At 43.2% G+C, this 71,656-nt stretch overlaps 2 protein-coding genes and 1 pseudogene across 3 annotated transcripts; 2 read left to right on the forward strand and 1 right to left on the reverse strand.

Annotated features, from left to right (window-relative positions):
* Positions 1-19,382: 19,382 nt before the first annotated feature.
* Positions 19,383-21,171, reverse strand: LOC128068381 (condensin-2 complex subunit H2-like; annotated as a pseudogene).
* A 3,633-nt stretch (positions 21,172-24,804) lies between these two features.
* CDKN2AIP (CDKN2A interacting protein) lies at positions 24,805-28,292 on the forward strand. 2 transcript variants are annotated; one of them, XM_052661398.1, is made up of 3 exons: positions 24,805-25,234; positions 25,673-25,803; positions 26,232-28,292. In XM_052661398.1, exons 1-3 carry the CDS (start codon positions 24,963-24,965, stop codon positions 27,566-27,568), a joined length of 1,740 nt encoding a protein of 579 aa, XP_052517358.1. In that variant the 5' UTR covers positions 24,805-24,962; the 3' UTR covers positions 27,569-28,292. The 2 variants fall into 2 exon arrangements, with proteins under 2 accessions (XP_052517358.1, XP_052517359.1); XM_052661399.1 differs by having other exon boundaries at positions 25,673-25,772; positions 26,232-26,288.
* Positions 28,293-57,939: 29,647 nt separating this feature from the next.
* Positions 57,940-63,267, forward strand: ING2 (inhibitor of growth family member 2). Its single transcript, XM_052661470.1, has 2 exons — positions 57,940-58,114; positions 62,535-63,267. The coding sequence occupies exons 1-2, from the start codon at positions 57,940-57,942 to the stop codon at positions 63,203-63,205; spliced, it is 846 nt and encodes a 281-aa protein (XP_052517430.1). The 3' UTR covers positions 63,206-63,267.
* Positions 63,268-71,656: the final 8,389 nt, after the last annotated feature.

Genomic DNA, 71,656 nt, shown 5'->3' on the forward strand with positions numbered 1-71,656 from the left:
CAAAATGCATCTTATGGGTGAGGGACCTGGTGCCATTCTGAGTTTTAAGACATTCCTTTCTTTCCTTAACAAACTGCTAATGACTATATAACATCCAGCTGAAGACTAGCAGGGGGGTACTCTTTCTGCCCCCTTCTGATGCCTATGTCAAAAACTTTCTCTATCTCCTTTATACTTTAATAAAACTTTATTATACAAAAGCTCTAAGTGATCAAGCCTCATGTCTGGCCCCAGATTGAATTCTTCTCCTCTGGAGGCCAAAAATCCCGGCATCTTTTCATTCAACAACAACCTTTCAGTACCCCGAATTGGGAGTGTGGGGTCTTAGCCATCCGACCACCAAGGGAAGTCCCTGAAAACCTAGTTTAAAACTCAGAATCCAGAGGCCACACCCAGATCTTCTAAATCAGAATCTTCTTTGGGTGGGGCTCAGGAAATTTTGAGAAATTTTCTCGTGTGAGTTTTACGAACCCTCAAGTTTGAAAACCACTTCATTAATGCATCTGCAACATCCCATCTGAGCTCTAAACATGTGACCTCAGGTGTATTCCTGGTTCTACCACTGCCTGTTGACTGAGCCTCCAAGGTCTTATGCAGAAGACAGAGAAAAGTCATATCTGCTATTAGGTATCTGTCTAACATCTTTTGAAATCCTGAGATCAGAGAGGCCAGGTAAACATGGCTTTCATCTGCAAAAGGGGCTTCCTTGGTGGCTCAGCAATAAAGAACCCACCTGCAAGTGTAGGAGATATGGGTTCCATCCCTGGATTGGGAAGATCCTGTGGAGGAGGAAATGGCAATTCACTCCAGTATTTTTGCCTGGGAAATCCCTCGGATAGAGGAGCCTGGAGGGCTACAGTCACAAAGAGTTGGACACGACTTAGAGACGAAACAACAACAGCCGCAAAAGGCCCAGAGTCTGTATTATTAACCGTAGACATATTTATTGAACATTCACAAAGTGCTAGGTACTAGGCCATGAAATTCGTGTGGAGTATTTCATTTTATCTTCATCACAACCCTGGGAGGGGGTACACAGGAGGCAGGCAGGACTAGGGAAGGTTAAGTAACTCACCCAAGTTCTAACAGCTGGTTTCTGGTAGGTCCACTCATCGTTCCCATCACATCTCCAGCACCTTCCTCACTCTGCCCTCTGATCACCGTCTCCCCTTGCTCTGAGCCAAGACCATGCTTTCCTTCAAGGTCCAGACCTAGCCCCTCTCTCCAAGGTACCCTGGTGTCTCTGTCACCTTTGAAGCACTAAGGCACCTGCAGCATCCATCTGGTATTTTTAAGTATTTTGTATATATTTTTAAATGTATATTCTTGCTTCCATGCTGTATAGGAAGCTCCTTGAGAGCACAAACAGTGCCTCAACAGTCTTTGTGACTCCCACGGCCAACACAAGGTCTCACCCAGCGCAGACAGTGGTTGGAAGGCCATCTCGGTAGAGCCACCTGTACAGTCCACCAACGTGCCAAGGAGTGATGAACGATATTCATGATGGTGACTAAGAGTCTTTAAGAAAATGATAAGCTGAGAAAATGTTTGTAAATGATATAACTGATGGAAGAATCTAAGCTACTCCATTTTGTAAGGTTCCGGGAAAAGAGCCTTTGGAAATCCCCTGACCTCACCCCACCACCTGCAAACCAATCAGAACCCTTGGCCAGCCCGGGAAATTCGAATCAAGCCTGGGAAATGGGAACCAATCAGAACTCAACACCTAACCCTTCACCCATCAGACCCGGAGACTCCTGTTTTTCGAATTTTTCGCACGAGAATACCCTATATAAGCAATGTAACCCAGAGCTCCTGGCTCCTCCCTATAGCTGCTGCTTCTGTATCGATGGGAGCCCCAGCTTGAGCTTGGTAATAAAAACTCTCTTGCTTTTGCATAGGATATCGGCTCCCTGGTGGTCATTGGGAGATTTCGAGACTTGGGCATAACATTTGGGGGCTCGTCCAGGATCTCCCACTAGCTCCACGGGAAGACCGATCCGGAGAGTCATCTGCAGCCGGTAAGCTTTTTTCTGTCTTTCTTTCCCTTTCTGGCAGGGCCTGGTATCTGAGACCGGTATATGACTCAGGCGGACGCGCCAGAGAGTCACCAGTGGGGGTCGTTGGGAGACGTCCCCAACCCCAGCGTGGGGGGACGGAGTGCCCCTGTTCTCTGTAGACAATAGCGGGTCGCTCCCGCTGAATGGCCGGAGGCCGTCGTCGTTCAGTTTTACCTCCGGACTCTCGGAGGTGTATTTCTCCTGTCTCTCTGTCTGTCTGTGTGGCTGTTCGTATTGTCTGTGTTAATTTACCAACATCTGACTGATCCAGGGACGATGGGGCAATGCCATTCTAGCCCCACACCTCTATCCTTGGTTACTGATAATTTTAAAGACGTCAAGATGCGCGCTCATGACCTCAGTGTAGAAATTAAAAGGAATAAATTAATCACTTTTTGCAGCGCAGAATGGCCAACCTTCCATGTAGGCTGGCCCTCAGAAGGCACCTCTGACTTGGGAACTGTATCATCTTCTGACCACGGATCGGACACCCTGACCAAGTTCCCTTTGTCAGCACATGTGCCTCCTCGGACAATTCATTTCCGAGTGTTAGACCAGAGCCCAGTTTCAGGCCCTGGAAGGGGTCCCTCTTCCTGCAACAAACAGCGACTCTGGTGGGGACTCCTCTTCGCTGAGACTGACATCCTAACCACTCAGGGTACTCAGGGGCCAGCTTGCCTGCCAATGGACCAGACCCAGCGGCCGCAACTGGGACCCTTTTGTCCCTGGTCTCCTCCTGACGTGGACAACTGGCCAGAGTGCCCCGACTGGTAAGGAACAAGAGACTTTATTGATCTCTCTCCCCTTCCCTCTTTTTCCTCTCCTTAACCCTTCCTATCCTTCCCTGCTTTTCTAGTCCCCCAGTCCTGGACCCAGGAATCTGGTCGAAGGGCCCTCAGCCTGAGCTGAGGATTGGAGACTGATCACCTCCTCTTGGCAGAGAAGTCGAATTCTGGTTCTGATTTCTGGTAGGGGCGAGTTCCAGTCCTCCCTTCTCTGGAGGCGCAGGGAAAAGTCCCGTAACACCTGGGTATCTGTAGGTGGCAGGAGATGCCTGTAAGGCCACCCCTTTTGCCCCCCTCTCCTGCCTCCTCCCCATTCTTCTTTCAACCTGGCTTCCTTTCCTCCCTTGAAATCTTTGATGTTAGTTCTGAAGTTCTGTGTCTCTATAGGAGGTTTTCTGAGAGGCTGTATTTTTGTATTTAAGGGCTTCCCTGGTGGAGCCGAGGTTAAAGCGTCTGCCTGCAATATGGGAGGCCTGGGTTCGATCCCTGGGTCGAGAAGATCCCCTGAAGAAGGAAATTTTGCTTTGTCTGGCCACCATGTGGTTTAGACCTGCTGCCATTTTGTTAGAACTTGATTTTCTTTCGCTGTGCCTGGAGACCAGGGCTCTCAGGAACACTTATCTAGACCATCTCTAACTCCTGACATGGAGGAAAAAGGGAAAAAAGACTTGAAGCCAAATCTTGCACTGTGTCTGTCTAAATATGTGTTGGTATGTCTTTGTCTCTGGGTAATATTTTTGAGGTTAATTTATATATGAGCTCTATTTATTTGGCTTAAAAAAAGGTAAGCGCTTACAAATCAAGTAATTCTAAATTAAACAATAAATTCCAGGTTCATGCAAACTGGGAAATATTCAGTGTTAAATACCTGATATTAATGTTTGTTTGTTGACCTATCTAATATAAACATGTCTTAGAGTAATTAACGTTAAGTAGAATATTTTCATTGTACCTAGGTTTAATATAAGTTAAATATTATATCTGTTACAAATTTGTCAACAAGGAAATTACCTCAAGTGAAGAAACTTCTAAAAAATGTAAATCAGATATGAGCTTTTATATCTCTAGCTAACTTTGGGGTGCTTCAGAGGGCCCCTGAAGCATCCCAAGGAGAGATATTAAACTGTGTTTATTTGGTTGGTTAAATTACATAGAAAAGATTATCAGATGAGTAGTAAATCCGCTCATGTTATAATGTATGGTAAAATTACTAATACAGATATCCTAAAAATTATATAGAGTTTTTAACATTCTGATATGTCCTGGTATTTTAATGAAAAACCTGATGACTTCACAAAAGTTAGCAAAAGGACTGAATGAACCAGCGAATATGCTTATAACTTTTATGGTTTCTATCTGAAAAATTATGGGGTTAAATCTTATGTTTTCAGGGAGTAGGGAAAATCTTCCTCTCAAACTAATTATGACAATACTTTGGTAAAATTAAATGTTATAAACAAAACAATTATATTTTCTATCTGACTCCTCCAAAAATTGGAAGTTCTTAGGTTTCCAGTAAGTTTATCAAATGAGTTAGGAAGGTTATCTCACGGATACAAAAATCTCAAGAAATTTTTGAGACCTTAAAAAGAGAAGAATTCACCTAGATTTGTTAGGCAAAATCTGTGATAAGCCTTTGGTGTGAGTTTCCCAGCCCTGTTTTATTTTAAAAGTTCAGTCTGAGACTCTATAAGTGTTTCAGCAAAATAAAAAGCCTATAATCAATTATGGTTATAAAAATCATCAAACCAAAATCAGTGAGAACAGACCTATTTTACAAACAAACTAGCCTTAATTTGGTTATATTTAATAAAAATAAGGGTAACTTTAAGGAAAAATATTTCGAAATGTTAAATACCAGTTTGTTAATGGAGGTCTGCATCTAGTAAGGCTCATATCTTAGATAGTTCTTTGCTGTTATGTGATGTTAATGTAAAATTTAATTGAATTCTTGAAGAACACCCTAAGTTTGTTTCTGAAGCTTATCTCAGTAATCTATCTTTGGATGAAGATCAGATGCCTCATGACCTGCAACCAGGACTGGAAAAAGACATAATTTAAGGGACTGTCTCCAACATGGATGGAAGGACTCTTTTATCAGGAGAAACTACACTACACCAGGATGAGAAGACGACATCAGAGTAGACAGCTTCCCCGAGATGCTGGACCTGATTCGTATGATCATTTATGTTTTCTTGACTTCTTAGACCTTTGCATATAAGTCAAATGCTTTTCTATCATAGGCCTGATCCTATGCTAGTTTTAAAAATCAATCCAATTGTTGGGTTTCTAGCCAATTACCTGCATCTAGTTCTGGGTTACCTTGGTAAATTTCTCTATTACCAGACTCTAACTGGTTGGCCCTGAAAAAATTTACTTAAAAAATTAAATCATACTAAAGATAATCAGTCTAGTGACACTAAAAAACTGGGCTATGTGTCTTATAGATGGTGCCAATATATAATTACCCTGGAAGATAAAGATTCTACAGGGCAGACTAAGTCAGATGACCTGAAGATATACTGGGCTACATCTAATGGAAGTTCTTAACATAAGTCTTACTTGTGGCTTTACTAATACTGCTGGCTATGTTTTTTGTATTTCACCTGTTTTACAAAATTGTTGTTTCTTACACTGTCCAATATGTGTGTGAGGCCTCTAATAGAACAATATATAGTCCCATATGAGATCGATGATGGTAACAGTGTAACTCTAGATATGGCAAGAAGCAACAAGAGGGAATATTCTCCTGGACCAAAAAGCTAGTAAGACAGGTGGTCCAGAGAATTTTAGATACTGTTTCATGGCCTAGTCCAGTAACAGCACATTGAGTGGCCTGTTTACCTGAGAATGGACACTCTCAGCACCATGGGATAAAATAGTCTTGAAGTGCCCCCCTCATAATCATGGTCAAGTTTATGAGCCAAAAGGGGCTCTGCCAACTGAAGACTGACACTCGCCATCTGCATCCACAAAGATTAAACCATGGCCGCTGCAACTGCTGACTTTCAACGCCCCTGAAAGGAGTTCAGGGTGAAAATCAGGAATGAGGCACTCTGTGCTCTGAGAAAAACTGGCAGAACAGACCTTCAGATAGTTAGATCTTTTCAGGAAAAGATTTTATGAGTCCCAATTCTTGCATCTTGTCATACCTAGAGAAACACTGACGTCATTAACGGTGAAATCTGCTTTGGCCATTAAGGAAAAGTTTACAATTAAAAGTCAAAGTAGAGTAGCTATGGTTCAGATATCCTGGGAAATAACTAGGTGATGCTATGGGTGTACTTTCAGATTAGACCTTGTATTGCTAAACACTTGAGTTTTCTGAGTCGTGTCAGGCTTGGATGCCACCATTTTCAAAACAATGTCTGCTGGAAGCTACTAACCTTACTTTTTATAAAACTAGGCAACTGGCTACATGGCTACAAGTCTCCCTGAAGTGCCAGGTCCAGACTGGGTTTCAGGCCTATTCTTCTAAAAAAATATGAGATTGATTTTGTCTACTAAATTCCAGTTATCATTCCTCCAACTACTTCTAATTGGGTCTGTTACACTAAAATGGCAAACCAAGGGATTAAGATTTTAATCATACAAGACTCAGATCTAGAACTTGGAACTCAGAAATACTTCCGATTCAGTGTCTATACTCCAAGCTGGGGCAGTCCTATGCCCCATTTTGACAGGAAGTTATCACAGTCATAGATGCCTAGTTTCCTAAAATTAAAACTGAGCCGGACTCTGTGGGGCTCTGGAGTACAGATCTGTTCTGTGTTCTCCTTTTCTTATCTATAGGATTTAGACTTTGTTCAGCCTCCTTGGCCTTCCCTGAATTCCAAAACATGGATTCAAACAATTGCTAATCAGGGAAGGGAGGGGATACAAAAACAGAAACAATCAAAGGTTGGTACAGCCTCCAGACAGAGTCCCGGTTCCTACTCAAAGAAATATGCATAACAATGTCTTTGAGCCCCCACCCAGGTGGAAGACAGTAACTTCAGACTATACACAAGATTCCTGGAGCACAGCTCTGTTGCCTCACCACCAACCCATCAGAAGGGGTCACAAAGCCTGCAACCCTCACCCCAAATGTTGCCTTCTGTTTCCGGGGACCAGAGATGACCATCCTGTTAGGTCTCCTGTTTGGCCCTTGTCTATTTCATCTCTGAGAGGGGCCAACTAAATTGCTGCAACTACAAGGGTAGAAGCTGGTTTCAGATGTGGAAAACCCCAACTTAGATCAGGTAGAGAGAGACTTCTGCTCTATTAGGCAGGCCTACGCCCATGCACAGCAGGAAGAAGTTACAGAAGAAAGAGACCTCCGCCCCAATTCCCAAGAAGTATCCTGAGTATGAAGTCTCTCAAGGGGGCCTATGCGCTGTGTTAGGGGAAAAATGTTTTTATGCGAATCACTCGGGGGTAGTCAGGGAGTCCCTGGCCAAGATAAGAGAAGGGCTGAGTCAGAGAAAAAGAAAAAGAAAAATGTCTCAAACCTGGTCTGAATCCTGGTTCAATTCATCCCCCTGGTTCGCAACTCTCATATCCTCCTTGGTGGGGCCCCTGATTATCTTGTTACTGCTACTCACCCTCAGGCCATGCTTACTAAACTAACTAGTGGCCTTCATTAAAAGCCGCATCAACACGGTGCAGCTCATGGTGCGCAGATCCCAATATACGGCCTTGCCAATGGTCCCCTTAGTGGGAGACAATATAGAGCTGACCCCAGACCCATGATTAGGTCTGTCCTGGATCCTAGAGAAGGGGGGAATGAAGAATCTAAGCTACTCCATTTTGTAAGGTTCCGGGAAAAAAGCCTTTGGAAATCCAAGAGCCTTTGGAAATCCCCTGACCTCACCCCACCACCTGCGAACCAATCAGAACCCTTGGCCAGCCCGGGGAAATTCGAATCAAGCCCGGGAAATGGGAACAATCAGCACCCGTGGCCAGCCAGGGAAAGGAGAACCAATCAGAACTCAACACCTAACCCTTCACCAGAAGGTGACCAATCAGACCCGGAGACTCCTGTTTTTTCGAATTCCGCCTCCCCCCCCCCCCCCCCCAAGAATACCCTATATAAGCAATGTAACCCAGAGCTCAGGGCTCCTCCCTATAGCTGCTGCATCCTATCGGTGGGAGCCCCAGCTCCAGCTTGGTAATAAAAACTCTCTAGCTTTTGCATGGGATATCAGCTCCCTGGTGGTCATTGGGAGATTTCGCGACTTGGGCATAACACTGATAAGGCATGACTATCCAAAATATATAAACAGCTCCTACAACTCAACATCAAGAAAAAAACAAGCTGATTTTTAAAAATGGAAGACCTGAATAGACATTTTTTTCAAAGAGGACATGCAGATGGCCAGCATCCACAGGACAAGAGACTCAACCTTGCTGATCATTAGGGAATTGAAAACCAAAATCACAATGAGATATCACTTCCCATCTGTCAGAAAGGCTGTTACCAAAAAGACTACAAATAACAAATGTTGGTGAGGGTTTGGAGAAAAGGGAACCCTTGTATATTGTTGCTGGAAATGCCAATTGGTGCAGTCACTGTGGAAAAGAGCATAGACGTTTCTCAAAGAACTAAAAATAGAGCTGCCCCCAAACCCAGCAATTCCACTCTTGGGCGTCTGTCCGGAAAAAAAAAAAAAAACATGAATTCAAAAAGATACACGCACCCTAATGTTCATAGTACCATTACTTGTAAATATCCCACCCTAGGGATACATGGAGAAGGCAATGGCACCCCACTCCAGTACTCTTGCCTGGAAAATCCCATGGACGGAGGGACCTGGTAGGCTGCAGTCTGCGGGGTCGCTAAGAGTCGGACACGACTGAGCAACTTTACTTTCACTTTTCACTCTCATGCATTGGAGAAGGAAATGGCAACCCACTCCAGTGTTCTTGCCTGGAGAATCCCAGGGACGGGGGAGCCTGGTGGGCTGCCGTCTATGGAGTCACACAGAGTCGGACACCACTGAAGCGACTTCGCAGCAGCAGCAGCGGGGATACATAGCTCTCCCCTCTTGCTCCTTCTCACCAGCTAATCCAGAATAGTGAGAAAGACCTGGAAAGAGCGGGTGAGCCCCAACCTGTGCTTTGGCGGGTTCTCCGCTGGGCGGCGCGACTCCTCCGCGTTTCTGCTTCGGGCTCCTTCAACGCTGGCGCCCTGGCACTGGCCGCGGGCAGAACCCACCAGGCTTCAGAGGAGGCGGCACCGGGAGTGGCTTAGCAGACGGACTGAAGCGCAGAAAGAACTGAAGCCGGGAGCAATCAGCAACTTCTCTGGATTCCTGAGAGCCCAGCAAGAACCGAGAAGAGATGAAAGTCTCGGGCTGCCCGTGAAGGAAACTAAAAGATCCGGGAGTGGGATTCTATAGACCGTAAAGGGACAGATTTCACACTTGCGGTTATATTTAATAGTCACCCGTGGGGTTACTGAAGCTCCTTCTCAGATGTATCGGGAAAGAGATCGCTGTCCCCAGAGAAAAATGGCCTGATATGGTCAAAGCGAATGCAGTATCATTTTATTACTCTGGAACAAAATAAATAGAATAGCATGCTTTATATTTCTATCGGGCTTTTGTTTTGGGGGCGATTTCAGTACAAAACACCTAGCCAACATTATCTTATTGCTTGACCATGCTTCTTTTGTAAAAAACAAAACAAAAAAACCCTTAGAATATTCAAAACCTATGTCTTGCTTACAGGAAAGACTCAAGAAAGAACACTTGGCAAGAATGAAAGTCAGTTGCTAAATGAAAAAGCTCCCCTCCCTCCCCAAGGAAGGATTACAACAGAGCCCCCAGGCGCCACTGCACTCTTCCCACTGAGCCCATGTGGGCCCCATTCTGGAATCTCCCAAGGGAGGGCTTTTTCTGAGCCAGAGAGGGAATCACACCTTAGGTGGCAGCTGTCGCTCCAGACTTTTTTGCCTTGTGTTGTGAACGGGTCTCCATCTTCTTCTTGCCTTTTCAGCCACTGTGAAGTCCCCACATGAGGTTCACTATAAATCAGTGGGTTCCCTGGAAGTGATAGTTTCTTTCTGTATGATTCAGGGACCTCTCAAGATGAAACGCTAACCCGTTTTCAAAAACTAGAGCTGGTAGAACGAATGCCGGCCTGGAAATCAAGTGCTAGGCATTGTTCGAGGGCCTCTCTGATCCCGTCTCCTGATCGCTCCTTGTTGCTGAAAACAAGGTAACGGCATCAGCTATAGAAACCGCCAGAAATAGAATTACATGTCAGAAGAGAATTAAAGTAATTCTTCAAATTTGTTCAAATGGATATATTACATCTCCTCTCTTGGAACCAAAAACTAGAGAACTATGACCCTTGTCTTTCAAAAAAAAAAAAAAAAAGAGGACAGTAGGTCTAGAGCCACCCAGGCAATGATATGTGGCCTGAGCTGCTGAGTAGTCCAACCCTGCAATCTCTTCCTGTGACTCCAAGCTGAAGCCTAATGTCTGATTCCTGCCACATGTTTACTGAAAAGTGCACTCAGATTTTCTGCACAAAAAGTGAGTAAATTCATGGCTATGGAGGTAATAGAACTATGTTCTTTCCCCTCCCTGCTTACTAGTTCTAGTGTCAAAACGTCATAAGGCATGATAAAAAGCGCATTCTGATCCTCTTAAGCTTGAGCTTGGAAAAATAAATAAATGTGAATAAAAACTGGCCCACTCTCTTCACTCTTTATCAAAGCCCTGTGGAATCAATATCACCACACCAAGCCCTACTGAAATCAATGGAGTATGCTGCTGAATTCATTTCCATGGGACTTGGCGTTGTAAAAATAATTGGATTGCGCAGCTCTCCGATACTCCTTTCAAGAAATAGAGAATATGTGGCTTTGCTGGTGGGGGTGGGGGGTGAAAACTCATCAAAGTGCTGATAGGTTTCACCCTGCGTTCGGTATTGTCATATCAAGAGGGGCTATAATCAAGTCTCGAATGAGCCTAGCAGTACTACCCTCAATGAGGTGTTTAAAACTGCCTTGCCTAGTGAGAATGAAAACACTTCTTTTGTTCCCATCTTCAAAATTAACTGCATGGTATTACCACTATCAATGAGGTGTTTAACATCAAAATTGCCTTCCCCGGTGAGAAGAAAAACACTTACTTTGTTTCCTTCCTTAAAATTAATTGAGGTTTTTAAAAACTCATCCTTATTCAACCAACATTTGCATAGAAAGGGAGACAGGAAGATGGGATTTTTAAGTGTAGCCTTTGGTAGCCCATCAAAGGTTCCGGCACATTCTTTCTGTTTAGACCACTTGCTGAACACTTTTCTGCCCCTCAGCTTTATCCCTACCCCAATTATATATTATAACATTGGTCTCATTGATATGACCCTTGGTAGGGAGTTAATAGGTTCTTGCTAGAATGAAAGAATGAAGGATTGAATCCATTGACCCAGATATTCCTTATAAGCTTGCAGATTTTTCACACTACTACTCTACTTATTCAGCGGGGTTAAACAAATTGCTGATTAAAAATTTAAAAGTAGTGTCTAACATTAATATCTGAGGGGTCTTGATAGATAGGTCAAGGGGAGCCTCACTGACTGAAACTGTCTGCCCTGACCACACAAGATAGTAACCACTTGTATGAGTTACTTTACACAGGAGGTCTGGTAAGGAATGCAGAACTCACAAGCTACCACCAACCTGAAGAATTCAGGAAGGGTCAAGAGGAGAGAGGAGACGCCAATCCCTGTCCTACCAACCTCCCAGAATCCTCCTTGCTGGAATCCATCTTGGCTGAGCAATGCACACACACCCAGGGAGGACCCTGAGTCAGAATGATTGGCCACAGACAACCGGGAAGCAAATCCCATCACCATAAAACCTGAAACTGCGAGCCACGTGGCAGAACAGTCCTCCTGGGTTCCCTTACCCTCCTGCCTTCCACCCGGGTTCCCATTCCCAACAAAGCCTTTCGATTTGTCAGTACATGTGTCTCCTTGGACAGTTCATTTCAGAGTGTTAGGCAAGAGCCCACTGTCAGGCTCTGGAAGGGGGCCCCCTTCCTGTGACAGATATAGCTAAAGATGCTTCCTTTGCCCATTTTCCTCAGGAATTCCAGAGGTGGCTCTGACTTCTGTTACCACTTGGCCAGTTTTTGATGGTGGTGGTGGTGGAGGGGAGGGTAGCTGTGGTCTCTGCCTTTCGCAAGTTGGAGCAGAATGTAGAAGGCAAAAGAAGTATTATCAACGTGATCTCATTTATTCCTTATAATTCATATGTACCATTATCCTTGTTTTAAAATTAAGAAAACAAAGACTTGGGGCTTCCCTGGTGGCTCAGTAGTAAAGAATCCAGCTGTCAATTCAATAGACACCGATTTGATTTATCCTTGCTCTGGAAAGATCCCTTATTCCTCGGAGCAACTAAGCCCATGTTCCACAACTACTGAGCCTGTGCTCTAGAACCTGGGAACCACAGCTACTGGGCCCGTGTACACAACTACCCAAGCCCCGCCCTAGAGCCTGGCTCCACCGGAGAAGCCACAGCAGTGAGAAGCTGACGAACTGCTACTAGAGAGTACCCCTGCTTGCCGCAGTTAGAGAAAGCCCTCACAACAATGAAGACCCAGCACAGCCATAAAAAAAATACACAAAAATACCTAAAAAAAGAAAACAAAGACTTGCAGAAGTTAAACAATTTGCCCAAGGCGGCAGTTGTGATATATAATGGAGCCAGAATTCAACCCTACGAATGTGTGATCGCCAAATGGTTGTTCTTAACCACTAAGTTAGGTGAAGCACCAGCCTCTCATTTGGCATCCTGGATCCATCCAGGAACGTACCTTTCTACCTCCTCCCCTGCCCATGGTTTCAAGGCAACCATACATTCATGTATTGGAGCCCAGAGCATAACGAAGCACACATTTCAATGTTTCCTCTTCCTAGTTTTCAAATTGCCCAATAATTAAGTGGAATATTGCTGCCCTATTTTAGTGCCTGGATTTAGCCAATGTTGATTTAGTTCCTATTTCTTTTCAGCCACTACACCTTGCCACTTAATCAGAATTAATTAGACTTCACCAAGGAGCAATGGCAACCCACTCCAGTATTCTTGCCTGGGAACTTCCACATCAGTTCAGTTCAGTCACTCAGTCGTGTCTGACTCTTTGCAACCCCATGAGTGGCAGCACGCCAGGCCTCCCTGTCCATCACCAACCCCCGGAGTTCACCCAAACTCGTGTGCATTGAGTCGGTGATGCCATCCAGCCATCTCATCCTCTGTCATCCCTTTCTCCTCCTGCCCCCAATCCCTCCCAGCATCAGGGTATTTTCCAATGAGTTAACTCTTCTCATGAGGTGGCCAAAGTATTGGAGTTTCAGCTTCAGCATCAGTCCTTCCAATGAACACCCAGGACTGGTCTCCTTTAGGATGGACTGGTTGGATCTCCTTGCAGCCCAAGGGACTTGCAAGAGTCTTCTCCAACACCACAGTTTAAAAGCATCAATTCTTTGGGGCTCAGCTTTCTTTATAGTCCAACTCTCACATCCATACATGACCACTGGAAAAATCATAGCCTTCACTAGATGGACCTTTGTTGGCAAGGTAATATCTCTGCTTTTTAATGCATGGATCACAATAAACTGTGGAAAATTCTGAAAGAGATGGGAATCCCAGACCACCGGACCTGCCTCTTGAGAAACCTATATGCAGGTCAGGAAGCAACAGTTAGAACTGGACATAGAACAATGGACTGGTTCCAAATAGGAAAAAGAGGACGTCAAGGCTGTATATTGTCACCCTGCTTATTTAACTTTTATGCAGAGTACATCATGAGAAACGCTGGACTGGAAGAAACACAAGCTGGAATCAAGATTGCCGGGAGAAATATCAATAACCTCAGATATGCAGATGACACCACCCTTATGGCAGAAAGTGAAGAGGAACTAAAAAGCCTCTTGATGAAAGTGAAAGGGGAGAGTGAAAAAGTTGGCTTAAAGCTCAACATTCAGAGAACCAAGATCACGGCATCTGGTCCCATCACTTCGTGGGAAATAGATGGAGAAATAGTGGAAACGGTGTCAGACTTTATTTTGGGGGGCTCCCAAATCACTGTAGATGGTGATTGCAGCCATGAAATTAAATGACAGTTACTCCTGGGAAGGAAAGTTATGACCAACCTACAGAGGAGCTGTAGTCTGTGGGGTCGCAGAAAGTTGGACATGACTGAGCACAGCAGCAGGGAGCAATATATGACAGGGGACAGGGTCCTAGACCAAAAGGCAACAGGCTGACTGTTTTTCTTAGTTTCTCGTTCTTGCTTTCCCATTAACCCACTGTTTGACCTTGGGCAATTATTAAACCACTCTCACCATCAGCTTCCTCACGTGTGAAATAAACATGATCTCATGGTTCCCTTCTGGTGCTAACTTTCCATGATTTCGAAGAGCCAGGATCAAGTTTATTATTTTATGGGTATGGGAGCTTGAACTGCGCTTCTTCAAGCACCAACTCGTGTCTGATCTCTATCTGTATCTCACTCCTAGATTTAAACCTAAGGATAAGGCACAAGGAAAGACTGTCACAAACGTATGGGAAAATACAGGTAATAATGACCTCATCTTACCAGCATTAGGAGGAACATGAAGACTAAAAAAATGGAATTGTTTTCCGGAAGGATCTATATGCTCCTCTGTCCATAGGATTCTCCAGGCAAGAATACTGGCGTGGATTGCCATTTCCTCCTCCAAGGGATCTTCCTGACCCAGGGATCAAACTTGCATCTCTTTGTCTCCTGCATTGGCAGGCAGGTTCTTTGCCACTAGCACTACCTGGGAAGCCCAGTATTAGGTAAGGAACTATACTAATTGTTGTGAAAAGGTTTTATCGCTTTGGCTAAAATGTGGAGGAAGGGAAGTCATCTTATAAAAGGGCTTCCCACAGTATAGGATTATCGTGTGCCATCTGAAACATTATTATCATCATTTCTTTAAAATATTTTCTGGTATTTGGTGATTCTACAGTGCATACAGCTGTTACTCCCATTTTTTTGAGTGTGAAGTCTTTATTTATTGATTTTGTTATTTCTCTTGCATGATATTGACTCTACTCAGATGTTTTATTATTCTTAGGGTAGACGCATAGCTCAGACCTGCACAACCAGAATACTTCACATTCCTGGCTAGACTGCTTGAGGAATAAAAATACACCTCAGCAGAATGAATGAATTCCCAAAAGGACCTCCAGATGATCACAGAAACTACCAGGAAAGGCTCTTTCCAAAGTCTTTGCTGAGCTCTGGCAGATGTACATGCTGTGGGCCGCTGGGAACCATCTTGCCATTATGCAAGAAGAGCTTATCTGAGATTGAGGCTAACACAGAAAAAGCAAAGCCTAGAGATGAAAAGAAACAGGCTTCCTGATTACATTGAGTACCTGGATCCCATAAGTCTACTTCCTGAAATATCGGGAATATAGCCAATAAATTCCCCTTTTCTGTTTAAGCAGAAGTTGTTTTAACTCATAATTAGTTTTGTCACATGCAACTAAAATTAATCAAACTAGAATCTGTGAATCTGTAGAGGAAGCCCACAGTTACCCCACTTCTTCACATCACTAGATACTCAAGAAGCCCTTCTAAAATTGAGGTTATTGCTATGCCACAGGAAAAGAGAGCAGAGTGCTATCATGTCTTATCTGACTTTCATCTTATATGCTGATTTTTTAGAAACTAACCCTCGTGAAAGATGTAACTTCACAATCCTATTTAACTCTCACAGCAGCAAACACATTTGTGGACATTTATTAATGTCAAGGCTTAATGTAAAAACAAAATGGCATAGATATTGGAGGAACACTTTAGAATTCTCTACCTGCTGCCAGTTCACCACTAGGGGTTAGATTTTCTCTTCAAGCCAGATTTTTCTGAATGTCCAAATATCTGCTATATGGCCTCTGCCCCAGAATTTTTTACCTTACATGGGAATCAAGAGCTAACCATCTAAAGTTGATAGATTAAGAAGTTAAAGATTAGATATAATATTTAAATGTGTGACAGGTGGCCAACAGAAGAACACTAAATATTTAACAAACATTAGGTGAGGGAAGAGACTGTGTAAGTGATACAAATTTATCATTTTTCACATTCAGAGGTGGAATGAAATGCATAAAGTTGAAAAATCAAGAAATAATTATAACTATGGGCTTCCCAGGTGGTGCTAGAGGTGCAGAATCCACCTGCCAATGCAGGAGATGCGGTTTCCTTCCCTGGATTGGGACGATCCCACTATTCTTGCCTGGAGAATTCCATGGACAGAGGACCCTATCAGGCTACAGTCCATGGGGTCACAAAGAGTCATCAGACATGACTGAGCATGCACACACACACACACACAATGTAAGCATATAATGTGGAGTTATGAAAATAGCCCCCCAAAGAAAGCAAGACAGAGATTGATATTCATTATAATCTCTCTAAGGGCAACCAGGCTGAGAAGGGAGGAATGTTTTCACTTTCAATCCTCTTTAGACATTTCCTTTTTGTATGTATGTATAATTTACAACTTTTAAAAAATTGACCAGAACTTACGGTAAAGTGTCTGTCTACAATGCGGGAGACCTGGGTTCCATCCCTGGGTCGGGAAGATCTGCTGGTGAAGGAAATGGCAATCCACTCCAGTACTATAGCCTGGAAAATCCCATGGACAGAGGCGCCTGGTAGGCTACAGTCCATGGGGCCGCAGAGTTGGACACGACTGAGCGACTTCACTGGCACTAACTGTTTATCTGGGCAGCTTGCTCCCTGTTCTCTGAAATGTCCATTTCAAACATTCTCTACTCCATCACACAGACTCCATCTCACCTCCCATCTCCAATCTTTACAAACTTTTTTTTTCTTTTAAAATGGAGGAAAGGTTTCTCCATCTACTTGAGGTTAATCTCTCCTCCTCCATGTTGGATCCCAGACCCTCGGACTTCTTCAGAAATTTTCTTTTACCCCCGTTTTCGACCGTATCCTCAATCCCTCTCTCCTTTAGCTCCTATCAGTCAGCTGGTACACACGATGAAGCTACTCTCATCTTAAATTTAAAAACTGCCTGGATCCATGACCCTCTCTAGCTTCCTCTCTCTTCTCTCTTTCACAGCCGATGTCTCCACTTCCTACTCCTGAGGTTACTCCAAGACAGAGTCTGCCTCCGTCACTCCACCAAAACTGCTTTTGCTAAGCCAGTGGTTCCAGTCTCTAATGTGTGCGTTCTGTGTGCTCTGTCATGTCAGCCTCTTTGTGACCCCATGGACTTTAGCCCACCAGGTCCCTCTGTCCATGGGATTTTCCCAGCAAGAATTCTGGAGTAGGGATCGAATCCATGTCTCCTGCATCGGCAGGCTGATTCTTTACCACTGAGCCTCCTGGGAAGCCATTGGATCATTAATACCAGTATTCCTCTTTCTTGATTTCTCCACAGTTCGGTTCAGTTCAGTCGCTCAGTCGTGTCCGACTCTTTGCGACCCATGAATCACAGCACGCCAGGCTTCCCCGTCCATCACCAACTCCCGGAATTCACTCAGACTCATGTCCATCGAGTCCGTGATGCCATCCAGCCATCTCATCCTCTGTCATCCCCTTCTCCTCCTGCCCCCAATCCCTCCCAGCATCAGAGTCTTTTCCAATGAGTCAACTCTTCACATGAGGTGGCCAAAGTACTGGAGTTTCAGCTTTAGCATCATTCCTTCCAAAGAAATCCCAGGGCTGATCTCCTTCAGAATGGACTGGTTGGATCTCCTTGCAGTCCAAGGGACTCTCAAGAGTCTTCTCCAGCACCACAGTTCAAAAGCATCAATTCTTCGGTGCTCAGCCTTCTTCACAGTCCAACTCTCACATCCATACACGACCACAGGAAAAACCATAGCCTTGACTAGACGGACCTTAGTCGGCAAAGTAATGTCTCTGCTTTTAAATATGCTATCTAGGTTGGTCATAACTTTCCTTCCAAGGAGTAAGTGTCTTTTAATTTCATGGCTGCAATCACCATCTGCAGTGATTTTGGAGCCCCCCAAAATAAAGTCTGACACTGTTTCCACTGTTTCCCCTGTTTCCCCATCTATTTCCCACGGAGTGATGGGACCAGATGCCATGATCTTCGTTTTCTGAATGTTGAGCTTTAAGCCAACTTTTTCACTCTCCTCTTTTACTTTCTTCAAGAGGCTTTTTAGTTCCTCTTCACTTTCTGCAATAAGGGTGGTGTCATCTGCATATCTGAGGTTATTGATATTTCTCCCAGCAATCTTGATTCCAGCTTGTGTTTCTTCCAGTCCAGCGTTTCTCATGATATACTCTGCATAAAAGTTAAATAAGCAGGGTGACAATATACAGCCTTGACATACTCCTTTTCCTATTTGGAACCAGTCTGTTGTTCCATGTCCAGTTCTAACTGTTGCTTCCTGGCCTGCATACAGATTTCTCAAGAGGCAGGTTAGGTGGTCTGGGATTCCCATCTCTTTCAGAATTTTCCACAGTTTATTGTGATCCACACAGTCGAAGGCTTTGGCATAGCTGACCTAAAACAATAAGACACTCAGTTGTTTTCCCAGTAAAAATGGACTTACTCAGGAACAGCAAAGGATGGCAATTTAGAACATGCAAATCCACAGAAAAAATAGGCAAGTCCAAAAACCGAAGGAGAGGAGGGCTGTTTTATAGAGGAGAAGGAGTTGGGTGGGGCTAGTATAAACAGAGTCCATTGGAGGAAACAGGGAGTTTCAAGTGTAGTGGCTTTTTAAAAATTTTATTTTTAATTGATGGATAATTGTGTTACAGTATTGTGTGGCTGCTGCTAAGTCGCTTCAGTCATGTCCAACTCTGTGTGACCCCATACATAGCAGCCCACCAGGCTCCCCTGTCCCTGAGATTCTCCAGGCAAGAACACTGGAGTGGGTTGCCATTTCCTTCTCCAATGCATGAAAGTGAAAAGTGAAAGTGAAGTCTCTCAGTCATGTCTGACTCCCAGCAACTGCATGGACTGAAGCCCACCAGGCTCCTCCATCCATGGGGTTTTCCAGGCAAGAGAACTGGAGTGGGGTGCCATTGCCTTCTCCCACGGTATTGTGTTGGTTTCTACCAAACATCAACATGAAACAGCCATAGGTTTACCCATGTCCCCTCCCACTTGAACATCCCTCCCACCTCCTTCTCCATTCCACCCCTCTAGGTTGTTACCAAGGCCCGGGCTTGAGTTCCTTGGCTGATTTTCAGTCTCTCATTGACTAGGTTGTTGCCTGGGGAGGAGAAACGCATCCCCCAGCTGGGTTGTGAAGTAATAGCCTGCTTCCTGTTGAAGATGCAAAGGCACTTGTTTTCTTACTGGGTCAGCAATTGACCTTGAATGTAACAGCTTGAGCAGGCTCCCTTCTGGCCTCCCCACTTCATCTTATTTATTTATTTATTTTTAAGGGACTGGTGAGATGGCAACACTTTATTAGGCCGGACCAGCCAGGAAGCAAAGTGGACTGAGACGACGCATGCCCAGCATCTGTGGGAGATGGGCTCCGGGGCCTAACCCTGGTGCTCCCCTCTCAGGGCAGCACCATGGAGGGCGCACCGTAGGTCTGGGTGTTCATGGGCCTGCTGGTATGTGAGCAGTCTCAGGGACATGGTGTCCACGGCAGCCTCTAGACCCGGCTGCTGGGTGACCTCCACTGTGTTGTCATTAGCCAGCTACAAGGAGGCCGGCATGGAGCGACACACTTCAAAAGCAGGCTGGCCTACCAGTAGCTTTGCAAAGGGACGCCACTGGTTGAGTTGGCTGAACCTCGAGACCTGGTCCCCACAGGTGTGGATGTCAAAGGGCGCATGCTCCTCCTGCTCCTGGAGCAGGGTCTGGATGGTGTCCTCCCAGTCCCAGACGAGCTGCTTCAGCTCTGTCTCCTGGATGAGCTCCTGCTTCCAGGCGGTGACGAAGAGCTCCACATTCTTTTGGACCAGCTCTTCACAGCGCAGGGACACTGGCGTGGCTGCCGCTTCCCTGTCTGCCTTTTCCCCGGGCTCTGCCTCCTTGGGCTCTGTGTACCCCTCAGGCTCTGGGAGGTCATCTGCTGCTCCCAGGTCTTCCACGCAGTCCTTCAGGTGGTCTTCCTCCACAGGCTACTGCCCCTCCTCAGCCCTTGGAGGTGGCACTGCTCAGCCACCTTCCTTCTCTGCAGCTTCTGGAGTGTCTCCAGCTGCTCCCTCACATGCTTCCAGTAAAGAACCTCCTTGGCTGCGAAGGAAGGGCCCTTTCGCCAGGGCCTCCTGCTGATGGCGTGGGGCCGGGTACCTCTGGTGGAAGTCCTGCAGCTCGATGCCACCCTTCCTCTTTCACTTCTGTCCTGGCGCCTCCTCCATGTGGGAGGCACGGGGTAGGGCCTCCCTTTCCTGCAGCGCTCAGAATCCAGGGAGTCGAAGGGCTCCAGGCCCTGCCAGGAGTTTGGGGTCTCTTTCAGCAAGGATGCAGGCTTCAAGGCCCCCTTCTGCTCCCGGAGTGGGCAGCAGTCTGCTCTGGGCTCCTGGGGCTCGATCGGGACCTCAGGGGCTGAGGCCTCAGTGGGCTCAGCTGTCCGCTCTGCATTCTCTTCAGCCTCTTCCGCACCCCCGCTTCTGGGCACTGGGCCCTCTGGAGAGGTGCCTGGCTCCTGGGAGATGCTGAGCAGCGGGCCGGGACTCCCCCACACAGAAACTTCCATGGGCTGCTCCTCAACCCTACCTGGCTCCTTCTGGTTCCTTGGCAGCAGTGCCTCGATGAGAGACACTCTCACCGGCTCCAACAAGAACGTCATTCTGGGGCGGGCAGTCATCCTAAAATCCTTCCGGCGGGCCAGGACCTCCCCCTGATGGCTGTACAGGGGGTTACTATTCTTCATCTCGTCGGGGGCTACCGGGGCATCGGGCAGGAGGCGGATGAGGGCCCCACTGGGGACCTGGTCACCCCGAGAGCCGCGTTAACACAGGAGTCAGAGAGGTCGTCCAATGACAAGAACTTATGCGCCGCCTCCTGGGGGGCCCTAGAGCTGCTTCCCCTACGGTCCCATCTTCCGGCTCGGAGGAGGGCTGCTTGGCCCGCTTCTGGTCAGAGATGAAGTCGAGAGCCCGGTGGGCCAGGGAGGAGAGCTAGTCCGCCTTCTGACTGGAGATACAGCGGAGCCCTGCATCAGCTGTGCCGCCTCAGTGAAGTCCATTGTGGTTTTGCCTTTGTCGAAAGGAATGCAGATCTGGTCCAGCTCCTCGAGATACTCGCCCAGCTGGGCCGCCACGTCCACCTCCCAGTTTCTGCTGGGGTAGCGGGTGGGCAGCAGGAGGAGGGCGAAGAAGCGCCTCAACATCCTCCATGTTCGGGAGGGGCCGGATCAGCCCGGGGACCGCAGTGCTGGCTTCGAGAGGGGCCAGTACGCTCAGCCCGCCATAGTTCTGGAGCCATTTTCCTCCACTCCATTTTAAATGAAGTTTCTCTCTGTTCACAGAACAGCTTCTGACACAGGGGACTACACTCTTCTTAAAACATTCTCCTCATTGACTTTCAGGACACACACACATCACCACTGTAATTATGTTAACAAAAGCTCAGCCTCCCTGTACAGCAATGCTGAATCAAATCCTGGGAACAGTTTTGGGAGAAATAAAAAAGGGTAGATAGCTTTATTGCTTTACCAGGCAAAGGGTGACAGACTAGACTTCTGCCTCGAGAAACTGTGTCTCAACCCTGGGGAACTTGCTGAGGGGTTTGAACAGGAGTTCAAAAGGTGGGAGTCTCTGACAAGATTAGGGCATGAGCACGGCTTGTGTGCAGGTGTGTTAGTCGCTCAGGGTCCTCTGTCCATGGGATTCTCCAGGCAAGAATACTGGAGTGGGTTGTCATGCCCTTCTCCAGGGGATTTCCCAACCCAGGGATTGAACCTGGGTCTCCTGCATTGCAGGCAGATTCTTTACTGTCTGAGCCCCCGGGGAACCTCTTAATCTTGTCTCACGTGATGGCCTCCTAATCTTAATAAGTGTGTCTGATCCCTTTAATCTCATGTCAGGTGATTTCTTGATCTTCTCTGTGTTCACTTCTCTCCTGGAGGCCAGCCCAACCTGGTTCAGGGCACTAGTGGATTGTCTTTTTCCAAAGGTCTAGGCAGAGCCTCCAAGCCAGGCTTCAGCAATACGTGCACTGCAAACTTCCAGATGTTCAAGCTGGTTTTAGAAAAGGCAGAGGAACTAGAGATCAAATTGCCAACATCCTCTGGATCATGGAAAAAGCAAGAGAGTTCCAGAAAAACATCTATTTCTACTTTATTGACTATGCCAAAGCCTTTGACTGTGTGGATCACAATAAACTGTAGAAAATTCTGAAAGAGATGGGGATACCAGACCACCTGACCTGCCTCCAGAGAGATCTGTAGGCAGGTCAGGAAGCAACAGTTAGAACTGGACATGGAGCAACTGACAGGTTCCAAATAGGAAAAGAAATATGTCAAGGCTGTATATTGTCACCCTGCTTATTCAACTTTTATGCAGAGTACATCATGAGAAATGCTGGGCTGGATGAAGCACAAGCTGGAATCAAGATTGCTGGGAGAAATATCAATAACCTCAGATATGCAGATGACACCACCTTCATGGCAGAAAGTGAAGAAGAACTGAAGAGCCTCTTGGTTGTTCCTTTGATGAATTATCTGGCATGGGGGAGATGGTAAGTATGATTCCACACCTAGATGATATCTGGATATTTTATTATTTTTTATTTAAATTTTTTATTGGAATATAATTGCTTTACAGTGTTGTGTTTGTGTCTCCTGTATAACCAGGTGAATCAGCTATATGTGTCCATATACCCCTCCCTCTTGAGCGCCTCTCCCGAGCCTCCCTCCCATGCATGCCACCCTTCTAGCTCATCACAGAGCACTGAGCTGAGCTCCGTGTGCTATACAACCTCTCCTTCCGCCGTGAGTTCACAAGTCCATTCTCTTAAGTCTGCATCTTTATTCCTGTCCTGCAAATAGGTTCATCAGTATCATTTTTCTAGAATCCATATCTATGCATTAATATACAATATTTGTTTTCCTCTTCCTTTTTAAAAAAATACAGATTCCACTTTGCCAAAAAAGAGGCTAATGATTTACATTTAATGACTTCAAATTATGTGTGTGTGTGTGTGTGTGTGTGTGTGTGTGTAGGTATATATAAACTTAGTCTAAGAAATAAAAATGACCTTTCAATGTTCCTAGCTATTCAAAAATAAATTACTTTTATTTGTAATATAGAGAAAACATGATTGCTAGTTTGGGGCATTTAATGACTTAGTGAATTGAATTATCTGAGGTTTTCCTCAAATAACGTAAATTTCAGATTAGCACTACTGTAGGCTGCTCAGTCTCTAAGTGTGTCCTACTCTTTGTGACCCCATGGACTGCAGCCCACAGGCTCCTCTGTTGATGGGATTTTCCAGGCAAGGATACTGGATATCTGGACATTTTAAACCAAGAACTTTATTTTCTTTTTTTCCCCCTGTAGCAGTCCAGCCACGTTGCTTTGGAGGGCACTGGATTCAAAACTGATTGTTAAAATTATAATGAAAGCATTTGGGGCTGAAAGCTGGAGTATTTGTGATTTGCAGGAGCCAGATGCTTGACCTAAAAGATATATGCCTTTTTTTTTTTTAAGGTTTACTTTGCATATGAAGGTTCAGGGCATAGACCACGGACCACGAAGTAAAGAATAATACCATATATCGTACTATTAAACTGCCTTCTCACTATAAGGAGACATTACTGGACTAGAGGGAGGAAGAATTCAGAGAGAAAATGAGAGAAGGGAACTTGTGAAAACCAATGAGGGTAGGGTGGGCTGAGGGGGAGGGACTGTTGACTGCCTCAGTTCAGTTCAGTCGCTCAGTCGTGTCCGCTCTTTGCGACCCCGTGGACTGCAGCATGCCAAGCCTCCCTGTCCATCACCAGCTCCCGGAGTTTACTCAAACTCATGCCCATTGAGTCGGTGATGCCATCCAACCATCTCAACACCTAATATTGGAAACATAAGCAAGTCGGGAGTGGACATTCTAAAAGGGAAAAAAAATGCAAAGAAAAAAGTGCTACAAGAGGGTAAAGTTGGGGCCGTGGAGACAAACGCATTTCTCCCTTCCGTCCAGCTAGGCGTTCCTGTTTGTAAATTTAACGAAATACGGAGACAGAAGTTCCTGGTGCAGCGTTTCATATTGACCAAAAATCCACCCAAGAGGAAGCAGTACAGCCTGGGTTGAACTGCAGAAACCAAACCTAAATCTGCGGGGTCAGGGCTGGTTTCAAAGACTGGTCTCCACAGAGCAACATCGAACTGGATAAAAGTTATCATTGATCTTTATTAGCACAATTTAAACGAATATGCACCTGCACATCCCTATATGCCCCGAGACCCGAACGGCTTCAAAATGCCTCGCTTATCTATATTCGAAACGGCGCTGGATGCTGTTTTCCACATAACCAAAAGATGAAAGCGAACTTTATTTTGGCCGTGCTCGAAACCAGCGTCCTAGGGCCGAGACGCCAGACCTCGCGTTGGGAAAGCAGCTCGAGTCGGCGGGGACGCGCGCTAGACGCGAGGACTCGGCCGGCCCCGCCCAGCCAGTCCGCATTCCCGGCTGCCCTCGGCCGCCCCCAGGAGCGACGGGCCAGGCGCGGGAGGGAGGAAGCCAGAGCGCGCGGCGTCACAAAGCCGACCCAGAACGGGGAGACGGGCGCGGAGGTCAAGGGTACCCCAGGCGAACCCACAGACGAACAGCCCTCTTGGGGCGGGAGGTGCGCGCCCGCCCGCCCTCGCTCCGCCTCCCCTCCCCCCGCTGCCGTCGGGGCGGCAGCGTCGCGGCAGCTCGCGCGCCGCAAAGCGTCCTGGGAGAGCCGGCTCGCGCCGGAAGGACGCGCGGGCGCTCAGCGGCGACGAGGTTATAAAAGGGAAGGAGCCGGCGGCGGGCGGAAGTGGGCGGTTCAGCTGCTCCCGGCGCTGTTGTTTGGTGTTTGGGCCTCTGGAGGGGCGTTCTCTGGAGGACTGCCGGTGCAGGCCGCAGTGACAGGGCCGCTCGCCCCGCGCCGCCCGCCTGCCTCCCGGCTCAGAGTCCGCTCCCGGCCTCCGCGACCCGCAGGCCCAACATGGCGCAGGAGGTGTCGGAATACCTGAGACAGAACCCGCGAGTGGCCGCCTGGGTGGAGGCGCTACGCTGCGACGGCGAGACCGACAAACACTGGCGCCACCGCCGAGAGTTCCTGCTCCGCAACGCCGGGGACCTGGCCCCCGCCGGCGGTGCTGCCTCCGCTCCCCGGGAGGAGGCCGCCGACGCCGAGAGCGGGACCCGCAATCGGCAGCTGCAGCAGCTCATCTCCTTTTCCATGGCCTGGGCCAACCACGTCTTCCTCGGGTGCCGGTGAGTGAGCCCGCGTCCCCCGTTTCCCGAGGCCCGGAGCCGTCGGCCGGGAGGGGGAGTGGTGAAGCGCGGGAATCCGCGGGACCTGCTGCCCTCTAAGGGCGAGAAGGGCGTCTCTGTCAGAAGCCGACACGGTTCACGGTCTGGAGTTGCCCCCGTAGCGTGGGGAGCTGCCATTGGTGTCGTTGGCGATGAGCTGACAATGCTCTTCGGGGGAGAGAGACACTAAATCTAAATTAGGTTTGTAAGAAAGGGCCCCGCCTCCCAGACCCTGGGCGTTTGTGTGTGAAGTTCCAGGAAACCGAAAGTTCCTGGCGGTTGGTTCAGTTTCTTGTTTACTACCAGGAAGTGCAGTTCCTGTGGCCTGCAGTTTTTGTACCCTAGAGGTGGCAGCGGAGCAAAAACACTTTCTGAAGCGTCTCTCCCTTCTTGTTACAGGTACCCTCAAAAAGTTATGGATAAAATACTTAGTATGGCTGAAGGCATCAAAGTGACAGATGCTCCAATCCATATCACAAGAGACGAACTGGTTGCCAAGGTGAAGAAAAGAGGGATATCGAGTAGCAATGGTTAGCAGATCATAGATGTGAACATACATAGGAGTTTAGAACTTAAGTTTGATGTAATTAGGAATTACCGTTATTACTAATTTTTAATGAGTTATAATTTTTATAATATTAATCAAGTTGGAATGTTAAATTATGTGTTTATGTGCTTTAGGCTTTGAATTTGATAGTTTCCTTTGACTGCCATGAGATTTTGAAGTGTCAAATTTTACCTATGCTGTTAATTTTTTAATGTTAGAAATTATTGATGTTACTCAAAGCTGTTTTGAGAATTAATGAAGTTATTCCACACTTTGTAAAGAATCTACAAATCCTGAAGTAATTTCACCTTACCTTGTGCCTTTGTTTTAATATGTGTTATCTGTCTTGTACATTTTGAGCTGATGTGTGTGTGTGAAGTAGACTTACATATCTGCTTTCCTTTTTTTCAGAAGGGGTAGAAGAGCCAGCCAAAAAACGAATCATAGAAGGGAAAAACAATTCTGCAGTTGAGCAAGATCGTCTGAAAATTCCTGCTAAAACATCAGCTCAGCAGGAGAGCAGCTCAACCTGTTCAGGTTCCTCTTCCAAATCAGAGAGTAGTGGGAACTCAGCTCGGAGCTCCAGCACCCCAAGTCAGAATAGCGCCACAAGTGATGGAGAGCGCGCAGTTGCCAGCCAAAGCAGCAGCAGCGCTGCCTCTCAGGTGACAGCAGTAGGGTCTGGAAAAGCTTCTGAACCAGAAGTTCCAGATAAACATGGTTCAGCATCATTTGTTTCTTCATTGTTGAAATCCAGTGTGAATAGTCATGTAACCCAGTCCACTGATACCAGACAACAAAGTGGATCACCGAAGAAGAGTGCTTTGGAAGGCTCCTCCGCCTCAGTCTCTCAAAGCGTCTCAGAGATTGAGGTACCCTTGTTGGGCTCCTCAGGAAGCTCAGAAGTAGAGTTGCCACTGTTGTCTTCTAAAGCTAGTTCAGAGACAGCTTCCAGCGGGTTAACTTCTAAAGCCAGTTCAGAGGCAAGTGTTTCATCATCAGTTTCTAAAAACAGTTCATCATCAGGCACATCTTCACTAACCCCCAAGAGCAACACCTCAGTGAACACAATGCTGACTTCCAAAAGCGCTTCACAGGTAGCTGCGTCACTGTTAGCTTCCAAGAACAGCTCCCAGACCAGCGGCTCTCTGGTCTCCAAAAACACTGCCATAGCAAGTGTGTCCCAGCTGGCTTCTAAGAGTAGTTCTCAGACCAGCACTGCACAGCTGCCTTCCAAAAGTACTTCACAGTCGAGTGAGAGTTCTGTCAAGTTCTCTTGTTGCAAGTTAACCAACGAAGATGTGAAACAGAAACAACCTTTTTTCAATAGACTGTATAAAACAGTGGCATGGAAGTTGGTGGCTGTCGGTGGCTTTAGTCCCAGTGTGAATCATGGCGAGCTCTTAAACGCAGCTATTGAGGCTCTGAAAGCCACACTGGATGTGTTTTTTGTCCCACTAAAAGAACTGGCAGATCTGCCTCAAAACAAGAGTTCTCAAGAAAGTATTGTTTGTGAATTGAGATGTAAGTCTGTGTATTTGGGCACTGGCTGTGGAAAAAGCAAAGAAAATGCTAAAGCAGTTGCATCAAGAGAAGCCTTGAAGTTATTTCTCAAGAAAAAGGTAGTGGTAAAAATATGTAAAAGGAAATACAGAGGCAGTGAAATAGAAGACTTAGTACTCCTCGATGAAGAATCAAGGCCTGTAAACTTGCCTCCAGCATTAAAACATCCTCAAGAATTACTGTAATATGTCCAAAATATCACTGTGTACATTATCTGGTATTTGAAGAAAAAAACTGGCTTACTTTTGTATATGAAACACAAGCTTTCACAAATTTTGTATTGCTTTTTCCAGTTTTGCAGAAAATTTACATTCTAGTTCTCTTCACACAGTGGAAGTTGTAAATAATTTGTGAATGACAGTATACATTAAAAGGTTTATGCATTACCGGCATACCAGTATGCTGTTTTATTTGCTGAAGAAAATACTGTCTTCTATTTTTAATGACACATTAGGTACGATGTGTAGTTCTGTAGTCTTGAAATTTTTGTACTACTTTCAATTTGGTGAAAAATGTAGAAGTTGTCTACCATGCTTCTTCTTTTACTAGCTGAATAAACTTTCACATCAAAGAAAAGGGGACCATAGTATTTGAATGTCTGAAAGTCTGTGAAGCTTAAGGTTTTAAGAATGTTGCCCATAATATTGAACGTCTGTTAAAGAATAAAAGAGAAAATAGTTGCCTCAGACTATTTTTATGAGAAGTTGTAAGCATTTTTTAAGATATAAAGCAGTGTAAAATACTTGTTTATTTTATTCTGAAGTTGTTTGAAATTCACCATGATTTTGACCTCTGCAGATTCTTTAAGTGGGTTAATTTATGTTTTGAGGTAAACTACAATTTACCCTTTTTCTTAAAGACATAAATGTGGGTTTCTATATTAAGCATATTTTGTGACTACTATAATTAACGGATTGATTTGTTTAGATATTAAATGCTTTCAGCTATTTTACCTTTTCAAGAACTTGTGGTTTTTTGTTTTTTTTTTCACCCCTGAAGTCAGAACCAATTCTTGTGAATAGGCTTCATGTTATCAGTCATCGTAAGTTACAACTGGGTAATTTTTCACAGCTTGATACAGTTTTCAGTGGGTAGTGAGGTTAAGAGTTTGCAAATCTAGAAGCAGAACCAGGTATTTTATTTTTGTTTACAAATCTCAGAAAAACACTGGGCAGGCAGTAGAAAAGCTAAGCTCAGCTCTTTAATGAGCCTGTTCAATTGAATTACAGTTGTTGATAGTGAAATGAAGTCCTGCTTCTGTGTCCTAGGTGATTCAGACTGGATTACTCTCTGGCTGTCTTCTGGCTTTCTAAAATTGCTGCACTTTGACCATAGATGTGATAATGTACCGAGAAAAACCAGGACATGACCTTTTACGTGGCAGTTGTGTTGGAGTAGGAAAATTGGACATAAATAGTAAAATTTAGGTATGCAGAAGCTATTTCTGTTTTATATTTTAGAAATAATAGAAGTACATATACTTGAAATAATCATTTTTATTTCACTAGATAACTTCGATTCATTTTTGAGCATGTTAAATTGGATACCAAAGTTTAAAATCCATATTCTGTGAATGGGTTGCCTTTATATATTGTGAGGAGCAGTAACATGAGTGTTGTGAAAGCTATTTTAATTACCTGTTTCCTCAGCCTTGTAATTTGTGGGTCAGTGATTACAAGAATAAATTTCTGTAATATATCTAAATTAGATGGTTTAATAATTGCCTAAATTGGCTAAATTTCAAGTTAATATAAAAGCAATTGAAAATGTTTTAAATTAAAGTTAACTTTTTATATGGTAGAACTGGAGGAAGCTGCTTAGTGTAAAAACATCTAATTTATAAACACTTGCTATCACTTTATTAAAATTTAAAGAATCCCTGGTTTAAGAGAAATGCATATTTTACAGTTCTTCATAATAGCATAGGGCAGAAGAAAAGAATCTTTGGAATCTTGAGATAGAATCTTGGCTCTGCCTCTTTAAGTAGGCATGTAACTGGGAATTCAACATTTTGACTTCATCTGTAAAATAGACGAGCTGCCTCAGAACTGAGGGGAACAAACAAGGTAATACATGCAAAGCGCACCATAGCTGAGGAACTGCCTGGATGTGTGTTCTCATTTTCTCAGAATCTAATGAGTAGCTTTTATCATTTGGTCCATTTTCAGATGAAGAAACTGAAAAAGTAATGTGGTCAAAGTCCAAATTCAAGACCCTACCTGATTCCAGAGTCCAAGCTTTCACTGTGTTTTATTGCTTAATGATCTTTCTCACTTCTCTGAAGGCTAACATTCCTGAAAATTCCTCTGGTTTCCTACTAGTTTTAAGTGACCACGTCATTCTAAAGGCTCATTTCCTTGAACTGAGTCACTTAGCCTTTATATTTGTACTGCTTCTCCTTAGTACTTGCATGTTTTGAATATTCTTAACTAGGGAATTGTCCCATATGGGTGCAGTTGAAGTTTGCTAATAATAAAATTTGCAATCAAGTTTACTGAATAAAATGACATATTGAGATGGGAAATTCTGGTTTTTCTTCTGAGAGAAGATGATGTCCTAAAACTAATTTCCCTTGATGGTGCTAAAGTCCAGGAATTTTTTTTTTTTTTCCAATAAAGTTGACTTTAAAAAATGGTATTGTTACAAGTTTTTAACCCAAATTTTGGGGGCCTTCCACTGCTGCCATTGGATAAAATAATTGTCATGAGGATAACATGCAATTCCAAGGCTTTTGATACATTATCAAAAACATGCTCCATTTTAAATTAGATAAAAAAGGGCCATCCATTTTCCTTGCCAAGTACAACTTTCCTTGGTACAGATTTCTCCTTTCTCTTTGATTTCCTGAGCAATGGCAATGAGAAGGTAACCAAAGCAAGCAGCGGCTGGGAACCAGGTCAGTCTTCCATCTTGTGTTGTTTAAGAGGAATTTTCAACTTTGTCTTAAAAAGTGGTGCCATCTATTGACTCAGTTCCTAGATGCTGGCGAATCAATGGGTATCTGTTTAAGCATGACTTAAATTTGTGTGGTTGATGATTAAAGGAATTCTTCGTAGCTTTCTCCTGTTTAAACAAATAAATAAAGGCAGGGTTGTCAAGTCACTAATGTTGCTACTCCCTCTGCAAAAGAAAATGGATAGAAATTTCAGTGAATACAGCGTAGTTGCCATTCAGCTAGAACCATTCCTTTCTCCATTTCTTCCCATACTACCAGCTTTGCTCTCCACTTTTTTGTTTTTTCTTTAAAAAGACTACTGGAGAAAGATCACTGTCTTAAAATACTAATTTTTAAATTTCTCTTTATTCCTTTGTGGTTTACACAGCAAGAAAAATAGTGTATTTAGTGGACAAGGTCCCAAACAAAACTGACTAGCTTGGTGGTGGGGTGGGGGTGGGGGGGGGTGGTACAGGGAGGTGGCAGAAGGTAATACCAAACAGGAAGGGTTAGATACAGGATATTCCTTTGAGTAAAAACTAGAGATTTCATATGCCAATCCTTAAACACTTCCTGTGATCTTGAAATTTTCATGAGTAGAATCAGAATTTTTGGAAGGTGTTCGGAACAACCAAACAGCATGAACAGCATACATAGCTGTAAAGCTGTACTGTGATACAGAAGGGGCACTGTTTTATATATATTCATATAACGTACATAAAACTTGAAGTGTAAATACAAATGTGCAAGAAGATGATCACCTAGTGTTTTCCTTATGACTGTTTTCATGTTTGTCAGTTTAGCAGGGCTTGGATATTAAAATGAGAAAATCCAAACTCTGAATATGCAATCAGTGGTTTTCAAACTTTTAGTCACATTTCTTAAAAGATGGAATCCTGTGTGTAAAATTGACAGGAGCCGACCTACTTAGAAAGAGGGCAGCCATACCCCATGGCTGAATTCCTCTACCTTCTGTTCTCAATTCCTTGGCATCTCCTTGGACTGAAAAGAAGGGGATGAGCAATGGGTGAGACCTTGTGTAGATGCCAGCTTCCTTCTGCAACAGGTATTACAATGGATGGAGCAGAAAGCCTCCAATTTACTCTGGAACTAATCTGTTTTAAAGTAAATGTGATTAGAATTTGCAATTAGTAGAGACTCAGGCTATAGGGACCATCAAATACATTTAGATAACTCCCAAAATAGCTATCATTTTTTTCTTTATGTGAAATATAATTGCAGAAGTTCATATATAGTGACAGTGAAGTCGCTCAGTCGTGTCCAACTCTTTGTGACCCCATAGACTGTAGCCTACCAGGCTCCTCTGTCCATGGGATTTTCCAGGCAATGGTACTGGAGTGGGGTGCCATTTCCTTCTCCAGGGGATCTTCCCAACCCAGGGCTCAAACCTGGGTCTCCCACATTGTAGACAGACGCTTTACTGTCTGAGCCACCAGAGAAGTCCAAGTTCATATATAAAGCCCAATAATTATAAATGCCCACATAATGAGATCATCTAGGTCAAAAAACAAAACTATCAGCACTGCAAGAAGTCACCACGAGGATAGCTACCATTCATTGGGTGCCTACAATACGCTGATGCTTCATAACAACTTACTTAAGTCAGTCTTCTTACCCGTAGGTGAATTGCTGTTGTTGATCCTATTTCACAAATGAGAAAACTGACGACCATTTTGACTTGTTCTCCTCAAATCACAGGATGAGTAAATGTTGAGGTAGGGACTCAAATCCAGTGTTCTAGAAGACTAAACAATGTTCAGTCGTTCAGTTGTGTCCGACTCTCTGCGACCTCATGAACCACAGCATGCCAGGCCTCCCTGTCCATCACCAACTCCCGGGGTCTACCCAAACCCATGTCCATTGAGTCGGTGATGCCATCCAACCATCTCATCCTCTGTTATCCCCTTCTCCTCCTACCCTCAATCTTTCCCAGCATCAGGGTCTTTTCAAATGAGTCAGCTCTTTGCATAAAGCGGCCAAAGTTTTGGAGTTTCAGCTTCAACTTCAGTCCTTCCAATGAACACCCAGGGCTGATCTTTAGGATGGACTAGTTGGATCTCCTTGCAGTCCAAGGGACTCTCAAGAGTCTTATCCAACACCACAGTTCAAAAGCATCAACTCTTCGACTCTCAGCTTTCTTTATAGTCCAACTCTAACATCCAAACATGACTACAGGAAAAACAATAGCCTTGACTAGACGGACCTTTATTGACAAAGTAATGTCCCTGCTTTTTAATATGCTGTCTAGGTTGGTCATAACTTTGGAGTTGGTTCTAATTTGGGGCACTGAATGTCAACCAGTGAGACATGCTGTCCCATGATACTTGTTTGTATCCTAGAAAATAGTAAGTATAATTACACTTTGAAGGAAATTTGAAAAATTTTATTTAACAATTTCAATTAGGAAGCTTCTAAAGAAGTAAACTTAAAAGGAAGTTGCTCATATGTATCTGAAATAACTGTTGGGAAATAGTTTCTAGACATTCTATTTGTAGAATTTTAAAGGGACAGTCTACAGAGGCAGCGGTATAATCAACGATGTAACCAATGGTTGAAACAAATTTCATATGCAATAAAACCCATCCCATTAGGCTTTACCATTTGTTTGTTGTTAAATCTTTTTCTACACCAGCTGATAAAAAAAAAGAGGATTGTCATGAAATAAAAACTAACAGGTTCGCAGAAACATCTCTAGTCAGTCTTACCTGTGTGCATTGTGGTGGATTGCTTAATGAACACACATGCTCAGTGGCTTGCAGTTTGGAAACCAATATGGGATAAAGTATGTGTACTTTTGTCGTCACTTTTCATTTCAAAATGTTGAATGCAATGAACAAGAGAGATATGATACAGGTAAAATAGGTAAAATCAAAACACTATTTTTGAAAACTCATTCTTTTCCCCTGAAATTGGCATTCTCTGGCGGTCATTCCACCATCATGGCTCATATAGGAAAGGAGAGAAGGATAAGGGGACTTCAGGAAAGTCCATACAGGACTTTCAAGGAAGTGAAAATGCACCATTCCAGCCCTGGCAGATTTTGAAGAGGGTCAAAAGATGGAATTTCAGCTGAGCTAAAGATGATGCTGTTAAAGTGCTGCATTCAACATGCCAGCAAATTTGGAAAACTCAGCAGTGGCCACAGGACTGGAAAAGGTCAGTTTTAATTCCAATGCCAAAGAAAGGCAATGCCAAAGAATGCTCAAAATACTGTACAAGTGCAATCATTTCACACTCTAGCAAAATAATGCTCAGAATTCTCCGAGCCAGGCTTCAACCGTACGTGAACTGAGAAATTCCAGATGTTCAAACTGAATTTATAAACAACAGAGGAACCAGAGATCAAATTGCCAACATCTGTTGAATCATAGAAAAAGAAAGAGAATTCCATAAAAATATCTGCTTCATTGACTATGCTAAAGCCTTTGACTGTGTGGATCACAACAAACTGGAAAATTCTTAAAGAGATGGGAATACCAGACTATCTGACCTTCCTCTTGAGAAACCTGTGTGTGCAGGTCAAGAAGCAACAGTTAGAACCAGACACGAAACAATGGACTGATTCAAAACTGGGGAAGGAGTACATCAAGGCTGTATATTGTCATCCTGCTTATTTAACTTATATGCAGAGTACATCATGCGAAATGCTGGATTGGATGAAACACAAGCTGGAATCAAGATTGCCAGGAGAAATATCAATAACCTCAGATATGCAGATGACACCACCCTTATGGCAGAAAGTGAAGAAGAACTAAAGAGCCTCTTGATGAAAGTGAAAGAGGAGAGTGAAAAATCTGGCTTAAAATTCAACACTCACAAAATGAATATCATGGTATCCGGTCCCATCACTTCATGGCAAATAGATGGGGAAATGAAAGTGACAGACTTTATTTTCTTGGGCTCCAAAATTACTGCAGACGGTGACTGCAGCCATGAAATTAAAAGACACTTGCTCCTTGGAAGAAAAGCTATGACCAACCTAGACAGTGTATTCAAAAGCAGAGACATTACTTTGCCAACAAAGGTCTGTCTAGTTAAAGCTATGGTTTTTCTAGTAGTCAGGTATGGATGTGAGAGTTGGACCGTAGAGAAGGCTAAGCACCGAAGAACTGATGCTTTTGAACTGTGATGTTGGAGAAGACTCTTGAGAGTCCCTTGGACTGCAAAGAGATCAAACTAGTCAATCCTAAAGGAAATCAATCCTGAATATTCATTAGAAGGACTAAAGCTGAAGCTCCAATACTTTGGCCACCTGATGCAAAGAGCCGACTCATTTGAAAAGACCCTGATCCTGGGAAAGATTGAGGGCAGTAGAAGGGGATGACAGAGGACGGACGAGATGGTTGGATGGCATCACCAACTCAATGGACAGGAGTTTGAGCAAGCTCCAGGAGATGGTGAAGGACAGGGAAGCCTGGCATGCTGCAGTCCATGGGGCTGCAGAGTTGGACATGACTGAGTGACTGAACAACATCATCAAAAGAGGGGGAGAGGGAATTTGAGACAAGTGGATCCTGAGGGGACATGGACTTCACCTGTGTCAGAATCGCAGCAGTGGAAGTAATGACAGTCTCCATGTATGAGCCTGCCTCATCTATCCCCTGCCTGTAATCAGAGAATGCATCCTTCCTTAGGAGGGCCCAAGAGATCGAAACAAAGAGGGCTTGAGCAAGAAATCTCCATCGTCTTATCCTGCCAGAGAGGCTTCGTTTTGGGGTGACTTTTCAAAGTCTGGGAAGATAGTATAGAAATAAAGATAACAAATTGAATTCATAGTATCAATACTTTGGTAAGATTTAGAAATACGTTTTATGATCCTTGGGATATTTTGTGTGTTTTTGTTTTTCAAGGTGTTCAAAATAAATATGGCATATTAGAGGAGGGAAAGAAATAAACCAACAACTGTAAATCCAAAGCTGCTGAGTTGCACAACACCAGGGGGCAGCATTCATGTGGAGTTCTGTGGATGTTGTGCTGGACACTGAAGTCCTTGGAGTGTGAAACAAGGTGGCCCTTTTTGGAATTTCTGAGACTGCTGTACAAGTAAACTTAGAAAATTCTTACATTAAAAAAATAATTTGAAAGAAATACTGGTGGTTTTATGAAGCACAGCATGAAAATCCCAACTGTTCTTGGGGGCAGCATATGCTAAAGTGACTTGATCATGCTGGGGGCACTATTTATACTTGGTCAGGTATTACTTTGGTCAACACATTGTTCTATGGGAGAAATTATTTCAAGACATTAGACTAAAAGATCATACCAGGTGAAGTAAAAGCTACTTGGGTTATGATAAAGAATTGTGCCTTACCACTGAGCAAGACATTGTGTGGAAGCTTGTACAACTTTAAAATGAGTTCTGCAGAGCAGGTCGATAAATTAAGATGATTAACTTATTTAGTCATATTGGATCACAAGTACTTCCTCAACCATTTAATCCCAAAAAGTCTAGTAAGGGAACCTCTTTTTACTCCACAAACCCTTAAATAAGAGACCGTAAGGGTCAAGTAATAGAAGCAAAATGGAAGCTTCAATGGCAAACAAGTTGTTGACAGTTTTTCAAGACTTCGTTTGGAGCATAATAGATAGGACAGAATTGCAAGTCTGCCCTAAAGAGGCTGGAGGGCGTGGAAATAGATGGAAAGTAAGTGCTCTATGGCTGACTTCATTTACCTGTTGCCTGCTTGACCTCGAAATTGTTGAAAGTCAGCTTCTCACTGTTGAGCAAAATACACCTTAACGTTGCAGCTGTCAGGTATAGCTGGACAAATGGTCAAAAGGCATGCATAACTATTCAAGCAATCATCTATACATTCTTTATAGTTATAAGTATATAATAGCTAAATACCCCTAGGCATTTGAAAAATCACGTTAACTTTAAACACCTAGACAGAGGTGTTAGTCGCTTAGTTATGTCCAACTCTTTGCAACCCCATGGACTGTAGCCCGCCAGTCTCCTCCGTCCATGGGATTCTCCAGGCAAGAATGCTGGAGTGGGTTGCCATTCCCTAGTTTTTTGGTCATCACAGACTTCCTGGAGAAGACTGTTCTCATTAAAATAACCTCCAATGTTTTGTTCCATTCTGATAGTTAAGAGATGGCCATCACAAACACAGTACATGCTCTAAAATCCAACATGACCTATAAAAAGAGTAAATCGTTCAATCAATAAAATTGGCGAAATATCAGCAAAAAAAAGAAAGACTTGTGACATAATAACCAGTGGATGTCACACTAATGAAAAGGGGGAGGAGAGAGCCAGTTCTCTCTTTTGGACAAAGTTCATCTTAGAAAAGTCTGATAGCAGCCTAGCTCTCTAAATCTTTTCCCTCCTTCCTTGAGAAAAATCTTCATATTGCGCACAACCCTCTGCCTCCAGGAGGCAGCATTAGGGCATTGATTTCTTAGGGAATAAAAAACGTAGGGAACACAGATAAATATGTTATTCATCAAACATGTACTGGGCATCTTATCTGCCAAGCACCTAAGGAGTTTACATTGACTGGAGAATGGAATGGTGCTAACAGGTTTCAGGAGCAAAGCTGCCTACTTCCAGTTCTGCCAGTAGTTCAAGCTGCAACAACGTGATCTCTTCCAAATATGTCAGCCTTTGTGTTTTTCTCTCTATTTCTCACTTCCAGCCCCTCTTTCTGTGATCAGCCCTCCCTTTAGATGGATGATAGTTTAGGAAATGCTCTGATCGCTTCCAAGTGAAGCAAAAGAATGGCTACTATTGGTTACGCTATTTTCTTAAAATTACAGACAGCATGTCAGACTTTTCTCTTCCCAATGTCTTTGTAGGAATTTATTTGTTTTCCTCTGGGCTGCAATGCCTAAATTATCTGATCCTTTACAGAAGAAGTCTGCTGACCCTTCATCTTACCAGTCATTATCCTTGTTTGAACAAACTCAAAAAATTCCAGACGGTACATGAAAGGCTTCTGTCTGCTTTTTTGATCACCCTGGCCTCATTCTCTTCTCTTCAGGACTTTAACACTTGCTGCATCCTTTCCCTGCAATGCCTCTAAAGGCTCATTCTCATCCTTTGGGTCTTATCTCAAATATCCCTAACTCTTTTTATTTTTTCACTGGAGTGGGTTGCCATTTCCTTCTGCAGGAGATCTTCCTGACTCAGGGATCAAACCCGAGTCTCCTGCATTGCAAGCAGACTCCTTACCGTCTGAGCGACCAGGGCATAAATATCACTAACTCTTAATAGAGTATCCCTTATCCCAAGGAATCACAGGTCCTTCTTTATTACCTTCATAATTATCTTATTTTTTGCTTAGTTATTTTTTCCTCGACTAGTATGGAGGCTTCATGAAACCAGGCACCTTACTGTCTTGTTTATCAGCGACTGGCACTTAAGTAGGTGCTTGGTAATTTTTTAAATTGTAGTAAAATACACATAACACAGAATAAGCCATTTTTAAGTGTACGGTTCGGTGGCATTAAATACATTCATATTGTTGAGCCTCATCGATACCATCCATTTCCAGAACTTTGTCAGCCCCATGCCTTCTCCCCCTGGCAACTACTGTATTCTACTTTCTGTCTTTATGAATTTGACTACTCTAGGTACTATATGTGGAATTTCTCTATGTGGAAACCTATGTGTCCTTTTGTAACTTGCTTATTTCATTTAGCATAATACTTTCAAGTACTGTCCCGACTGTAGCACATATCAGACTTGCCTACCTTTTCAAGACTTCCTTTTCCTTTCCTTTCCTTTATATGTACATATCGCACACTTCGTTCATCCATTCATCCATCGATGAACACTAGGAATTTCTTAATTAGAAATCTAAATTAGGCTTAATTGAGTTTTAAAATCACAACTAGCTAACTAATGAACAATTAGTATGTGCTTAATTTTATATCTAAAATCCCACTTGCAAAGCCAAGAAAGTAATCAGCATGTGCACTGAATTCTACTGGGGACAAGAAAAAAGGTAAGAATATATCACCTGTTTTGGAAATATTCATAAGTCCTTTTGCATCAGACTACTTTTATTGTCAAAGAAGTGTTAACCCCTCAGTTGTGTCTGACTCATTGCAACTCCATGGACTGTAGACCTCTAGGCTCTTCTGTCCATGGGATTCTCCAGGCAAGGATACTGGAGTGGGTAGCCATTCCCTTCTCCAGGGGATTATTCCGACCCAGGGATCAAACCTGGGTCTCCTGCATTGTAGGCATATTCTTTACTATCTGAGCCACCAGGAAAGCCCATTTATTGTTAAAACAGAATACAAATGCAATTTCATTCCATTTTCTTAATTTAAAAACAGCACCTAGATCGGCAGGCAATGCTTTATTAATTAACAGCAATCTTCTTAAAAAATCATTTTGTGTTACCTAGATAAAATTTCAGTTTCACAGTTATGAAGCCAAGATTAAAGGAAGAACTGAAAGAACAAGTTGCCTGAACATGAGGAACATGTAATAGAGGAAAACAAAGAGAAATCTGGATTTTATTTATCTGATTACATCAAGGGGAAGTGGAACATTGAAGAGGATCAGAATATGCCACCCCCAAATATGCCACTTTGGCATAAGGATTGTTTTGAGTTGAGGGCAACTAAGATGCAGCAGACGCAAGAAAAACTCTGCTCACCCCTTTTCTGTCTAAAAGCAGAGCACAAACTTCCTTTTGTGAGGGTGTCACCCTCTCCTGGACCAGGAAGGGAAAAACAACATTTGTCATGAGTGATGGAGATGGTGCCAAGATGAGTCCACATAAATAAAACCTTTCTCAGTAACCCATCTCCTATTACTATCCTCCTATATTTATTTTCCTACAACTTACCACCCACAGAAGTCCAAACCCCTTTCACTTTGTCTTGTCACTTCTCTAGGACTTAGTACCCCTTGTTAAGATGGTATATAAGCCCTCTGCGTTTAATTGATTCTTTGGATATTCACCTTATATGAAGGTCTCCATGCATGTGAAAATATTAAAATATTAACATCAAACAAACAAAGAAGGCTGAGCGCCGAAGAATTGATGCTTTCAAACTGTAGTTTTGGAGAAGGTTTGAGAGTTCCTGGGACTGCAAGGAGAGCAAACCAGTTAATCCTAAAGGAAATCAACCCTGAATATTCAGTGGAAAGACTAACGCTGAAGCTGAAGTTTCAATACTTTGGCCACTTGATGTGAAGAGTCCACTCATTGGAAAAGACCCTGATGCTGGGAAAGATTGAGGGCAAAAGGAGACGGGGTTGACAGAGGATGAGATGGTTGGATGGCATCACCAACTAAATGGACATGAGATAGAGCAAACTCCAGGAGATAGTAAAGGACAGGGAAGCCTGGCATGATGCAGTTCATGGGATCAAGAAGAGTCAGAAACGACTTATTGACTGAATGACAACATCAAATAAAATTTGTATGCCTTTTCTCCTGTGTGTGTCTTCTGTCAGTCTTATTCACAGGCCCCAGGCACAAAACTCTAAGATGAGAGTTTTCATCCTCTACATAATAATTTGAGAACTTAATCCACAAGGCATTTGCTCAGTGAGTTTTCTTTTAATGAGGAAGGAACAGTGGTATAGTATAAAGAACTTTGAAATTAGATAAGTCTGGCTTGAAGTCTTGAATATACTGTTTAATATATGACCTTGGGCAAAGTATTTAAATTCTGTGCCTCAATTTCTGCATCTATAAAACAGATAAGACCGACTCAGTGTCATTGCTGTGAGGGTTACGTAAAATGAAATATGTGAAATATTTTAATTTGTATCTCTGTTGTTAAAGATGGATGGGAAGAGCTAAGAGTCTAGGAAGCAGGATAAATGAAAAGTGAACCTTGAGCTTTTCTCTCTTTCTCAACTTGGGGCTAATATAGAAACATATAGGGGGCCCACTGGGTTAGCTGGCAGTTTTGTGCAAACAACTTTGCAACTGAAGGAGGTATTTGAGAAAAATCCAAGACCTCAAAGAGTACAACATAAAGCACAGAAGGGAAGCAGCTGCTGTGGGTATTGCTGAATGATTCACAGGAGGAAGGAAGAAAGGAAAGAAAAGAGACTGTCTGGCTGAATATCAATATGTAGCAAGAGCTTTTACCCGATAATTCTGCTTTAAGGGGCCTCTATTAAGGACATAATCCAAAATACATAAAAGCAATGAGCATACCGATGGTCATCTCAATCTTGTGAGATAGAAAACCCCAATACAACCTGAATGGCCAAAAATTATAATATTTTTATATGGTAGAATATTACTAGGACTTCCCAGGTGGGCCAGTGGCTAAGACTTCGCACTCCCCATGCAGGGGCCTGGGTTCTATCCCTGGTCTGGGAACTAGATCCCAAATGCCACAACTAAAGTTTCTGAGTGCCACAACTAAGACCCAACAGAACCAAAAAAAAGAAAAATTAGTCATTATATACAAATGAGTATAAATAAATCTTATCAGCTCAATTATGTGTAAAAAAAAGGAACAGGTGAAAAAAGACTGGAAGGACATATAAAAATAGTGTTAAAAGTACTTTGGGTGGTAGATTGTGAATGTGGAAGTTCAATGTATTTCTTTTTAGTGTTGCCTATTTTGAAAATTTCTACTCTTAATTAGTGTTATTTTAGATTTTTCTTTAATATGAACCATTTTTAAAGTTTTTACTGAATTTGTTACAATATTGCTTCTGTTTCATGTTTTGTTTTTTTTGGCCTCATGGCATGTGGGATCTCAGGTCCTCAGTTAGGCATCAAACCCTGACCCCCTGCAGTGGAAGATGAAGTCTTGACCATTGGATCACCAAGGAAGCCCCCAGTGTCATTTCTATAACCTTCCCTCTTAAAAAAGAAAACAAACAAACCATCAACACCACAATAAAAAAATTATTCAAAAACTATACACAGAAAAATATCTGTAGTGCAGGCAATCTTTGATATTGATTAAAAGGAGATCCAGTCTGTTCATGTTTCAGAATTGTAGGTGGCAAGATGGAACTTAAAGAGCCTAAGACCAGTGTTTCCTCCAGAGTGGGGGCATATCATCCCACTTCACAGGGAGAAGGCCCGCAAGAGAAGAGTCTGCACACTTTCAACAGTAAGTTGAGAGTCTCAATGGAAGCCTCAGAACTTTGTACTGTAAAGCATGGAAGAGAGAACCCTGGTGAGACTTTGGGGGCTAGAGTTCCCAGTATTCCACATTACCATAAAAAGGCCACAACAGGACTACTGGAGAACACTTGGTCTGGAACAGGACCATGTGCATATGTTTGATCGCAAGAGATTTAAATCTGATGACTAAATCAGACAGCTTCCCATTCCCCGGTTCCAGCAAGAGTTTAAGACTATGTTTTTATATCATAGGCGCTTTTCTTCTGAGAAGGCGACTAGGAACAGATGACTGTACCATGGCTCAGACAATGTATTTTCCTCTCGCTGACATTTCACCGCAAATAGCATTTTCCGTGGTCCATTCCACAGGGACATTTTTCTTTTTGGAGTTCCATGGTTCCTCGAGGTCAGAATTTTCAACAGTTATAGGCTCCGTGCCCCTCATCTGATTTCCAGGAAATATGTGAGCAACTTCAGGCCAAATGCCAAGGATACCAAGCTGATCCCAAAGTGTCAGCAAAGCTTCCTTCATTCCTACCTTCACAGGAGCTATTCATCTCTTTGTTTTTAAGATTTTCTAGGTGAGTCAGTTAATGGACTATGTCTCCCGGATTTATAAGCAAACATATTAGACCTTCTTGACAGTTCTCACTGAAATCACTCACTCTTGACTTTCTGAATGACTCCACAGCACAGCAAAGTTTAAAGTAATGTTCACATAGCTTCTCTTCTAACTTGTTTTTAATCTTTAATGTGGATAAGGGGTCAAGACTCATGTATTCACTCTGAAATTTTTGCATGGTGGTCTGTTTAGAATAAAACGTGAAGAATTCTTCCCTCAGCTAAAATTTTATATTCTAACATATATATGCATAGAAAATCTCTGGGAAGACTGGTAAGAAATTGGCTTTCTCTGCTGGGAAAAGGGGTGGGGAGACAGGAGTGAGACTGTACATACTTACACCGTATATTCCTTTTTACTGTTTGGATTTATCATCTGCATGTATTTTTTACAGATATTTGAATAAATTTAAAAAATCATAAATGAAAGATAAGAAATCCTGCTGAAATGGACACTTATATCATGTTCTTGGTTGGGACGACTTATCGTTGTAAAACTGTTTAGCCCTCCCACAATTATCAATGAATGTACTGCAATTCCAATAAAATTCTATCAAGATTTTTTATGGGAGTTTGACAAATGAATGTCAAAATATCTATGAATAAATAAACCTCCCCAAACTCCCTAATTTGAGAAAGAAGAGGGATTCATCTATCAAATATTAAGAAGTGGTACTGAGCCAACAAAACTTAAAAGCTGTACTTTGGGTAAGGGACAGACAAAACGAACAAGAAAATGTACATGAGGGTTGAGTCAAGTCATAGAAGAGAAGGATTATTTAATGGATCATGGAAAAATGGTTTGCTTCACAGAAGAAAAAAAATAAAACTTTGTCTCTACCATACACCATATACAAAAATAAATCCCAGTTGGATTAAAGGTGTAAAAGATTAGAAAATATTAAAAAGAGGCAAGTTTCTTTAAAATTTCTTAAAACAAGCCTCTCAATTCACAAATGGATACATGAATATACCAAAATTAAGTAGTTTTGTTCAAAGAAAACATACTGGCAATGCTAACACATAGCTAACAAGACTGGCAAGAGATATTTATAGTATTTAAAATCAATAAGGGGAAAAATAGCTACAGAGAAATTATGCAAACCAGTAAGAAAAAACAGGAAACCCTACAGGAAAATGGTCAAAGAATTTTCATAAAGAGATTCTCAACCTCACCAGTAATTAAATCCAAAGTGAAACAATTATGTGTTTGTTTTTACCCAGTAAACTGACCAAGATTAGGAAGTTGGATAGAACCAAGTGATGGTGAGGATGTACAGAAGAAACACCCCAAATGCTGTTAACTGGTGTTAACTGAATGTTAGCTGGTGAAGCCCTTTCCAAGATCAATTTGGAAGTATTACATGAAAGTGATAAAGTCCACATGCTATTACCTAGTAATTTCATTCCTAGATATACCCTAGAGAAAATTTTAAATGGTTCACAGGGTAACTTCAAAGTACTCACTGTTGTGTTGTTTGTGGTGGCAAGGCTGGCAGCAATTACTATTACCCAATAATGGAGAATACTAAACATTTCTCATAACTTGGAAAAATGCTAAATATATTGCAACAGTTAGGCAGACAAGTGTCACTTTAAGAAAAAGACTCTTCTCTAAAAATCTAAATTTATACAACAAACAAAATGAGAATTTGTATTATTAAAAGATTCTTTTAATTTATATCAGGATAATGGAAAAATTTTTATTAGAAACCAGAATACCTGACTCTACCATTCAGGAGCTATTTCACTTGGGGCTAGAATCTAGCCTAGATACTTAATCTATTCAAGCCAGTTCCTTCATCTGTGAAATGCTGTCTGCTTCAGGGTCAGTGTGAAGAATAAGCATGAAAATATTTTGTGAAATATGAAATGTTATAAACAAAAACCTAAGGATTCATTAAAATTACCCTTTTGATGTAAAGTAGCAACTCCTTTAATATTTTTTTAAGTGGATTTTTAAGAACAGAATTCACACATGACTCAAAAGGAAATGTGCTATAATACAGAAAACTCTATTTCTGGGTCAGTTACTCTCAAGCACAGTAGGAGGTAGAATATGTATATATTAAAACATTCTGGATAATGTAAAGATAGAATGAGAGTAGGCAATGGGAAGCTCCTATTTTCTCTTTAGAATAAACTCATTACTTCTTGAACAATTTTTTGAATTCCATTTTAATTAATTTTAGCAAAACTTTTAGGATTGTGTGTGTGTGTGTGTGTGTGTGTGTGTGTGTGAGTGGTTGTCCTAGGGTTTACAATACACACCCTTAACTTTTTGGTGTTTCCTAAAAAATACTTACTTATTTATTTAGCTGTGTTGGGTCTTAGTTCCCAGACCAGGGATCAAACCTGCATCCCCTGCATTGCATGGCAAACTCTTAACCACTGGACCACTGAGGAAGTCCTAACTATCCAGTGTTTTTAAAGTTAATATTGTAGCACTTCGCATAAAATAGAACACTAAAAATTGCATGCCTCATTCTCTTTTCCTTCTAGAAGCCTACATGTTAGATCTTCTGGTATTATCTTATATAATAGGTCCCTGAGATACTGCTCATTATTTCATTTTATAGCAATTTTCCTCCCAGACCTTCAGAGTGAATCATTTCTATTGATCTGTCATCAAATTTGCAAATACCTCCTTCTGTTCTTAAGGCGATGCAGTCTAAATTTTATTTCAGACATTATACTTTTCAGTACTATAATTACTGTTCAGTTCTTTTAAAATTTGTTTACTCTTCTGAGATTTTCCATATTTTCAGTCATTACAAGTGTGCTTTAAGTCCTGCTTGAGCATAGTTGTGTCAGCTACTTTGAAATCCTTGTGTTGAATTCCAACAACTGATTCATTGTGGGGCTAATTCACCACTGAACTAGGTTTAGAGGGTACATTTGCCTACTTCTCTGTATGTTTTAGATACTATCCTGGACATAGAGAATGATGTACTTTAGAAATCTCACTTCTGTTACGTTCTCTAAAGCACAGCAATGTCTTTTTGTCTTTGTATACAGTGGACTTGACTGAACTCAAGTCAGCGCAGTGTTGGTGGGTTTATCTGGGCTGCCCGGAGTCCACCTTTCACTTGGGTAGTTTAGGAGTTAGCTAGAGACTTGGGCAGTTTCTACACAGACTTTAAGGCTCCCTCTCTGTGGCTTTCCTCTTTCTGGGATTTCTCCTCCACTTTCCATTTTTGGTTGTTTTAACTGCCTCTTCTTCATCTCATTGGTGAGGCAAGGATCCCAACCGAGGGTTATGGCAATGGCCTGACACATGACACCAGGCCCTAGTCATGAGACTGATGGCAGTTTACAATCAGTCACACATGCTCAGAGCCTGGGGGAGGATCCCAGACACCACTCAGGGCTTGCAGGGATATACCTGGTCCTTGAAACAAGAAGGGTTGTTTGGCCAGAGGACCTTTTAGGACCACGGGAGCACAGTGGGGAAGGGAGCCTGGTGTTAGGCCGTGCACAGCCTTCCTGATTCCACCCAGTGTTAGGCCATGCACAGCCTTCCTGATTCCACCCAGTGTCAAAGCAGCGCTCAGTATCAACTCTAGGCCCTGTTTCACACTGTGGTTGTGCTGGAATCCACTCCCTGGCTCTTCAAGCCAATACATCTGCAAGCTTCCAAGTTTACATCATCCTACAGAACTGGGTGCTGCAGGCTAAAAGACATAAAAATAGGAAACTTCTGAGTGCCATTTCATTCTTCTTTAAGTATTGACTTCCCTCCAGAATTTGCCTTCTTTTGCTTGCTCTCCAGTGCCTCTTGGTATTTTAAAAATATCTTATCCAGAATTTATAGTTATTTGCAGAAGGGTGATTTGATGGGAGCTCTCTGGTTAATACCAGAAGCAGAACTTTTGAAGTTCATTCTTAATCTTTGGCTGTAAGCAGTTTAACGAAATAGCTGAAGAAATGACCAGATACAATTATTGATTATAAAAGGAATTGGGTGGAGTCTTTGGAATGATAATAGTAAAGCATATTAACTCATAGCTGTAATTAATAACTGTAGGGCTCAAAAAGTATCATCCCATAAGATATGTAGATTTTGATTTAGTGCAAATTTTGATTCCACACAAATAATTCCAAGTTCAGTTGGACTCAGCACTCATCAGATAAAATCCAAGAAAAAAAATATGTTTTATTTCATATTTTTTACATACTGCTATAATAGATATGAAGGTAAAAAAAACATTATTTGACAACATAGTCCCATATTTCTTCTTGAATATGCACCATCTTCCATAAACCATGATTGACTTCTACCAATTTTCTCTTATTCTGCCTTGCTTCTACATTTATTCCTAATTTGATTTTATTTATACTTCTTCTTATAAGCATTTCCCTAACACTCTATATTCATTCTTTTGTATCCCTACAAGACTACAAATGTCTCCTGGACATGGATCAAAGATTTGATTCCGTTTAAATCCATACATAGCACATACTTGCGTATGTCAATTATTCTTTTTTCAGTGAACCTTATCAAGACTTGAATGGACAAATTGGGTTTTAAATTTCTTCAGAACTCTGGATGTGGCTGTTGTCTTTGGTGAGCCCAGAACCACTCACAAGAGTCAATGGCAGGTTACGAACACGGCTAAGACTTCTTATGGCAAAGGACAGAAAGCAAAGTAACCGAAAAAGATGTGCTGGGAAATCCAGAGAGGTTACTACACGCTTCCAATGTCTTTGGTCTGAAGCTGCAAAGAATCCTCTCTCTCTCTCTCTCTCTCTCTCTAGCAGCAAACTACAGACATATGTTAAGTACCTCTACCTGTGGAAGCCCATTTGAGTCTCAGGGTCCAAGATTTTTATGGGGAGCTGTTAAAGTACACACATTATATAGTACAATCAGCTACAGCAACTGAGACTCAGGTCCCTAACCGTGAAACCAGGTGATCGTGTTGTGCAAAGGAACCTGACAAGCCAGTATGGTGTGTTCCATTTCTCTGGGTGTTCACCACAAAATCGTCACTAACATAAAAAACATTCCACAGGCCAACTTCCCAGGACCTGCCAGGTCAGTCATGGTTTCCTTGGAGACATGCAAGAAATAAGCAACCAGACCCGCTGCAGAAACTTTTTCTCCCAAGGGTCTGTACGTCCTTGCTATCTCCATTATTACCAATCCCTGGCTTACTGATAGAAGTAATACGAAGTTAGCTAAGTCCTGGCATGTGGGAAAATGTTTTTAAGTCCACTGCACATCTAAATCATTTCCTCTAGTCTCTCTATCTACCCTTCCCAACATGTTCCCAGACTCCAATTTCTACAGTGGGCTGTTCTTTACAAACAAGTAGGCTACATTTAGGAAACAACAGTTAATGCTGTTTGGAAGAAGCATACGTGCTCAGTCGTGTCTGACTCTTTGCAACCCCATGGTCTGTAGCCCTACAGGCTCCTCTGTCCATGGGATTCTCCAGGCAAGAATACTGGAGTGGGTAGCCATGCCCTTCTCCAGGGGATCTTCCCAACCTATGGATCAAACCTGGGGTCTCCTGCATTGCAGGCAGATTCTTTACCATCTGAGTCACCAGGGAAACCTGCTAAACCCAATTGATATTACCTCCTGGCAGTTTTCTATATCTAGCTCCTTCATTTCATATAACCTCACTTCCTTGTTAACTGCTCCTTCCTGGCTTCTCCATCTTTCTCTCCCCAGGTCATTATTCATTACAGAAGCACTGTCAGCCCCATTCTTTCTAGAAAGCAACACATCACACACTGAAGAATAGTTTCTGAAAAAGATCCCTTACATGAGGTATTATAACCACTCAAGTCACTATATTCAGTTGTTTTCCTGTGTGTTATATATGTAACACATATAATATCAATTTTATTCAAAAATTAATTGATTCCTATCCCAAACTGAAAAATATGCCCAGTGGGATGGAATCTATTTCTTGGAACCATTTGAAAAATAATAATAACTGCTTCCTGTACCTCATCCTCTCTTTGCTTTATGACATCTGGGCTCTTCTCCCAGTCTTTTTCCTTTTTCAGCTGCTATATTCAGAGTCCTCTTAATTAGCTACTTCTGCTTAAATTTCAATCATGTAAAGACCACAGCTCAATAAGGGACAGCAGGGATGGGCTCCTTCTGCCGTAGACACAGTTCATAGGTCCCTTCTGTGGTTTTAGGCACAACTTATACATGGCATGAACGTAGAACATCAGCCTGAATATGAACTTTCAAACATTTAACTCATAACAATGATAACCTAAGGTATTCAAGTAAGATTGCACAAAAATTAAGAAAGCTCTTAACAAGTTGAGGGCTATATATACTGAATGAGAAAAAAGCTAATAGAACTTCTCCTAAACTGCTAAAAAAAAAACTTCACAAAAAAAATGTACTTCTGAGTGAAAACTGTCTAGATCAGTTTCTAAAGGGTGACATCTTCAAATCTTCAAACTTACTAATTGTGGTATTTCTTAATTTTAACTTTGTATAACAATATGTCCACAATTAGAATGCTGGTATGCAAAGTACAGACATTACCAGCAATAGTAGCAGAAAAATTCTCATTAAAAGTGAACTGAAACTAAACCCTATGTGCTCCTTTCCCACTGAATAGTATACATATACATTTTGTTATTGTAGGATGCACGGAAACCTTTTTGCTTCTTTTATATTAAAAATGAAGTTTATATTTTGTTAAAGCAATAAATATATTTAAAAAATCAAATGTGCAAAATAATATTTGTGAAAACAGTTCTCCCTCCAACTCCAGATGCCCAGGCTCTAAAGCCAAGGCAACTATTATTATAGATAACACTGGACTATTCTTCCAGAGATACTTTATGTGAATAGTAAATAGTAATAATTCTAAAGCTAACATCAGGGAACTATATTCAGCATCCTTTAATAAACCATAATGGAAAATAATATGAAAAAGAGTATATATGTATAATTGAATCACTTTTCTGTAGAACAGAAATTAATATAGCATTATAAATCAGCTATACTTCAGTAAGATAAATTTAAAAAATAATAAAGCTAACATCATGTAAGGAAGTCAGTAGGCTCTTTTGAAATTATTTTTCAATCAACATGCCACTTTTCAAAGATTACATTAGATAGGCTAATTCCAACCCTGAATTACAACTGTATTTTTTGTTATACATAAAAGTGTTATGAATAGCTCCTATAGACATAATTTAAATGTCATGATCCCTAAATCTTAATTCTCATGTTATACCCACCACCATCAATGGCTCAAATAATTATTCCTTTCTCTGATTCTTCTATTTTTCCTATAACAGAAAGTTTTTCAGCCTCTAATACTTTCCACACAAATTTCCCCCCATATCTTTTACATCTTTGTTCTTTTAATCTGTCTAATTCTAGTATTTACTTTCAGCAGATAACAGGAAAAAATATTTCTGTCACTTCAGGCATTTCTTCAAGGTTGTCTCCTTGATGATGTCATTTCCATGACCAAAGGGTATATTTCCAAAGGATCTGGAATGTACAACAGAGTTAGAACATGCAAAAGATGCCACACCTCAGTTGCAGGTAGGTAATGAAGAACACAATCTTGTTTTCTCCAGCAGAATGGAAAAACTGAGGGCAGTCTAGAATACAAAAGAAAATGAGATGAATTATTTGTTAAATAAATATTTCCAGAATGTGGCTCTTTTATTTTATAGAACTAGCCTATTTAAAAACACTTGTAGCAAAATAAGGTTATAATTTTCCAGAAACATATATACTGAGTAAATCGAGATATACTGGTTTCCATAGACTAAAGGATCAAGAGAACCCCAATTTATGGAAATAAATTAGATAGGCAATTTTCAAAAGTCTGTTATCCTCAGAGGCTAAATCAATATTCACTGAAGTGCTGGATTAAATTAACCATGCCAAGAGCAATTAATGAAACAATAGCTCCAATAAAGCCTCATTAAGTAATCAATTAGACTCATTACAAGGAACAAAAGATTTAGCAGAAAGTGAAGTCGCTCAGTTGTGTCCAGCTCTTTGTGACCCCATGGACTGGAGCCTACCAGGCTCCTCCACCCAAGGAATTTTCCAGGCAAGAGTACTGGAGTGGGTTGCCATTTCCTTCTCCAAGGGATCTTCCTGACCTCGGTATTGAACCTGGGTCTCCTGCATCATACTTTACCATCTGAGCCACCTGGGAAACTCGGCCAGTAGCATGAGTTTTATTTTTAAAAGACCATTTTTATTTTAACCAGAGCTGAAGGCATGAGGCATTTGCCCTTGAAAATAAGTAACAGTCTAAAGGAATATAGGAGGATTTCTCATAACTTTGATTCTGTGATTATTTGGACAATTGCCATTCAGGCAATTCTAATTTTCCTTTAGAGGTGATTTTGTCAAATCTGCTGCAAGACTTCTCAGAAAAAGTAATTTTATAATATCCCAAGTTCTTAAATTTTTTCCCCCTCTATGGGTACTGTTCTCCTTTCCAATGATTATGAGCCAAGATTAACTAATATTTGTTTTACTCTTAAATTTTTATGTGTATACTTATTTCACGTATTGCAATGTGACCTTGGGCAAGTTACTTAACTTATCTGGGTCCCCATATTGAAGTGAAGTGAAAATTGCTCAGTGGTGTCTGACTCTTCACGATCCCATGGACTAGCCCACGGAATTCTCCAGGCCAGAATACTGGAGTGGGTAGCCTTTCCCTTCTCCAGGGGATCTTCCCAACCCAGGGATCAAACCCAGGTCTCCCGCATTGCAGGCAGATTCTTTACCAGCTGAGCCACAAGGGAAGCCCATGATCCCCATATTATCACCTGTAAAAAGAGTTGATCTTTAACAGGGATTCACAACCTCTTCACCATCTTTCCCTGTAGACATTGTTAGGGGAACCACTGACTGAAACTGCCTGCCCTAGCCAGGCCAGATAGTAGCCATTTGCCTGAGTTATCTTAAACAGGAGGTCCTAGAAAGGAACACAGAACAAGCTACCACAAACCCGAAGAATTCAGAAAAGGTCTAAAGGAGAGAAGAGAAGCCAGTCCCTGTCCCACCAACCTCCCAGAATCCTCCTTGCTGGAATCCATCTTTGCTGAGCAATGCGCACACACCCAGGGAGGACCCAAAGTAAGAATGATTGGCCAGAGACAACCAGGAAGCTAATCCCATCACCATAAGATCCAAGACTGTGGGCCATGCACGTAGCAGAGCTGTTCTCCTGGGGTCCGTTACCCCTTTGCTCTCCACTCGGGCCCCCCTTCCCAATAAATCCTCTTGCTTTGTCAGCATGTGTCTCCTTGGACAATTCATCTCTCAGTGTTAGACAGAGCCCCCTCTCAGGACCTGGAAGGGGTGCCCCTTACTGCAAAAGCACAAGGGTTACGATGAATTAACATCAGCAGTGGTTCACCCAGCACTGGGCGAGGGTGCCTGTTGCCTGTCCTCGCTTCCTTTGGGGGACATCACTGATCTAAGATTAGTGTTAACTATACAAGTCTGTGGAGAAGGAAATGGCATCCCACTCCAGTATTCTTACCTGGAAAATTCCATGGACAGAGGAGCCTGGCAGGCTGCAGTCCACAGGGTCGCAAAGAGTCAGACATGACTAAATGACTTTTACTTATACAAGTCTATAGTGATTAGATTAAAAATGACCATCTGAAATTGTGTAACCTTGAGAGCAATTTTTTTGTTTTTCCTTCATTCAACCTATTTACTCAGCACTGTGCAGTGCTCTGAGACAACAGGCACAGTTCTTGAATAAAATCATCTTTTTTGAGGTACTTAGTTAAAAAAGAAAAAAAACCCACATAATTTAAAGAGGGCTAAGCCTATGCTACCATGGCTTTCAATACATTACCTCTTTACCACACTTCTTTGTCCATTTGATGAAATTAATAGGAACATCTCTACAACAAATTAAGTGTACCATATGTCAAGCCCTGCCCCAAGCTTTAATCTCAAACTTGCAAAAGTAAGAGGTCAAAACTTCAGTTTACAGGTTTTGGCTACTCTATGATTCTAGGCTATTGTTGGGTTTATTGCTTATCTGCAAAAACATTTTAAGGTACGGTACCACTCACTGAGATAAAGGGGTACGGACGAGGACAGAATGTGCTGGCATCTCTTTTATCACACTTGTGGATCAAGCTATTTCATTATTTGTACAGGTTAAATGATTTACACCTGCAGTATCAACATTTAATTTTGGACAGATTTACTAAGTTTCCCCAGCAAAATTAGGCCAGAGTTTCAATTTTGAACGTAAGTATAAATCTCTCTTCCCTAAATTTTAAACCCTTTCCTCTGCTTTTAGGAAACATAATTGCATAATTCAAACTCCTTCAATACTGTGACCTAGTTCCCCCTCTTGGTGTTATAAACGGCTTGTGTAACTATGGTAACCGTCCAGGGAATATTGAATGTTTTTCTGGTCAGCAATATGCAGAGTATACCATATGCTTTATTTTTCTCTCTGGGATAACCAAAGTGGATAATACATGCTTGCTTTTCTTCTTAGTTATGGGAATGACATTTTATCTTACTGAATTTTCTATGACGATAGACCAAGTTATTCAGAGCAGCTCCGTTAAAAGGTTTTAGGATCGTCTCTTGCTGTTAGTGGTCATTCTAATTGCTGCACAGCACTATAACCCATAGTAGGATTGACTGTGTACACCAATCTGTGCTGTCTACCTCATAAACCAAATGTACAGGATAACAATACTAACATTAGCAATATTCCATCCTGAGAATCTGGTATTTTCTTAACTTCGTCCTTTAGTCCTAGACAGGGTGTTTCCTTAAAGCAAAAAACTAAAATGGAATCATCTTGGGGGTCTACTTAGAAACCAAGAAGACTTATTTCCAGTTCTTAGTGATTTTATATGTCTTCTTTTTTGCTCTGTTTTCCTACAATTAAGGCGTGCTCTTGTGCTCTGTTGTGTCTGACTCTTTGCGACCCCATGGACTGTAGCCTGCCAGATTCCTCTGTCCATGGGATTCTCCAGGTAAGCATACTGGAGCTGGGTTGCCATTTCCTCCTCCAGGGGATCTTCCTGACCCAAGAATTGAAACTCCATCTCCTGTAACTCCTGCATTGGCAGGTGGATTCTTTACCACTGAGCCACCTGGGAAGCCCCACAATTAAGGTATACTACTTACATAATAAAGCAATCAAAAATGCTTCAAAATTGAGCTCACTGGAGATGTAGATTCTTAGTATTTGCGGTTATTGTTGTTGCCTATTGTACTAACGAACTGATTTCAACTTTTAGGGTTTTTTCAGTATAATTTAAAATGCTTCATTTGGAATTCTAGGACAAATTATACTCTAAAACAAATGCCTAGAGTTTTAGAAGATTTATTTGCAATAGATATAATTACATTTCTACAGGAGGCTATCAATTAGTAAACTTTCAATATGAGGATTTCATTTAAAAGTGATTTCCTTGAATTTCACTATATTTTACATAATGCTTTCCAACAATCCAAACATCTTCCTTAGAAAAACACTGCTATCTGCTTCACTGAATTAAATAGGGAATTAACTGCCTCTTAGTGGTTTAGAAGCAACTTAGCAGCAGCAGTAGCAGCAGCAGCAGCACCAGCAGTGGTTTAGAAAAGGCCTCACTAACCAAATGCAGTGTGGAACAACTGTGCCAAATACACTTGTCAAACAAACCAAGTGTGAAAAGGCATCAATTAGACAATAGGGAAATATCAATTGTCTGGATATTAAACGATAGATAACTTTTGGATGCGATAATGATGTGGTAGATTATCTGTTCATATTTAAAGTATTTATGGAGAAAAATCATAATAATGCCTAAAGTATAAGGGAGTGAAATATTATGGGCCATATATTGACAAATGTTCAAGCTAGGTGAATGGCATATTTGGATTTATTGTACTATTACCTCTACTATTGTGTGTGCTTGAAATTTTCCAGAACAAAGTTTTTAAAAATATTAAAAAGTAGAAAAAAAGAAAAGGATTTCAAATTTAATTGGCCTGACTCAAGCAGTAGCTGAGTTTTCTCAAGAGGTGTCTTTAGGAAACCTTCAGCACTGCTTGCTAGCTATAGTTTTCCATCAGTTTGCAGGGTTTTTTTTTTTAAGAATAGTTGTGTGTGTTTAGTTGTTCAGTGGTGTCTGACCTTTTGAGACTCCATGGATTGTAGCCCATTAGGTTCCCTGTCCACAGGATTTTCCAGGCAAGAATATTGGAGTGGGTTGCCATTTCCTTCTCCAGGGGATCTTCTTCACGCGGGGATTTGAACCTGTGTCTCTTACATCCCCTACATTGGCAGGTGGGTTCTTTACCACTGTACCACCTGGGAACCCTCCTTCATAGTTTGAAGTGGCCTCCCGAATACCCTGCCAACCCTTTACAATATAAATAAGGGCCTCCAGAGACCTCCTGGGCTTCCCTTGTGGCTCAGCTGGTAAAGAATCCACCTGCAATGCAGGAGACCTGGGTTCAGTCCCTGGGTTGGGAAGATCCCCTGGAGAAGGGAAAGGCTACCCACTCCAATATTCTGGCCTAGAGAATTCCCCATGGACTGTATAGTTCATGGGGAATGGGTGGCAAAGAGTAGGACAGGACTGAGCAACTTTCACTTTCACTTTTTTCCAGGGACCTCTTAAAAATTTCCTACCAGGAACCTCTTACAGTAACAGATTTATAAATTAATGTTAACATCACACAGTTCTACTAATTTGATAATTTAAAAGATAAGTCAGTAACTTATCTTTTTTAAGGTTACTTTTGTACTTTTTCACTTTCATACCCAAGAGCAAATAAGATGACTTTTTTCTTTACTCATACAATTAAACATCACCAATTAACTTCTATATTTTGGAGAATTGGGGACTTTTAAACATTGCATTTAGCAGGGTAAAGGAAAAGGCCCCAAATTTCCAGGTAAGTGACTCTTGAGAAGAAAAGGACATGACAAATAACCAAGGTCAAGGGCTGAGTTTGGGGAGTACAGTGATTTTTTTTTTTTTAATCTCCCCCCACACTCTGCTTTCACAATTATGGTAGGAATAGATGTTGATTATCTTTTATAAATCAGCATAGCAAGAAAGCACATCTCTAACGATTCACATACACACATATATTACCATATCAGAGTGTTCTTCATAGGTTTACAGCAACACAAGCTGAAAAATCATTATTTAGATTTTTTGCTTCCTTTCAGCCTGTTCAACAGAATTGTGAAAGGTGAAACTAATGTTTTCATTTCCATATTCATCCTTCCTTCCTCCCATGCTGTTCATAGTTCCTGGAGGGAGTGCTTTAGGTATTATGAATCATTGCTTTCTCTCACTTCTAGTTTCTAACAATGTGTCATACTGGCCTGCAAATCACTTCTTAGGCTGAATAAAACCCATAGGCGCATTTTGTGTCAAATCTAAATCAGTAAATTATAGGGCATCTTGTATTATTTGGGGCCTTCATTAAAAACTAGCTGATTTAAATATATTAGTACACAAAAATAGCAGAGTTTAAGTAAAAGGTGATTAAAATTCAATTCCTAGCGGTGACTTTTTTTGACAAGACCTGGCCATTTAATCTGAAAGATTTCCAGAATGACAAGAAAATCCCGAGGCAGTTCTCAAAAATATCAACACAACACACTGTACTGCCTACTGCTGCTGCTGCTGCTAAGTCGCGTCAGTCGTGTCCGACTCTGTGCGACCCCAAAGACAGCAGCCCACCAGGCTCTGCTGTCCCTGGGATTTTCCAGGCAAGACAACTGGAGTGGGTTGCCATTTCCTTCTCCAGGGCATGAAAGTGAAAAGTAAAAGTGAAGTCGCTCAGTCGTGTCTGACTCTTCACGACCCCATGGACTGCAGCCTACCAGGCTCCTCCGTCCATGGGATTTTCCAGGCAAGAGTACTGGAGTGGGTTGCCATTGCCTTCTCCTAGGTTGACTTAATATTCGAGTGATCAAAACCTTGTAGCCTCACAGCAAGACACACAAGTCTCTTGAGTCCTGAGCCATGTTATCTTGTTCCCAAGACTCAAATTTCCAAGAGTGCTTTTTTTTCGGTTTGAAATTTAAAATATCCTCTAGATCAAGGTCTAGATTGTTCTTTGCATGTCAGTGGTTATGTACTATTCAAAAGGGCTCTAAACAGGTCACCAGACAGGTGGCCCACCACTGCGAACCAACTGCATACAAGGAGAAATTTAAATTTATCGCCCATTCAGGTTTTCTTTTTAACGCAGAGGTACTGCTCACAACAGTGCTTGTTTACACAGGCAACTGTTAAAGTTCCCCATGTATTTGTTCTCTTTACACCCATTTCTTTGAAAAAATACACGCTGTTATATACACCGAGTCAATACGGAATTCAAATCAACTCCTCTGCTGGGCATTTTATTTAACACCAGACAGAAATTTACGCCGTGAGAGCCGATCACGTAAGACAAGGGTAAGTGCCTGACTCCTCATTAGGTTTATCCTGGCGTCTCCATCATCCCTTCAAGCCGGGCCCGCAATGGTTTTGTTTTAGGTCGAAGATGTTAACTGACCGTGCCCCTATCGCCGTCAGGAAGCCGTCACCGCCAATGTTTCAAGTTTAAACGTTCTGATCCCCGGGGGTAAAACTTTTTTTTTTTTTTTTTTAAAAACGTTGTCTGTTGGACAAACAGGTACAGGGCAGAGTCTGCCTAAAATAAACGCGAGTCTACAAAAGTCGGAGGGCGGACCAAACCTGCAGGTCCTGGGGCGGCGGAGACCCCCCGCAAGGGCGGAAGGGCGGGCGCTGGCCTAAGCCAAGAGGGAAGATCCCAAAGGCGGGCGGCCCAAGGCAGAAGGAGACGCAAGGGGCCGCGGGGGCGCCGCCGCCTACCTCCGCGATCGGCCCCCTGTGCGCCGGGAGCCTGAAGGCCGCGGCGGGAGGAGGACGGGGCCCGAGCGCGGCGCCGGCCCGGCGGGCACACCGCCACCGCCGCCGCGCATGCCCGAGAGCCGCGCCCGCCGCGTCGTCCCCGCAGGCCTCCCTCAGGGTCGCGGCGGCAAGCGGCCGCCGGCTGCCGCTTTCTGAGGCTCTCCAGGGGCCGCGCTAGGCCCCACCTGATGGGGGCGGGGCGGGGCGGAAAGTCGGTAACACCGGGCCGAGAGAGCGGGACCCAGCTTCCCCCTCCGTGAGGGAAGGGCGGAAGGAAGGCGGTCGCCCTCCTTCGCGCTTCAGTCCCATTCAGACACTTAGCGGAGAGGCGGGCCGGGCCGTGCTGCCCCTTTAAGAGGAGGCGGGGCGCAGCCTGCCGTTTGGCCGCCCTCCGCACCCTCCCCCCGCCCGGGCCGAGAGTTGACAGACCAATCGCCCGGGTGGCGGAGGGAAGGCGGGAGAATGCGAACCCTGCGGTAGGGCGGTAGGGGCGGGCCCCCGGGCCTCCTCAGGAGAGAGCCCTGCGCAGGCGCAGAGGCGGCCGCAGCCGGAGGGGCGGGGGCAGCCCAGCGAGAGACTCTCCGGCAGGCGCGGGAGGGTGATTGGGGGAAAAGCGGGCAGCGAGAGGCTTGTCATGGGGATCCGAGTTACGGGGCGGCACTGGTAGCATCTGGGGCCTCCCGGGGGGACCGGAAGTGTCAACGCTCGGGACCCCAGCGCCAGCTCCGCTAGGGGAGGTCGGGGGTGGGGGGGTCCCCGCTGCTCTAGTCCTGGAAAGGGAGGGGGGAAGGAGGGTGCCGCGATCTCGCCCCGCCCCTGGGCTTGTTACGGCGGGGGCGGGGAGTGAGGGCTTCTTTGCGGGGGGGAGGGACCGGAGATTGGGGGACTCGGCAGTGCCCTCCCGAGCGGCGGCCGGTGTCCCCGCGGCGCCGGGCTGCCGAGCCGAGGAGCCGCGGCGGCCGTGGCTGTTGCATGTGTGGCTGCTGGATGCGGAGGAGGCGGCGGCGGCGGCGGCGGCAGCGGCAGCAGCGGCAGGATGTTAGGGCAGCAGCAGCAGCAGCAACTCTACTCGTCGGCCGCGCTCCTGACCGGCGAGCGGAGCCGGCTCCTCACCTGCTACGTGCAGGACTACCTCGAGTGTGTGGAGTCGCTGCCCCACGACATGCAGAGGAACGTGTCCGTGCTAAGGGAGCTGGACAACAAATATCAAGGTAGGGACCGCGGGTCCTCCCACCCGACTCGGGGCCCGGGCACGGTCGCTCGGAGCCTGCCCCAGGGAAAGTGCCACTTTTCCAGCTCACCCCGAGTGTACACAGTGTGTGTGGGGTCTGGTGTGTGGGACCCGGGGCAGCGGGCCCCCGCAGGTGGGGTTCGCGGCCCTCCCCCTTCCCCCGCTGCGGACTTCTTGGGGGGGGTCTTGAGGGTGGAAGGGAGAGGTGGCCACTCGTCAGCCCCCGCTGCAGACCCAGCGACTGCAGCCGCTCTGAAGACGAAATCAGCCATTTTTAAGCAGCAAGCTCATTTGTTCCGGGTGTTCGCCCGCCGTGTACCGCAGACCCCTCGGCGCCCCGGCTCGGGGAGCGTGCAGCCGGGCGGTGGAGGCGGGGGTTGCCGTGGGGAGTGAGCGGCCGGCCGCGGCCGGACTCCCGCAGGCCCACAGGGCCGGGCTTCCTTCAGCCCAGCCCGCCTCAGGCCCCCACCCCCTGAGCGCAGATGCACTGGAACGTGCTAGGGGGGAGGGGGCGAGGGCGGACTGCGAAGGCGGCCTCTGGAGAGGTCCCTCCCCCGGCGCTCCGGGGCTCTGGGCACGGGAATCGAGTCTTCCCCAGTCTCCCACCCCAGGGAAAGTTCCGGGCCGCAGCCTTTCCCGGCTGCTACAGCCGAATGGTTGAAAGGCTAGGGGCTCCCCGCGGGGGAGCCGAGGGGTGTGTGTGTGTGTGAGTGTCTGAGTGCGGGGTGAGCAGGATCCCTACCCCCCCCCGCCTGGGGGCGGGGCTTGCAGAGGTGACGTAGGGTGTGGGCGGGGCACGGGCACGCGCGCTCCCGCCCGTCCGGGAAATGGCTGGTCGCGGGAAGGCTCGGGCGGCAGTGCAGGACGTAAGCTCGCCCTCGGCGCAGTCAGCGTTGGGATTCGGGACACGTTTGTCTGTGAATTTTCGACTCCCCCCCCCCCCCAGTCACTCAAATCACGACAGAGAAACAGCTTCGGGGACCGTCGCCGATCCCGGCACCGCGTAGGTTCCGGGCCCTGCGTCACTTCCGGGTCCCCGAAGGGTGTGAGCTGGTTGACTGGGCAACCGCCTGGCGTCCCTCAACCCCTGGGTCCTCCCTCCGCCGAGTTTAAATGCTGTGGCAAAAGCCGCCCTTTGTGGTCAGACCCAGACCGCTAGGACAGGGAATCGACCTTTCTTACGGAGCGTGTTATTTGTTATTTATCATTGGTGACCCTTTTCGCCTGCAACTGCAAGGGGAGGAGTTAACTTAAATGGGGAGCCGTTTGCGGTTAATAGTCCCGAATCAAGCAACAGACCTTGGACCTGATGTGGAATCAGCCCTCTGAACTCTAAAAAGATAACTTCTTGGACCCATTCTCAGTTTTTTGACCCGTCGCTAATCCTACAATTGAGTGTCTTAACGCATTTCTGGGGTGGTATATTGGGGCCTGCAGCCTGATAGAATATTTAGTTGTCTCTGTGTCTTGTTTTTTAACCTATTAAAAAACAGTTTAAAGGCAGTTTATTTCTGCCTTTTGAATCCATATTGACAGGACTGGTCTTTGTTGGGGTCGGGGGAGTGATTAATACAGATTACTGGTTGTCAGTTGCTGCACTGCGTTCAGAACATTATCCCATTTAATCTTCACAGCTCAATGAAGTAAAAATTCATTTTGCAGACAAATTTAAATTTACAAGAAGTTTAAGTAATTTGTCCAATTAAGTGGGGAATGTTTGACTCCACAGCAGGGCTTTTTCAGGTGACATGGTCGTTTTTAAAGTATTTAAATCTTTTTTTTTTTTTTTTTTAAATGCTCTCCAAAGATGTTTTCTATAGACATGGAAGCACATACCTGAATTGTAACCTAAAAATATTACATGTGTGCTTAAGAGTTGCATGTGGAACCTTTTTAGTTTTTCAAATGATAACTCTGAAGTTTGTAAAACTTGCATGCTTTTACATTTCTTTAAAGACCTGTTTGAGTTCACAAAAGTTAAGATACTTTAATTTGAATTGGCCAGCGATAATTTGTTCCAGGAACTATGCAGTCTTGACCATCTAGAATTGACAGAAGTAGATTTGACAACGTGAGAAACAGTATTGGGCCTTGAAAGACTGAGAGATTATAAAAAGTTGTAGCTCCCTTAAGACTATAGTTCATTTCAAAAGTAATACAAAAACAGTGATCTAGTTTTTACTCTATGAGCATGCTTCCTAAGCTTAACTTTCAGTTTTCTATTAGCTTTGTATACTTGGGTGTTTTTGGTTTTCATGTCTTTAATTTCTTTGCTAGTTCTTAAGTATTTTCTGCTTTTTGATTTAATATTTATAGTAATAGTGATATAAATTATTTAGACAGTCAAGTTTCTTTCCTACCTATTTCATACATTTTCAGAAATTACTGAAGAACCCTAAAAGTAGACTTAAAAACTTTTAAAGAGAGAGGAATGAAGAAAACAATTGCATAATTGAATGAAGTCTTTATTATGTGTGTGTTAGTCGCTCAGTGGTGTCTGACCCTTTGCGATGTCAAGGACTGTAGCCTGTCAGTTTCCTGTGTCCATGGAATTCTCCAGGCAAGAATACTGGAGTGGGTTGCCATTTCCTTCTCCAGGGGATCTTCCTGACCCAGGGATTGAACCCCGGTCTCCTGCATTGCAGGCAGAATCTTTACCATCTGAGCTATCAGAGAAGCCCAATTTATTATGGAGTATTGTTTTTAGAGAACCTCAATTTTTGTTCCAGTATTCTTGTTCATAATTTTCCTCATAATCAAAGGTTATTTACAACTTTGAGCTAAATTTTCAAATTTAATATCCAATGCCTATCCATTGCCATGCAGGTGTGTAGAATGTGCTTAAAGGGCAGAGCCAAATTGACGGGTATGGCGCAGTTCAAAGTCTAGGGTGGCTACCTGTTGAGCTTCAGTGTCTTCACATGCAGAAGTGGTGGCTTGCTCACGGGATTGTGATCATGAGAAGGTTGCATGAAAGGGACTCAGTGAGTGTTAGTGGCCTTTCTTCGGTCGTTGTGTAATTAAGGTGTCTTGAAAACGTGAGTTTTTACCTCATAATAGTATCTGTGTTGCTGTAATTAGCTTCTAATTCCTGATTATTGGATAAGGCTTGCCTTTATTTTTTAAACTTCAATTTTTGTGTGTCTGAGGGGAAAATATATAACTTATTTTTCCTGGAAGAAAGTTGAATTCTAAAGAAATCCACGTACATATCTAGCTGGGAAAATGAGCAAGATGTGAACATTATTTAAAAATACGCTGTGTGGGTGTGAGTACCCTCAGACATGTGGGGGCACATTGTCCAGTAAATAGTTGTCCTTTGTGTGAGTACCTACAGTTTCCAAGGAGGTTCTATTTCATAAGTTGTATTGAATACATGCTCTATGTTACCTTACTTGCAGACCCCCAATGTATGTTACTCATCTAACATTTTTGTTCTTGTCGTTGGAGTAATGATATTAGAAGATTAAGCAGTGATATGACATGTGGTGTGATAAATTCCAAGTTAATTTTTGTTTCTGCACCTTTTCTAAGAACTCTTTCAGTTAGCATTGTATCTCATAAGGACAAGAAAGAGGACAGATTTGAATAAGACATTTATGTAAATTTTGGTGACATCTGGAACTATATTTTCAGATTTTTGTATGTCTTCTAATGACTAGGCCATTTTTAGTTGATTTAATTGTGTTCCACATTCTCTAAAAGTACCTAAATCAGCAGATTAAAAAACTGAGGACCAAATGCTGAGTTATCTACAAAAGCACAGTGACCCATTGCTGACTTAACTATAATTTTGTTAATAGCTTAGTCAGTTGATGCCAGAACCTGAACCTAAACCTGTTCTGGAAATAGTCTGATTTTCAGAGTCTCCCATGTGATGCAATAAAAGAGCCATTCAAGCTAATATCATGGAAAGCTAAGAGTTACTTGTGTCTGCTTTGTTTAACGTCCAGGGGATGATATGCAAGTCAAGGTAGAGAGAGTGCCTCTGGGGCCATGTAGCAAGTCATGGATTGGACCCTAAATCCTGTAAACGTAGTTGGACAGTAATCTAGCCTAGTCCTGGGGAAAGACTTATTTTTAATTAGCCACACATCTTTTGTTCTTTCTAATGTAGATTAATGAGTACTAGGGAGGGCTCATTCTTTTTATTAGCTTATTTATAAAAGTACTTTCATGTTGGATAATGTGTGGTCTTGGTAAGGACAATAAAATGTTTTTAATGTATTCATACTATGCAGAAATGTGGTTTTATGGTTGAGTTCTTTTTTTTTTTTTTTTTTTTTTTTTTGAGTTCTTTCTTACTGTACCAGTTCTGGGAAAAATAACTAACTTGAAAAATGTTATATGTGCCAGCAAGCATTTTCTCTTTTTTTCTGATTTTTTCTTTTCTTTTTTAGAAACATTAAAGGAAATTGATGATGTCTATGAAAAATATAAGAAAGAAGATGATTCAAACCAGAAAAAACGCCTCCAGCAGCATCTCCAGAGGGCATTAATCAATAGTCAAGAACTGGGAGATGAAAAAATTCAAATTGTCACACAGATGCTCGAATTGGTGGAAAACCGGGCCAGGCAAATGGAGCTGCACTCCCAGTGTTTTCAAGATCCGGCCGAAAGTGATCGAGCTGCGGATAAAGCGAAGATGGACTCCAGCCAACCGGAACGGTCTTCCAGAAGGCCCCGCCGCCAGCGGACCAGTGAAAGCCGCGACCTGTGTCACATGACGAACGGGATCGAGGACTGTGACGATCAGCCTCCCAAAGAAAAGAAATCCAAGTCCGCCAAGAAAAAGAAACGCTCCAAGGCCAAGCAGGAAAGAGAAGCTTCCCCCGTCGAGTTTGCAATAGATCCCAATGAACCTACATACTGTTTATGTAACCAAGTGTCTTACGGGGAAATGATCGGATGTGACAATGAACAGTGTCCAATCGAATGGTTTCACTTTTCGTGTGTTTCACTTACCTATAAACCAAAGGGGAAATGGTATTGCCCAAAGTGCAGGGGAGATAATGAGAAAACGATGGACAAAAGTACTGAAAAGACAAAGAAGGAAAGAAGATCGAGGTAGTTAAAGGCCATCCACATTTTAAAGGGTTGTCTTTTATATAATTCTTTCAGAATCTACTTTCAGAAAATGTTTTAGGGTAAATGCATAAGACTATGCAATAATTTTTAATCATTAGTGTTAATGGTGTATTAAAAGTTGTTGTACTTTGTCTGTGACCTTAATTTTTCTGCACTGAATTACCAAATATTTTAAACCAGGTAGTCTTCAGATCGCCTGATGAAAGGAGCAGGGACTAGAAAAGGGTGGCTTGAACATGATAAAAACTTCACACACCATGCCTGTTTCATCTTCACTGAAACTGCAATGCTAATTTGGGGGGAAACACCAAAGTTTTGCTAGCATTTTAGTTCTGTGTGCTTAAAAAAGTTTAGATACAGTTGAGAGTTCTCTGTAAGCCTTCAGGTTATCTTGGATAATTTAAAATATGAACACTATACCGTTCAGAGCTTCTTTCTCCCCGGCCCCATTTACACATACACTTGTTGATCTCTAGTCTTCCAAGAATTTAAGGAACTAGAGATAAGAATTTGGGATTCCATGTGGAATAATGTGCTCTTATCAGAGTATTTGCTGCTGTATTTTCCATAGTAGCGTTTTGATACACTGGCAGTAGCCCATTTATAAATACCTTGCTGCTGCTTCACAGCTACATTCAGTCTAGTGCTTCATAAGGGAGTTGTTTTGTTTTAATTGAGGCAGGTAGGAGCAATTAGTATACCAAAAATGCTGCCATGGGCTTATATTGGCAAAATTTGGGTTATGCAGTATCATGGTTCGAGGCGCTTGAGCAATTTTAAAAAATCATCTTTGTTAACTATTTTTCATGTTGACCCACAGCTGGGATGCCTGGTTACAGGCCTATCAGCAGGAAGAAGGTGTATACTAGTCTTTACATATTGCCTTTATGTCAAACAGTAGTTGAAGTAGTTTTGCTAGTGGCTGTAGTTCGTTTCTGTCCCAATCAGAAATTATATATTATTTTAAGTAATAGTGTATTTACTTTCTTAACTTTCTGGTATTGGTGCTGTTTGGTGTCTTCATGTTTAATGAACTAATTTCATTATAACAACGCAATTAATAATGTATTTGTAAATTGAATTTTCCAAGATTAATATTTTAAGGGTAAGCATCTTGGTGGATACATATCCATATATTTGGAAAATTTTTGGTTTTTCAGGGGTGGGGACAGTGGATTGACTAGTCCTTAAATCTATATGTAACATACTTTTTAGTCCTCATTTCTTCCTAATCTGATGATCTGGATTCTTTTTGATTAACATGTGAAAAATCCTGTTTGCTTGTTTGGAAAAAAGAAAAAAAAAAAGTTTTTTTCTCTTCTAGTTCTCCTGTGTGACTTTTAGGCATAACGTTTCAGCTCATCTGGGTATTAGGCTGCTCATCTATAGTATGCAGTTGACTTAAGTGTACCTATGGTTCTTTTGAAATCTATTGAGTATTTTTTGTTGTAGTAATGGGCTTCCCTGGTGGCTCGGAAGGTAAAGAATCTGCCTGCAATATAGGAGACTCAGGTTTGATCCCTGGGTTGGAAAGATCCCCTGGAGGAGGAAATGGCAACCCACTCCAGTATTCTTGCCTTGAAAATCCCATTCACAGAGGAGCCTGGTGGGCTACAGTCCATGGGGTCACAAAGAGTCAGACACTATTGAGCAACTAACACTCAGAGATTTAAATAATCAAAGGACTCGTTTTTCACTAATTTTGTCCTTGATTCTGAGGTATGAGGACAGTTCAAAGGTGAGCTTGCTGCTGTTGCTAAGTCACGTCAGTCGTGTCCAACTCTGTGCAACCCCCAAGGTGAGCCTAGAGGCGGGTAAACACAATAGTTGATTAGCTTCTGTCCCAAGGATATTTTGATTGATTGATGACTACAGTTGATTATGTTGAGCAAGAAATACTGAATTGTGGAGAAATCCTTTTCTTTCGTGAGACACAGCATTTTGTCTTAGTGATTATGCCCTTGTGACCAGGATAGAGCTGTCTACCTGACACTGTTGAAAATATCAGTATGTGCAAAGCCCCCCCAAACTTGCAGGTGTGACTGTCATAGAGGTCAACACTTCTGTGCATCAGTTTGCCTCAGCATGTGGGGGAAAAGAAGAACCTACCAAATAGAAGTCCCCAAATTTGGATTTAGCTTGATAGGAAAAGCAACAGAAAGTCCTGAAAGGTATGTTCTCTTTCAGACCAAATCTTTGAAACACTTATTTTTATGAATTTCTTCTTTGTTTTCTGTACCACACAGGAAATAGAAGCCTTAAGTTTGTATAACATTATGACTGGCATTACTTTTTTTAAGTATCAGATTTCATATACTATTTCAGTGCATGCTTACCAACTCATACTATGTACCAATGGTTTGCCAACTTGTCTCACATTGGAATTCACCTCAGGAGCATCACAAAAGACTGATACTTGGGTCCCACCCTCAGCAGTTGTGATTTAACTCATTTGTTATTAAATGTAGTTTTAATATTAGAATTTTTAAGACCCCTGATGTACAGAAAAGTAGGTCCTCTGCCATGCTATGAAACCCTGAGCTGATTGAAAACCGCTGGCGGATTCTCTGCACCTGTGCCTGAAGCACAGGTAAGTGTGGATACATACCTGGGAGTGTTGTCCCCAGACCCCTAAAGTTCCACCAACAATACTTAAAGAATCAGTATTTGGGTGCTTGTTTTCTCAGTAGTGATTGTTAAAAAAAAAAAGAAACAGTTCCTATTCATGGATCAGACAGTCTAGGGGTGAAGGGATATATATCATATATATCGTGTCATATATATGTATGTGTATATATATATATATATATATATATATATATATATATATGAGAGAGAGAGTATAGATAGTTCCAGGTACTGGGGATAAAGTGGGCTTCCCTGGGTCAGAGGGAAAAAAACCACTTGCTGATTGAGGAGATGTGAGTTTGATCCATGGGTCTGAAGGATCCCCTGGAGAATGAAAATGGCAACCCGCTCTTGGGAGATCCCATGGACAAACGAACCTGGCAGGCTCTAGTCCATGGGATCGAAAAGAGCCGGACATGACTTAGTGACTTGAGACCCCCCCCAACTGGCGTTAGATCTCAAGAGGAAAGGGCAGTAAGGAGATGGAAAATGGGTAGAAAGGGAGGTGAGTCTTCTAGTTATGTAGTTAAAGACGGTCTCCAAGGAAGTGATCGTTGAACTGAGACCAGAAATAAGGAAGTGAGGCAGGCAAAGGATTTTAGAGGAGGGAGAAATGGAACAGGCATGTCGGTTTGACTTGAGCATTTGGCGCAGTCGGGGAGGGCCTTCCTGGCAGCCATGGTAGAAAATGTGTGCAAATGTATCACTGGGAGCCTTGGTGAAGATAGGGAGATAGAGGAAGCTGAGAGGTCTTTCTGCCAAAAGTATTACTGGCTTAGACTAGGGTGGGAACAGTGGAGGTGGTGGGTGGTAGGACTGTGTGTTTAAAGTTACAGGTGTTCGGAGGACTTTGGCCCAGAAGCTGCAAAGCAAGGGGATGGCAAGCATGACTCGAGTTTTGGGCTTGAGAGATCTAGATTTGTGTTTTGCACTTAGGTTCGAGGTGCCTGATAGAACTGTAGTGGGATTCCATCATGGAGTTGGGCTGACGTTAGGGGAAGATATGGGAGATTAAACATTAGGGAGTTTGCCTAGGAAGGGAGTTTAAAGTCATGTGACTGAAATCACTCATGTAAATACATCAGTGCTGCTCAGATTTTAAGCTTGTGAGTCATTTGTTTTTTCTGCAAATGCAGATTCTGACTCAGTAGGCCTGGCGTGGGGCCCGAGATCCTGCATGTCTAGATACCTACAGGCTCCTAGGTGACACTGCTAGTTCAGGAACCCACATTTTGAGTAGCAACCATGTACATCCAGAAGAGGGAGGGTGGGCCTGCCTGGCGGTACCCCAATGTTTGAAAGGGGCCAGCCAAAAGAGACTCCAAGTTCTCTCGGTGAGAGAAACGGGAAACGTATGACACCAGAGACAAAAGTGAGAAAAGTGTTTCAGGAAGGGAGTGATCTTTCAAGTGTTCATCAAGTTAGGTGAGGACAGAGAACTCATGGTTAGATGGGGGGAGACTGTTAAGTTTAACAGGCTGCAGGGTTTGGGGTGAAGGCTTGGCTGGGATAAATTGGGCCAGCTCCATTATTTTTTGGGGGGCCAAGCTCCGGGGCAAGCGAAACTTCCTAGCCCAGGGATCAAACGCACACCCCTGGCATTAGAAGCGCGGAGTCCTAACCCCTGGACTTTACCAGGGAAGTCTGGAGCAGAAGATTGCAGCAAAGCCAGCAACTCCAGGCAGCTCCAGTTCTCACATCACGGGAATAGCAGTGGGACGAGGGGCCGGGCAGCTCAGGGAGGGTTCTAACTGAAGGAGACAGTCTCAGGATTACGTGCCAATTGGAATACTGCATTAGAAAGAGAGATGAGACCTCTGGCGAGCAGCAGCGGGTTAGTGCAAGGCATGGAGTCCTTAATGCAGGCATGGAGTCCGAGTGGGCAGGCAGGAAGGAGCGAGAGCTAAAACTGTGAGGGCTTAGCCTCAGGCCCAGGGAAAGTGCCAGCTCAGGCGTCAGAAGGGAGGGCGGTATTTTTGCTCGTTAATTCAAATATCTATTGCATACCCATTGTGGTGGTGGTTTAGTTACTAAGTCGTATCTGACTGCGACCTCGTGGACTCTAGCCCGCCTGGCTCCTCTGTCCTCAGGATTCTCCAGACAAGAGTACTGGAGTGGGTAGCTATTCCCTCCCCCAAGGGATTTTCCCGACCCAGGCATCAAACCTGGGTCTCCTGCATCACAGGCAGATTCTTTACCGGCTACATACCTGTTGTACCTATACTGTATTTACAAGGCACTATTTTCAGTACTGAGGCTAAAGCAGTGACTGGAATGATAAGTCTGTAAAGCTAGAGGTGCTTAAGTTCTGGAGTGAATGAAGTCTGTAAAGCTAGAGGTACTTAAGTTCTGGAGTGAACGAAGTCTGTAAAGCTAGAGGTGCTTAAGTTCTGGAGTGAATGAAGTCTGTAAAGCTAGAGGTGCTTAAGTTCTGGAGTGAATGGGCGTCAGCGCAGAGAGCTTGCTAGATTTAGTCCTGGGAAAATGGGATTGTTCTCACAGCTTCCGTGTTGCCCGTGAAGAGCTGAGATGGGAAAGATGTTGGAAGTCTACAGGCTTTGGTGGGAGGTGTGCGTCTGCTCTCACTGGGGAGACAGGACAGATGATTGGGCCCGGAGTGCCGGTCAGAGCGCAAGCGCAGCTGGAATCTCTGGTCATAAGATTCAGATGAACTCATTCTGTTGCCCGGATGCAGGTGTGAAAAAAGAGGTGGACAAGAGAACTGAACATTTCAAAGTCTCTGCACAGTGGGTGGTTTAGTCGCTAAGTCATGTCCGACTCTTGCGACCCCATGGACTGTAGTCTGCCAGGCTCCTCTGCCCATGGGATTCTCCCGGCCAGGATACTGGAGTGGGTTGCCATTTCCTTTGCCAGAGGATCTTCCTGTCGAACCCAGGTCTCCTGCATTGAAGGCAGATTCTTTACCTACTTAGCTATGAGGGAATCCCTCTGCACAGTAGGCACCTGGGAAAATGGCAGCTCCCCCATCCTTTTTATATACCCACAGGTGGCTTCCCCTGAGAATTCTGTCTTCCTCTCTCCCACCCGAAATAAGAGGAGCCCGTCCTCAAGGAGCAATTGGTATTAATAAACTACAGCCCTTCACCCCTTAAATCAAGTCCTTAGGGTTTGATATCACTCAAAATCTATTTTAAGTAAACTACAAGTTATCTCGAAATTGCTAGGTTGCCTAAACTCAACAGCAGTTAGAGAAACCAAACCCCCTTTGCTGCTGCTGTCTAGTCGCTCAGTCATGTCTGACTTTTTGGGACCCCATGGTCTGTAGCCCGCCAGGCTCCTCTGTCCATGGGATTTCCCAGGGAAGAAGACTGGAGTGGGTTGCCGTTTCCTTCTCCAGGGGATCTTCCCCACCCAGGGATCAAACCCTGGTCTCCTGCTGGGCAGGCAACTTCTTTACTGATCAGAGCCACTTGAGGAGCCGGCGGCGTGCAGCCAGGGCTCTGGACCGGACTCCTGCTGTGGGCTCCTCTGGGATCCCCGTCAGGTCACCTGTCCTTGGCTTGCAGTTTGCTCAGCAGTAAAACGAGTGATTGAAGAAATGGTTATCTTGAAAATGTGGTTATTGTTATCCATGCCTCTTAGCATTACTCGTAGGAGAGAGTTTTGGTTACAAAGTTCTCTAACTGGTTAGTTCACTAACTAGTTTATAATATAGCAGGGTTTCTTGTTGTTATTTTGGCCATGCCACAGGCAGGATCTTAGTTCCCCAACCAGCGATGGAACCTGCGCCCCCTGCAATGGACTTGCAGAGTCCTAACCACTGGCCTGCCAGGGAGGTCCTAAAATAACAGCTTTTAACCCATGTATGTGGTTCAGTTCAGTTCAGTTGCTCGGTTGTGTCCAACTCTTTGCGACCCCATGGACTGCAGCACACCAGGCTTCCCTGTCCATCACCAATTCCTGGAGTTTACTCAAACTCATGTCCATCGAGTCAGTGATGCCATCCAACCATCTCATCCTCTGTTATCCCCTTCTCCTCCCCAGCATCAGGTGGCCAAAGGATTGGAGTTTCAGCTTCAGCATCAGTCATTCCAATGAATATTCAGGAATGATTTCCTGTAGGATGGACTGGTTGGATCTCCTTGCAGTCCAAGGGACTCTCAAGAATCAAGACCTTTTGAGCAGCATTTTCTAAACACCAGATGCTAGAATGAGCCTGATGGGTTTTTACCATTTCCATAAACCATTCTAATTTTGTGTTTCAGCGTCTTATTTACTCTATATTTTTCTTGTAAGAAAAAAAAGACTACTTTGTGATGTCAATTTATTTTTAAAAGGGAGCGTATCATTTCGGTAAATGGAAAATTAGTATCGTTTTCTATGAGTGAAACACTATAAAACATAATGAAAATAAAGCTGTGTTATTAAATTCCAGCTCTATAGTATTACCTGTGAAAGCAGAGGCCCAAATCACCCCTCTTTTGGGGACCTTTTTCTGTTTTTTATTTTTAACGTGGATTTTTTTCTTCCCTGTTCTTGACTGTCTTCAGATAGAGCGTTTTGCTATATACTTGGCTTTGAACAGCAAGATTGAATTATTTGACCAGGGCCCTTGGCTTATTTTTACAGGGACACTAATCTTAGAAACTCCCCACATATAAACAGTGGTGTTGGGCCAACTGGCTGGCTTTCCCCAGGGGCTCAGATTTTGGATGAGTGATAGAGTCTGATGGCCTCAGTGGGAAGCAGTGGTTTTGGTACTGAGAGGAGAACTTGCTGTTTTACTTACCAAGGGTGTAACTTGGTAGCAGATAATCCCAAGCCTTGAAAACTGACGGTTTTGTACTTTTGTGCCTTCCTGAAAGATAACATCCTCCAAATGGCAGAAAGTTTCTTCATGGGTTTTTAGAGCATGTTTACCTTTTGGCTTTTGTAAGTTTAAATTTCCTATCCATTTGAAATTCTCACAGATTAATTGATTGTAAACTCTGGCAAAACAGTGATTGAAAAGTTACTCAGTTTTGACTACAAAAAATTTGTAGTAGCTTTGGCTCTGAATTCATGGTGCCTACATATTTCCCCGAGTATTTTCTACACCCACGTCAGTTTCGTGTTACTTCAGGGTAATTCTGACTAAATTTCAGGTGTAATTTAGTGGAATTTTTCTAATTGTACCATGAAAAACAAAGAAGCTTCCAATGGCTGGTTAAGAGAAGGAAAAAATGATGGATCTAAAAAGAAAGGGTCTAAATACTTTTCTTTCTACTTAACTCTTTATTAAAATTCATCTTAATTAGATTTCTCTTTCCAGTAGTAGATTAAATTCTTAATTATCTGGAACTGAGATTTTAAAGCTTTCTTAAAAATGTCACTTTCACACCATTTGAAGATCTGAAACTAGGCATGGCTCCTTTTGAGCTAACGAGAGTACCTTTAGGATTGTGGAAAAGCACTTTTGTGTAGAGCTACTTTATGTGTGAGAGAGTTTGCGGTACCTTAGCAAGCAGTTGGTTAATTTAGTGTGAAACAGAAGCTAAAGGCAAATTTTACTTCTTTATATGCAGGATTAAAGTAGATGTTTTGTTGTGGGTTTTTGATTTGTTTTTACCAGATCCTTGAATCTTTGTTTTACTTGTAATGCTCCACTGAGGTCTGTCCTTCTGAGGGTATAGGATGCAAATGGTAAGCTATAAAATAGTATTATTGCACCCAGTCGTTTGTAAATGATCCCCAGGCATAAGCTGAGTGTCATTTGTTTCCTTAAAATATTTTCCCATTTCAGGCCTACCTTGTCCCGACTCTTGACATTAATAAGACAATTCAAAGATAATCTAAGTAGCCTGAA

The sequence above is a fragment of the Budorcas taxicolor genome, chromosome 24 (assembly GCF_023091745.1).
Source record: "Budorcas taxicolor isolate Tak-1 chromosome 24, Takin1.1, whole genome shotgun sequence".
Taxonomy (NCBI): domain Eukaryota; kingdom Metazoa; phylum Chordata; class Mammalia; order Artiodactyla; family Bovidae; genus Budorcas; species Budorcas taxicolor.

What these genes read in the sequence shown, in the direction of transcription:
- CDKN2AIP (XM_052661398.1), top strand. Translation starts at nt 24,963, where the DNA reads ATGGCGCAGGAGGTGTCGGAATACCTGAGACAGAACCCGCGAGTGGCC. An exon ending in CACGTCTTCCTCGGGTGCCG is followed by an intron (nt 25,235 to 25,672) that starts GTGAGTGAGCCC and finishes TTCTTGTTACAG; the next exon opens with GTACCCTCAAAAAGTTATGG. An exon ending in AGGGATATCGAGTAGCAATG is followed by an intron (nt 25,804 to 26,231) that starts GTTAGCAGATCA and finishes CCTTTTTTTCAG; the next exon opens with AAGGGGTAGAAGAGCCAGCC.
- ING2 (XM_052661470.1), top strand. Translation starts at nt 57,940, where the DNA reads ATGTTAGGGCAGCAGCAGCAGCAGCAACTCTACTCGTCGGCCGCGCTC. An exon ending in GCTGGACAACAAATATCAAG is followed by an intron (nt 58,115 to 62,534) that starts GTAGGGACCGCG and finishes TTTCTTTTTTAG; the next exon opens with AAACATTAAAGGAAATTGAT.